We start from the raw sequence: 70641 nt of genomic DNA on the forward strand, positions 1-70641 counted from the left end.
CTATAATAATACAGGGAAAGAAAGTGGAAGCCAAAAGAGAGAGGGAGAGAAAAGTTGTCGCTGACTAGATGGGCATTATATAGATAATCCACATATATACTTCTTTTTTAAAAAAACTAAAACAGTTAAAACACTACTAGAAATTCACTAAATAGCAACGGATTTACCGACGGAATATTTCTGTCGGTAATTTGAGGTCGAAATTACTGACGGACAATTTGTCGTATGTAATTCAGTCGGTAACTACCGATGGACACTTTCCGTCAGTAGTTACCGACTGAATTACGGACGGAAAAGTTTTCGAATTAAAAAAAAAAGCAGGTCGCTGACGTGGAGGTTTTGGCGGGGTTATTTTACCGACGGAATCACCGACGGATTCAAAATGACAGCCCGTACAGTGACGTGACCGGTTCGCCATTTAAACTGCCGACGGAATCACCAACGGATTTGAAAATGGCAAATCCGTATGGTGACGTGTCGATTTTTCCGTCAGGACATCACCAACGAAAAATCCGTCGGTGAAACCGTCGGAAAAGGTTAATATATGTCCTCTCTGCCGACCCTCTCCTCCCCTATTTCTCCTTCTTCTTCCTAATCCCAACTCTCCCCATCTGCAAACAACCACCCCCCCTCCCCCCAAACAAAAATCTCCCTCATCTCAGCGCAACAAGTTATATTTTTTGAAGTTTTGTGGTCACAACATCCGTGTTCTGATTTACCAACGGATTTTATCAATTTTTGTAAGTAGTTCTATCTTTTTAAATTTTAACATTTAATTAAATATCAATTTTATTGTTTTATTGTATTTTGTTAGTAGATGTACATGTTTTATTGTTATTTCTCAAACAAACTTGTAGTATATGAATGTATAATTCTATACTTGTTATGGTTTGTTTTAGATTTTGTAAGATTGTATTTGTTTGTAAATTGTTAAAACTTTATGGAACTACCGAATTACATGTTCTGTTTTGAAATAATTAATAGCTTGCTTAATGGGTCCGTTTAAAGTGTTATCAATGGTATTGCGAAGTGGTAATTTCTGTAAATTTATATATATTAATTTGTATGGACGTTGATAAATGATAATGAATATTTAATATTTATGAGAAGTTGTGATTGGTTTGTTGGAGTGGTAAAGTAATATTTTTGCAAGTGTATTTACCTAACTTAGTTAATTAATACATGATGTCATCATAATTTATAGAGGTTCGATATAAGTCATGGATGATCGTTCATGGAGGTATCGAGATTCACCCCAAGGATTGCGGAGGATTGATTATTGTAACGGGGTTCAGGGTTTTATTAATTTCGCAACATCTATTTCCAGAAATTTTACTGGAGGCGGTATTAGGTGTCCATGTAGGAAGTGTCAAAATAAAAAATATATGCATCCAGATGTTGTAATGATGCATCTTCTACACAAAGGGTTTATGGAGAATTACCAGTATTGGTATGCACATGGAGAAGTATTTGTTAGTAAGAGGAGAATGGGAGAAACGGTGGTTGGGTCTACTTCTAGTGCTAGCAACGTGCATGAAGCGGCAAATGACAACACTAATCCTTACAGAAATATGGTTATGGATGCAATGAGAATGAATCAAGGTAATGTCAGTCAATGTCCAATCGTAGAAGAAGAACCTAATGCAGATGCAGCTAGGTTTTTTGATTTGTTGAAAGATTCTAACGAACCATTATGGGATGGCTGCACGAACCACAGTAAATTATCGGTCGTAGCACATGTGTTCACCATCAAGTCAGATCACGGGTTGAGTGAGGCCGGGTATGACAAGATTATTGAATGGGCGAGAAGCATTTTACCTGAAGGGAACAGGCTGAAAGAGAACTTCTATGTTGTGAAGTCCATGATGAAACCCCGCGGTTTAGGATACCAGAAAATTGACATGTGCCCTAACTTCTGCATGTTATACTACCTTGAAAATGCTGAGATGACCGAGTGCATGACATGCAGGCATTCCTGTTACAAACCTAGAACTGGCAGGGGAAAGACTCTAGTGGCATATAAAAAACTTAGATACTTCCTGATCACACCTAGACTATAGAGGTTATTCATGTCACCAAGGACTGCTGAGCACATGACATGGCACCAATCACATGATACGGTTGATGGAGTGATGGTGCATTCTTCTGACGGCAAAGCGTGGAAACTCTTTAACAGTGTGCATCCTCACTTTTCAGCTGAATCAAGGAATGTGCGTCTTGGGTTGTGTACAGATGGATTCAACCCATTTGGGTCATTTGCTGCTCCTTATTCTTGTTGGCCAGTCATACTCACAGTTTATAACTTGCCACCGGGAATGTGTATGAGGCCAGAGTTCATGTTTTTATCTACTATCTACCCGGTCCAAGCAGCCCGGGGCGGAATATAGATGTTTGTCTTCGACCGTTGATTGATAAGTTGACGCAGTTGTGGTCCTCCGGAGCTCTGACTTATGATATATCGAGGAAACAAAATTTTCTTATGAGGGCGGCTTTGATGTGGTCTATCAATGATTTTCCAGCTTATGGAATGCTTTCTGGTTGGAGCACGCATATGAAACTCGCATGTCCATACTGCATGGAAAACAACAAGGCATTCACGCTAGCAAACGAAGGTAAAGCTTCTTTTTTATACTGTCACCGTCGCTTCTTGCCACTTAATCACAAGTACAGAAAGAACAGAAAAGATTTCTTTGTTGGCAGATTTGAAAAAGATGTTGCATCCCCGCGTCTTTCTGGTGAAGAATTGCATGATGTTGTATCAGAGTACGGTGATATTGTGTTTGGCCTTCAATCAGGTAAGCAAAAGTTTCCTAGTTTTGGTTTGACCCATAATTGGTTAAAGCGAAGTATCTTTTGGGAGCTTCCTTATTGGAAGACCAATTTTCTCCGCCATAACCTTGACATCATGCGCATCGAAAAGAATATGTTTGAGAACATTTTCAACACCGTCATGGATGTGAAGGGAAAGAAAAAGGACAACATCAAGGCTAGATTGGATATAGCTTTATACTATAACTGTAAAAATATAGAGTTGGTTTATAATGAGTCACGGGTCGCAAAACCAAGAGCAAGCTTCGTGTTAGAGAAAAACGCACAACTGCTAGTCTACAAATGGCTTAAGAGTCTGCATTTTCCGAATGGACATGCATCAAACATATCAAGGCTGGTTAATATAGAGGACTGCAGATTGTATGGAATGAAGAGTCATGACTGCCACGTGTTTATGCAAACACTCATCCCATTAGCTTTTCGTGATTTGTTGCCAAAGGGAATATGGGATGCACTCACAGAGATCAGTCATTTCTTCAGAGATATATGCTCCAGCAAGTTGAATGTTGATCACATTGAGAGGCTTCAAACGAATATCATCGAGACACTATGCAAACTTGAGATGATATTCCCTCCATCATTTTTTGACTCAATGGAGCATCTCCCTATACATCTACCATTCGAGGCAAAAGCTGGAGGACCAGTCCAATATAGATGGATGTACCCATTCGAACGGTTAGATATTACAGTTGCAATATAATTCATATATAAAAGTATTTTCTATGTTTTTCTTAATTGAAAATACTTGATTAATTCAATACAGGTACTTGTTTAATCTCAAGAAAAATGTTAAGAACAATGCGCATGTTGAGGCTTCGATATGTGAGTCCTATATTGTTGAGGAGATCTCAACATTTATCTCGTACTATTTCGAACCTCATCTGAGAAAGAGAATCAATCGCGTTCCACGGCTTGATGATGGCGGTGAAGTGTCTTCCTGTGGGAACTTGTCATTATTCTCCAATACTGGACGACCCACACCTAAAAATGTCCTAAGAGGAAGATATTTGTCGGAAATAGAGTTCAAACAAGCACACAACTATGTTCTATTTAACTATGATGAGCTGAGACCTTTTATTCAGTAAGTTTATATATGTGTAATACTAATTAAACTTTGTGAGTAATATACTGTTAATTATATATTGTAATATCATACATTAATTATCACTTGCAGGCAACATCGACAATATTTGCTCTCCAATAACTCACAGCTGACCGAATCCCAGATCTTTCAATTACAAGATGAAGAATTTGCCACGTGGTTCAGAACACATGTAAGCATTATCACAAACTCATTCTAACTTGCAAAATTACTGTACATATGCATGTCATTACGAGATTCTCATTCATTTACTATTTATTGATGTACATTACATACAAGGTTTATCAAATGGGAAGGAGTGCGCCTAAGTCATTGTCTTCACTAAGCCTAAGGCCTGAAAGAAAATGTAAGTGCTACAACGGGTATTTTGTCAATGGATATGTTTTCCATACTGAAGAATACGGGCAAGGAAGAAAGACATACAACAGTGGTGTTTGTGTTAAGGGATCCACTAGTAGTGAGTTAGAAGTTGACTAATATGGTAGATTAGAAGAGGTCGTCGAACTGCAATATCATAACGAGCAAAATAGAGTGTTTTTATTCAAATGCTATTGGTATGACACGACTGACAGAGGAATCAGAGTTGATCTGCACTATGGTCTGGTCGAAATCAACTCAAAAGCTAGACTTCGCAACATAAACAATGTCTTTGTTTTCACAATGCAATGTCAACAAGTTTATTACACATACACCCCTTCATTTAGAAAGGATCGATCAAGAGTGGATTGGTTATCCGTTTTAAAAACGAAACCCCGGGGTCGTGTCGAGGTTGTTCAGGATGAGAACGAAGACACAAGTGTGCGAGATGAAGTCTTTCAAGTTAGTGAGTTGGTTGAACCATATCGAGTTGCTCCTTCGATTGAATTGGAAGAAAATTCAAATTTTCGTGTTTTCGATAATAGTCTTATTGATATTGACGCAGAGGAGTTGAATGTTGTTTTGAGCTCTAGCGGACAAGCAAATGTCGATGAAGAAGATGATATCCATATTAAAGATTGCGATGAAGGTGATGACAATTCAATTGATGACGAAGAAGAAGAAAATTCTGACTAACAATCAAAATGAAGCCTTGTATAAAACCATTCTTTTCATGTAATTTAGATTATGGATGATATATTTTGTAACACGAAATATTTATTACTTGAAATGATTACTTGAAATGCCACAATCACGAAATAATTACTTGAAATAATTATAGCTAGATCATGGATGATATATTTTGTAACACGACATAATTACTTGAAATGCCACAATCACCGACGTCCATACCGACGGATTACGTCTGTCGGCATTTCACAGAGAATTCGAAAACAATTATTTGAAATGCCACCATCACCGACGTCCATACCGACGGACTTAGTCCGTCGGCATTTCACAGAGAGTTCGAAAACAATTACTTGAAATGCCACAATCACCGACGTCAATACCAAGGGATTAAGTCCGTCGGCATTTCACAAAGAGTTCGAAAATAATTACTTGAAATGCCACAATCACCGACGTCTATACCGACGGATTAAGTCCGTCGGTAAGTTTTCGGCGGGTGAAGTTCACCGACAACATTACTGACAGACTGCGCGAATTCCAAAGGGTTGTGCATTAAATGCATCTCTAACCGCGTCATCTTACCGACGGACCACGAAAAATATGGAGGGTCATTAAAAATTTTGGTGCGAAATTCAAAAATTACCGATGGATTTTTTATACTTCACCGACGGAATAAATTAAAATAATAATTAATTTTATATCCGTCAGTGAATCCGTCGGTAAAACTGTCATATAAGTTCCAGCGACCGCCCCTTTAGTTCATTTTTTCTTCTCCTCAGTTTTTCACCTTAAATTTCGATTATTTTCCTCTCCTTTCTTCAAAGCTTTCACCTGCAATCTCTAGCAAGTTTTCTTGTGAATTTTCATCACTTTAAAAGGTATGTGTTTCTTCTATTTTATTTTACTTTAAGGGTTTTTTTTTTTTTGCTTTTTTTTTTGTTATGTTTTTTGTTTTGGTGTATTTTTTGTAATGTAGATAAAATATTGAATTCAACACATTATTAAAGTAAGCATATTTCATTCCTAAAGTCTATAGTTTTTTTTTTTAATTTATTGAATATGTTTTATTATTGTATTGGCATAATTATTATTAGTTAATTTGTTGAATATTTATTGTTAATGTTGAATTTACCTTAGAATTAGTAATTGAATATGTTGGAATAATTATTAATTTTACTCTATTATTGCATGATTTGTGTTTAATGTTTTCCATTTATTTTGATTGTTAGTCTAGAGTTTGTTTTTGAATTTATTGTTTTGTTGTTTTGGCATAATTATTGAATATTTTTTTGAATTGTAATTGTTAATGTTCAATTTACCTTAGTATTAGTAATTGAATATTTTGGAATAATTGTTAATTTTACTCTATTATTGCATGATTTATGTTTAATTTTTTCCATTTATTTTGATTGTTAGTCTAGAGTTTTTTTTGAATTTATTGTTTTGTTGTTTTGGCATAATTATTGAATAATTTTTTGAATTATAATTGTTAATGTTCAATTTACCTTAGTATTAGTAATTGAATATTTTGGAATAATTGTTAATTTTACTCTATTATTGCATGATGTATGTTTAATTTTTTCCATTTATTTTGATTGTTAGTCTAGAGTTTTTTTTTAATTTATTATTTTTGTTGTTTTGGCATAATTATTGAATAATTTTTTGAATTGTAATTGTTAATGTTCAATTTACCTTAGGATTAGTAATTGAATATGTTGGAATAATTAGTATAAATTGGGTCAATTGGTTATGGCTATTGTTAATATGTGCAGGTTTGTGGATTTGGGTAGTATCCAGTATAGAGGAGGTGCTGGCGAATTTTTTTTTAACATTTGAATTTAATTATATAATTATTCGTATAAAATTGTGTAGATACATAGAACGAAAACCAGAGCTGGTCGCTCACGTATGGTCACAGCTAGTTCGTCTAGCAGCGAGGATGATATTTTCCTTAGGTGCCTCTCAAGAAGAGGCACCTACACCACCTGCGCCATCAACCGACGCTGCCTCTTCCAGCGCTCCTTCACAGCACAGAGGCGGCGTGCCTTCGCAGTGGAATCAATTTACCCGCAAGTACGAGGCACAGTGGAAGGACGACCTTTCAATGTAAGTTTGTTAAGGTTTTAGTTTTTTTTTTTAAATTACAACATAATTTATGAAGTAATCATTATTGAATTTATTTCATTTATTTTCAGGTTCACAAACATTGAAGCCACCCGAGTAATATCATCGGCGTTTAAATCGTCGATGGAGATTCTATTGTTTCAATGGAGTCAGATATCCAAGCATCCTGAATGGATGCCTTAAATCAATGCATGGTTTGACAAGTTTGAGGTTAGTGTTAATTTATAATTTTCAGCTTATTAATATAATTGTAAATAAATTATTATTTTTATTTAAAATTAATTATTTATACACAGAACAAATTCTGCTGGGACAGTGAGCATAACACTGTTGCGAGGAGGGTGTGGGAAAATCACGCGGCAACTAGGTAACATCGAAAACAATACAAGATTTTTTTTAGACAAAAATTTATGTTTCGAAATGTAATTTTTGGTTGCGTGAAGTAGGTTGCGTGATTTTTGGTATGAAGCACAAAAAAGGGCAAAACAAAACGCGAGAGATAGGGGTTTCCAAGGCTGGAACGATGTTGTGGTTTAGAGGAATTTCAAACCGATATACATCCCGGAAGATATATGGCCACACTATCTTGAGCACGTGATGTCTGAGCGGTTCACACGACGCTCACAGTCTGGTGCTGGCAACCGGAATCGGCCAATTCATGGCTCGGTGACAACGCACACTAGCGGCTCCGTTCCGTTTGCTGCACATGCGAAACGGATGGTAAGATTAATTTAAATGAAATATATCGTTAAATTAAGTTGTTGTTAATAAATCTTTTTTCATTATAGGCTACATCTCTTGGACATGAGCCGAGCCCGATGGAGCTATTTGTGGAGACACACGTGCGGAGTCAAGACCGCCAAAAGAGGGCACAACAGTTCATTGATAATCGTGCTCAACATTTCATGGTATGTTTGTTCAACCATTTTATTTTGTAAGTTATTATGTTTATTGAATTGAATATGATGATTACTTTTTTTATTTTCGGGAGACCTATAATAATCGGTTGAGGGAGAGATACGAGGATGATATTTTGATCCATCCGGAATTCGATCCGGATTTGTGGATGGAGGTTGGATCGTCAGGTGGACCCGATAAAAATCGGGTTTACGGGCTCTCCAACACTACGGCCGACAACTTGCGAACGGCCCGTAGTGTTTCAACCGTTGGGAGCTCCCAATCAATATCGAGCTCCCAATCTAAGGAGTTCGTGGCCTTACAGCAACGCACGGTTCAGCTCACCGAAAAATACGACCACCTATCAGCGGAGTACGCACAACAAAAAGCGTCTCATGCATAACAAAAAGCGGAGTCTGCACAACAAAAAGCGGCTTATGAACAGCTTCGCGAGGTGGTCATGAACATGGCAACACAAAGTGGGACATGTGCGCCTAATCCTTTTTGGCCGTATAACCACCAGCTCCACTTTTATATTAATTTGTAATAAACATTATTTACCTTTAAAATTTCATTTAATATTTTTTTTAAACACATTCAGTTTGTAATGAATATTATTTAACTTTGATTTTTTGATTTTGATGTTTAATATAAATTTTATTTGCATAATTGGTTTTTATTACCATTAATTTATATAATTTTATATTATATATTCTAAATAATTTTTAAAAAACAAATTTAAAAAAAACTATTACAAGGGTTTTACCGACGGAATGAATCCGTCGGTATTTGACAGTAGGAGTCACCGACGCATTTCCAGACGGATATATTCGATCGGTATTTCAAACACTCACTGACCGCTTTACCGACGGACTTAATCCGTCGGCATTTGACAGTAGCTGCCACACTTACCGATGAATTTACAGACGAATATATTTGGTCGGTATCTCAAACACTCACTGACAAATTTACCGACGGTACGTATCCGTCGGTAACTCGCGATATCACCGATAGAATAAAAATCCGTCGGTATATTTCAAGCGGGAAACTTTTTTTTGGCACGCAAATTCCGTCTGTAAAACCATTGGCAAATGATTTTTTTGTTTTCCCGACCGATATAGGGATGGAATGGGGAATCACCGACGAAAGGAAAGCCGACGGACGTAATCCGTCAGTGAAGATGTCGGTAAATAAATCACCGACGAACTGCTAATCACCCACTGACGGAATATGTCCGTCGGTAAAACTGTGAAATCTTGTAGTGAAAAGAGTTTTTAGCGAGTTGTGTCAAAAATACTATCACGTCTAATTTCTAAAATAGAGGAACATAATTTTTTTTTTATTATTTTTTGAATGGATTAATAATATTTATTTTAAAAATTTAAATACTACTACAACTATATTTTAACAGTTATATTTTTACGATTATATTCTTGAAAGCTATATTGTCAATTTGTCACCTATAAAATGAGTGTGTCTATATATATATATATATATTATTTTTTGTTCATTCAATCTTTATTTCTTCAAACAATTTTTAACTTCAAATATTTTTTTCACCATGATTACTTAATTTTCATGCAAAAAGAATGAGATTAAAAATATTTATTTTTCTGACATGCTTATAATTTTATGATATATAAGAAGATATATTTTAACACTAATGACCTTTATCATTATATTTCTAGTTTTTGTGTTTTTTTATTATATAATTTGAAGGACATCATTCTTAATGAAATTCCTCATAGATTGTCATCTATTAGGGCAATTGAGCACCAAATGGATCTTGTACCTGGAGTATCTATACTTAATCAGCCAACCTATAGAAGTAATTCCAATGAGATAAAGAAACTTCAAAAAAAAATGAAAGAATTGATGACAAAGGAGTTCACAAGAGAAAATGTGAGTTCATGTGTAGTTCTAATATTATTAGTACCAAAAAAGAATGAAACTTGAAGGATGTGTGTTGATTGTTGTGCCATCAATAATATTACAATTAATTATAGACATTCAATTCCTAGACTTGATGATGTGCTAAATGAATTGCATTAGTCTTATATGTTTTTTAAGATTGATTTGAAAAGTGAATATCATCAAATAATAATAGAAGAGGGAGACGAATGGAAAACTGCTTTTAAAACTAAATATGTTTTGTATGATTGGTTAGTTATGTCTTTTGGACTTACTAATACACCTAATACTTTCATGAAATTAATTAACCATGTTTTGTGCAATTTTACAAGTAAGTTTGTTATGGATTATTTTAATTTATAACAAGAATATAAATAAGTATGTTGAACATTTAAGGAATGTATTGGTTGTTTTATGAAAACAATATTTATATGTTAATCTGAAAAAAGTTTGACTTTTGTAAGGAAAATTTCTTGGATACATTATTAGTGAAAAAGGTATTAAGATGGATGAGAAAAAAGGTTAAGGCTATCCAAGAATGCTCTATATCTAAGTCAATCATTAAGGTAATAAGTTTTCATAGTTTTCATAGTTTGTTTATATGAGATTTGTTAAGGATTTCAGTACTATAGCCGCACCTTTTAACTAAGATAGTTACCAAAATTGTGGGTATTAAATGTGGCAAAGAACAAGCATGTTTTTAATTTATTAAAGGATAAATTAATTTTGGCTCTATTGATATCATTGCTAATTTTACAAAATCTTTTGAGATTGAATGTGATGCCTCATAGATAGATATTAGAGCAGTTTTAATACAAGATAAAAAGACCTAGAACTTATTTGAGTGGTAAGCTCAATGGTGCAACATTGAATTACTGTACTTATGATAATGAGCTTCATGTTTTGGTAGAAACTTTAGAAACTTTGTAACATTACTTATGGTCTAATGAGTTCATGATTCATACCGATCATAAGTAATTAAAAAATCTTAGAGGTCAAGGAAAGTTGAACCATCTGCATGTCAAACGAGTAGAGTTCATTGAAACATTCTCATACATGATTAAGTACAAGTTAGGTACGGAAAACATAGTGTTTGATACATTATCATGAGAGTATGTACTTCTTTCAATTCTAAACACTAAATTATTAGAATTTAAGTATATGAAAAATTTATATATTAAGGATGTTGATTTCGACCAAGTATGTATTGCATATTAACATTCAGCCTTTGATAAATTTTATAGGGTTGATGAATATTTATTTAAATAAAAAAGATTGTATGTGCCTAATTGTTTTATACAGGAATTGCTAGTTCATAAAGCTCATAAGGGTGGATTAATTAGATATTTTAGGGTTGCTAAAACTCTAAATAGTTTGTATGAGCATTTTTGTTAGCCTAATATTAAAAAAAAAAATGTGCAAAGAATTTGTGATAGATGCATAGCATAACATAAGATAAGCTAAGTCTAAAGTTTTACCTCATGGTTTATAAACTCTTTTACCAATGCCCTAGGAACCTTGGGTTGATATGAATTTTATGCTAGGTTTTTCTAGATCAAAAAGGGGTAGGGATTTTATTTTTGTAGTTAAGGATAGGTTTTTTTTTTTTGGATCACATTTTATATCTTGTAATAAAACTGATGATGCAACTAACATAATAGATTTATTTTTTAAGGAGATAGTTCGACTACATGGGGTACATAAGAGTATTGTGTTTGACTGTAATGTTGAATTGTTTTGCTATTTTTGAAAGGTTTTATAGGGATATTAGAAATAAAATTGTTATTTTCTACTACTTATCATCCATAAAAAAAAATGATCAAACATAAGTAGTTAATAAAATTTAATTATATTGTTAAGAACTATCATTCAATATATTGTCTGTCATTTATTGAATTTGATTATAATAGAAGTATGTATTCTACTATTGATTATTTTGCTTTTAAAGTTGTCTATGACTTTAATCTTTCGACTCTTTTGATTTGTTTCCTTTACCTATTTATGAAAAGGTTAGTCTTGATAGCAATAGAAAAACATATTTAGTAAAGGTTCTCCATGAGAATGTGAGGCGAAAAATATTTTAAAAAAATGAGCTATATGCATTCAAAGGTAATAAAGGGTGAAAAGGGTTAATTTTTAACTAGGTAATTGGGTTTGAGTGCAAATACAGAAAAAAATAATTTAGGATTAAAAATATCTAAGTTGATCCCAAGAGGAGATAGACTATTCTAAATCCTTAAAAGAATTAATGATAATGCCTATAAAGTGTGTCGCACGACACCCGCACGGCGTCCGTTGGCGATTTTCGTTTCGTTTGCTTGATTGTTGGGAGTCGCCACCTAGTATTTTATTGAGGGTTACTAGGAAACCCGGATGTACTGGTCTTGTCAAAGATTCACGAGTAAGGGACTGGTTGTGGCTGGGGAAGGTATTAACACTCCTAGCGCACCCTACCTGAGATATGCTGCTTCGTGATTTGATGTAATTTAAAAGGTTTTGAAAATTGTCTTACCAATAATTTCTTAAAAAAAGAAGAAAAGTTCTCCTCAGTAAGAAGATCTTTATTTTATCAGGTAAAAAAAACCCTAATTGCTCTAACATCAATAAAAAACAAGACAATTTTTTTTTTAATATCAAGAATACATATTACATATAAGATTATAATCCCGGATACCAAAAGAAAAATATTTTTTTGATATTTTTGAAATATGAACCAAATTCAATGCAAAGTAAAACATTTTTATTTTTTTTGTCTTTTTAAGTTTTATCATTAAAAAAAACATACATAAAAAATATACAAACACACACATCACTTTTTTACTATATTTTACCCACACCAGGACTACATATTACAAAATACTCAACATTCAAATTAATCTAAACAACACGTTAAACGATTTAAATTTACAAAAAGAGGCCCCAAAATAGAATCAGGAACAACGCAGCACGGAAACAGTGTTGGAAGGCTTCTGGGTCACGGAAACAGTGGCGGCGCGTCTTCTCCAAGCACCACCGTCACTGGCGGCGCGTGGGTTCACGCGCCGCCGCAAACAATTCAGGCAGCAGGGGAGATCCGAAACGGCTTCCTCCTTTCTTCCTCGCCGGCGGTGACCTGCACAAACAGCAAAATCCCAACAAACAGTTGATTTTAATTTTTCTTTTGTGCAAATCCGTTCTCGGATCTGTTGCTCTGTTCTGGTCTTGTTGTTCTTTCCTTCTTCTTCAAGCGGCAGATATGGCAGCTGAGGAAGGAGTGTTGGAGGCCGGATTTGCAGGTGCAGCTGTTGGTTCTCAGTTGGAAATAAGGCTACTTCTGTGGGCACCACTGCGGGATGAAGAAGGCAGGTATGTGGGCGCCTGGAGGTTGGTGTCATAGGTAAAAATATTGCTAGGTTTTCAAACTTGGTCCCTCAACTTCTTTCTTTTTTATAAATTTGATTTTTCTTATTTTTTGGATTTTTCTTATCAACATCGACTCAAATGAGAAAAACCGGTGATTTTAAAAATAAAGCGTTAAAAGTCGAACGCGTTCTAAAAACCTTTGAAAATTTAACTTCTTTTGAGACGATGCTGAAAATGCTAAAAATAATGCAAATACATTAAAAAAACATATTTTTTGGATTCTTGTTATTTTTTGCTATTTTTGGATTTTTTCTGAAAAATTTATCAAAACATGGGCCAAAAATTGGGTAGCAACAAAGTGGATCCATCATATGAGTATGATGTTAGTGTTGCTTTCAATATTTCTAATCTCTCTTTGTTTGATATAGGGGATGATATGATCAAGACTACACCAAAAAATCCATTGTAAGTTCCAATTGGTTCAATTATAAGATCAAGGGTAAAGAAGCTCGAAGATGCATTTAATGAACTTATTTAGAAGATGCATTTAATTAGTTTATTTAGAATATTTGGGCCAAAATGGATTTCAAAAAGGTAACATCAACAAGCGATTATCATACCTTAGTCAATCTAATCTATGTGCAAGAAGGGCTTGCTCCATCTACAACATGGACCTAATTATTTCACAATGGTGAGCTAATTAATTCCAACATTAGAGGCAGTAATGAACTTATTCTTTCTAAAGCATAATTTTACTATAACAAGCATAATGTTTTATCTAATTGTTGGATCGGTCTGAAATCTTACCAGAAGTTTTCAAACGTCATGTTTTATAAGCTTAAAATTACAAGGCAATTGAATATTGGTAAGGCCTTATGATAAGATCTAGAAGTTATAATGTGAAAATTGTATTAGTTTTCTAGTTGATTTAGAATTATTTTTTCTATTTTATTTAAAAATATTTTATTATTTTCCAACAGTGTTTAGAATGTTTTTATCTATTATAAATATGGTTATTTAGATTATATTTAGGTTTTTTCTTGGGGGGACATAGTTTGATTTTAATAATTATTATTGTGTGTAAGAGGTTTAGTTTAGTTTTTTGTTCTTTATTGAAGTACTCTGACATATTAAATAATTAATCAAGTTTTATGGAGTTTTCTACACTTCTCGTTTGTGTTTCTTTAAAAGTGTTGGGTAAGAGGTCGGTTACTTGTAGTCTTGATATCTCTATATAAATTATTATTGTGTCAAACTCAATTAAAACTTTCATCATTTTGATTTTAATATATAACAAGACACCAAATTTTCTTAAGGGATCTTTTTACATTAACAAAGCAATTTTGTGGTGAAGCCTTAATAGCAATGCTAGTGGTATAAAAAAATGGCAGGGGGTTATTAGCTTTGTGTCAAGGAATCATTAAATTAGTAAATATTCTTTGTAAAGAATATTTTTGTTAAATAACCACTTTAATCTAAAGGTAAGTTATTTAATGAAATTTCAAGAATAATTTCAAGATTAATAAATATTTTAAATGAAAAAAATTTAGACTTGAAACTTGTATATAATCATTACCATTTTATATTTAATTTTATTAATTAAAAAAGATAGTGAAATTCAAAGTCTCGAGAACTTAATCATTAAAATTTTAATATAATATTAAAGAACGATTTTGAGCTAAAATTTTAAATTATTAGATAAAATATAAAAATTAATTTTATATTAATATATAATATATTCAACTATTCATGTCAAACCCAATAAGAGAACTAAACAATTGCATTAGAGAAAAAGAAGCCATGATCAAGAAGAAAAGGAGATGGCTTTTATCTCATTCCATCGTCCCCCTAAACATCTTATAATTAAGAGCTGTTTTTAATGGTATCCAATATATTTAATTTATTATATATAGTGGAAATCAAATCACTTAGGTGTTATCAGATTCGGTATCAATTTTCTTTTATAATTTCATAAATTAAAATCAACATATAAAGTGATGACCGAATTCTTCAACAGTTTTTAGTTTTAAGTTTAAACCTGAAAGAATGAATTTCACAGGATAAGTATTTCAATTACATGATGTTTGCAGGTTAGTATTTCATCTATCAGTTGATTCTGAACTTTAAATGAACATTTCGTCAGGTTAATTTCACTCTCACATTTCAATATTCATAGCCAACTTTTCCCTTTTATTTCTTTCCAATTCATCATTGCAAATTATATTGGCACAATTTATGGATTGAAATTGGTTTTGATTTGCATGCTTGGGCATTCGAAATATCATAGAATATTTCAATGTTAAATTAAAAATCATTTTCACAAAATAAAATGTTAGATTATTGTTAAAAACAAAGTTTGGAAAGTTGAAGGATGAAAATTAACATAAAAAATAGAGCCTTTCTTGTGTACACTGTTCACAAGGCAAGGAAAATTTCAATTTGCCCCTCAAGTTCTGATTTTTACATGTTCTAACCCTATATATTCTTTTAGATTTTCATGATTTGGTCATAAATTTTAATTTTATCATGTTTTAATCTTTAGATGTTGAGAACGAAGTTAGCAACCTTTTTGGGGGAAAAAAAAAACTAGCCTTTATATCAATGTATTTGTTTCAGAGAAGATAGTTTAATGAATGTAGTTTTAACTTTTAAACATGTAAAAAAAAAAGATCATTGTGATTCATGAATTTTATTTTGAATGAGTTTAATTTACTTTTAAACTTATTAAAAGATAATTTAGGGTTGAAAATGGCTTTATAGTGATTTTTATGATGTTTTTGAAGTGTTTTCAAGTTAAAATAAGTTAAAAATTGAGTTTTGAAGATTTTAAAAGCAAAACCCTAACTTTTAGGCTAGAAAATGACACCAAGTTTACCTAATCAAACAATATTTTAGACCTATATGCATGGACTTTTAATTTAGGCTAGGCGCACCAGACCATCTTTCCAGATCGAAGGACGCCCGACCTTCTTCTTAAATAACCCTTAACTTTTATATTCTTATATTTTTTTTAATTTTAGTAAGTTTATTAAAATTATATATAAGAAATTATCCAATTATGTCATAGTTTTCAAGAATATTAAAGCTTTTTAATGGTAACATTAACAATTAATTTATGAATAATTACATATTAACTTAATATGCAAAATGTTTTTTAAAATTTTATCATTAATATTTAATGAAAATAAAATATTTATTTAGTTATTTTTTATTTGTATTTTTTTTATATAATTTTTTATACAAGTGCGTAGAAATGATCTATTCATAATTTTTATTTTATTTTATCAAATTTTTATTTTATGATTATAATAAGTTATCATTTAAACAAAACAAAGTTTACGATAAAAAAATATTTTCATCAAAACAGAAAAGAAATACACGAGTGAGGGAACAGAGTTTCAATTAAGAAGATACTTTTTTCCTCTTTAATTCAAATTGTCAGAGAATAATATAAATCATATCCTTGAACCTCACCTAACGGCTTAAGCTATTGGGTTGAGATGGTTCTTTGACACAAATCATTACGTTTTTTAAAATATTTTGTAATTGTCACTAGTTTTTATTCAAAAAAATATTTTTTTAATATTAAAAAAAAATAATATATGGTTGAGATCAAACAAATTTGACTAGAAAAATGCATTTTTCTTCAAGAATCTTAATCATTGTGCTTCTCACAAATATATATAATTAAATAAAATAGATTTCAAAATATATCCAATGGCAAGGAGAATATTATAAATAGCTGTATGGAACCCAGACGCTTTGTAATAACTATTTGAAAAATTCACTTCTTAAAAAACGAACTTTTGAAGAGGAAATAGTTCATGTAAACATAACAACATACGATCTTAATGTTATAATATTGTCATCAAGCTAGTAATTTAACTTATAATATTTTCAAGTGGTAGAGAGTCAACCGTTAAAGAAGATATTTTTTATTTGAATCATATATCGAGTTGACAAGTTTTTTTTCAAGATTTAATTCTTGAAAATAATTTTCAAATCTGTTTAAAAATGTAATTATAGTTGTTTTTTAAAATATTTTTTATTAAAAATATATTAAAATAATATATTTTTTTATTTTTTAAAAATTATTTTTACATCAGCACATCAAAATGATCTAAAAAATCTAAAAAATATTAATTTCAAGAAAAATATTAAAAAAAATAAAATTCTTTTTAAAATATTTTTCAAACAAAAAAATAAACAATAAACAGGATCTTAAAAAATGAGTCAAGTCCTGAAGTGTGTTCACTATATAGAAAAAGAAAAAAAAAAGCATGCTATGATTAAGAATTCTTGAACTGTAACAAAAAAAAATGCATGCTATGATTAAGAATTCTTGAACTGTAACCAAAAGCAGTCATCTGTTAAACCATTTTTCTTGCCTGCAAGGACCATAAGTCTTGCTACAAACAAGATAATAGATGAAGTTAACCAAGCTCAAAATTGTAAGAATCCAGTAATAGTAATCATAATGCCCTTTGTTGATGTTGCTTGAAACCCAACTCTCCTGAGCTTCTCCTTTCGTGAAATCTCGAACAGCACTGACTATAAAACTGGATACCAAGCTTGCGGCTGACAATCCTAACCCTTGAAGCGTGGAGGCTACACTGGACATGCTTTTAGGCAACTCAGTGTAAAAGAATTCGTTCTGTCCAATAGCATTGAAAGCCTCAGCTAATCCACTCAGGACAAAATACGGTAACAACCACATTGCTGAAATGTGCAATTCAGCATTAGGATTGTCTGGAAATCCTTCCTTGATTGCAGTTGCCCGCCTAAAACTCTCAGCGATTGCTAATGCTGCCATGGAAATAGTCGATAATAGAATACCAATACCCATTCTTTGTTTCAAGTTGAGGCAAACGATTTTTCCACTGACTTTCGATACTAGAGGGATAATTATACGATCATAGAGAACAACCCACGTTGTGATAACGAGAACCACAATTGAGGGGAAACTGGCAGCAGGAACTTCAAATTTTGAAGTAATGTGTCGGTTCATGGTGGATGCCTGGAGCACTAAAAAAGAGCCTTGGCTTACATTCACAGACTTGAGCATTCCGGCTGACCATATTGGGATTACCTTGATTAGTGCTTTTAGATCTTCGACTTGATCTACTGTACAAAGACTCCATGGATCTGAAGCTTTTCCATCTGGGGTCAAATCTTCTTGAGGATTTCTAATAATGCAAGCTTTGTTTAAGAACCTAATACAGGGTAAAGCAAAAAGGAAGTTTTTAGGACTAACAATAAAACTCATTGAAACAGATTATGACGCGCATATTCACATGCTAATTATCTCAACTCTTAGCCTAACTTAATGGAATGCCAGAAAAAGGAGAAAGCAATTAAAAAACAAAATTTTCAACATTTTTCATTCAGAAGTTTGCTGATCCTCCTTTCTTTTACATGTATCAATAAAAGCAAATGGTGACCTCAGAGGCATAGTTGGTATTCTATGCAGGCAAAACTTGCAGTTCTATAAACTCAGGACGCAAAGTGCATAACCTAAAAAAACTATGATACCTCAGTTTTTCACTTGGCACAAGAAGCATTGATCCCGTAGTATGATAATCCACCTTATCAGTGGCTTGGGATGATAATTTGATTCTTCTATTTCTAATGGAACCCACAACAACTTGAGCCAACCCAGTGATCCAGCTTGCTTTAGGTTTTGACTTGACATAAGAAGGAGAAGCCACGAAGAATGAAAGAGATGACAAGATCATGAGCACCACAGGAACTCCAAAACCCACCATCCACCCTATGTTATCTTGAATGTATACAACGAAAGTCATACCAAGAAACACTGAAGCTGCAACTATGCCATAGTACCAGCTGAAGAAGCTCTCTCGTATTCTAGCATGTTCAAGGCTGTTGCTCGTGCCCAATTGATCAGCACCAAAGGCTAAGGAAGACGATCTTATGCCACCAGCTCCAATGGCCAAAAAGCAAAAAGCTGTATATAAAAGCAAAAGCTGCAATGTAGTTGCAGATTTGCAGTCGTAACTAAATTGGACACAAGGAGGCGGTCTTGCTTCAGGAAAAGTTGTTAGCCACAGCAGAACCATCCCCTGTACCATGAAAATTAAAGTGATTCCTTGTTCTGATTTTAATTTAGTACTTTACAGGGCTCATGAGAGCCTTACAACCTTAATTGTAAGTCAGTAAGCTGCAGAGCATGCTCTAATTCTCATCCTTGTTAAACTCAAAATGAAGTCTCTTGTTAACAAAAATAAGACGCAAATCGCCCTGTAGAATGAGAACACGGAGCTGGTTCCAGTTATGTGGATGGATAGAAAAAACAAACGGACAGATGGAGAAATTGAGGATAGATGATACATCTTCATAGCTAACATACAAAACATGGTCCTCCATTACAGTAAAACTTTGACAAATGAGGTAAAGAAAGGATACATCTGGATCGCTAGGAGATATCATACGTCGGGTAGCAAACAAATTATTACGGCTGAGCTAAATTATTTGGAGCAACGACAAAAAATTAATGATTTTTTTCAGCTCCTGCGTCAAGCAACTGTAATTTCGAAAAGAAGGAAAAAATAGACCTTGGAAAGAAACAGAAATATTACCAGAAGGCTAGCCATACATCCAAAACCAATCATCCGATACCGACCCACATAAGTATCAGCAAGAAAAGCTCCAAGAATTGGCGTGAAATTTATGGCAGATGACAAAAGGAACAAAACATGTGCCCCCTTTGCAGCATCAATCCTATACTCTCTTGTCAAATAAAGTATCAGGTTTGGAAACAGCCCGTAATTTGCCAGACTCTCGAATGCCTCGTTCGCTGTCAGAAAATAGAAAATTCATCACAAAATTCTAGAAAAAAAATAATCACAAGGTTAGACAAATATGCCTGTGTACTACTACACAGGTAGTGAGTACCTAGGATGAATGGTAAGGTTCTGATGCCACCCTTTCGGTTACTCAAGAGTGGCTCTGTGATCATCTGTCCATGTTCTGATGGGCAATCCATTTATCTTCTTCTCTTAGGAGAGAGAGGGAGAGGGAGAGAGAGACTGGCGTTGAAAATGAAAGTCACTGCATCATCCTCATACTTCGGAAAAAAGATAAGAGGAACTTGGAAAATGATGATGGTGGGCCAGGTACAGATAGACAGCCCGTTTCATTTTTAACCACAACCAGAACAAAGAGATGCTCTGCTGCTGAGTTTTTTTCAATAATAGCATATTGAGTTGACAAAATAATTATTAAATTAGCACTGTTTGATTAGTTGCCCAGACGCCACATGTGCCTCCCGAATAAACAAAAATTGATTACAATTTGACTATTTCTTCTTCTTTCTTCTCTACTCAAATGCATCACTACCAGAAAATTGACTATCAATGGTGGAATATTTTCTCTGCCTTTAAGCTTTTTTTTATCGGTATATAAATTCTCAACGGATTTCTTGATGGAAACTTGTTGTTTATGAGATTCTCGTTGAGAATTTCAGATCCGATAGTAATTTAGTAAAGTAATTTACCAACAGAAACTCCGGTATTTCAATATTTTTTAAATACATGTTTATTTAAATAAATAATTTGATATTAAATAACTAAATTAAATTGAAAAACTGTCTCTCATTTGACATAATAAATTACTAATTTAATTGCAATTTTTTTTTTCCTATACCTAGCAAAATACCAAACTGTCTCTCATTTGACATAATAATAACTTAAAAACTATCGTAAAAATACAAAAGTGACCTTTAACACTAGTTTTATTATTTTTATTTCAATGATATTTTAATTATTATGTAATTAAAATGAAAAAAATTATTTATTCCCAATGTAATGAATAACATGCTTTCTAAAAAGACTAAAATATTTTTAATTGCCAGTGTTAAGTGTTTTTTTTTAATAGACGCAAAACCATGAAATAACTGATCCAATAAACAATAGTTTCACTCACGGGCTAAAGTAAAAAATCTTGTGGTTGTGGTGTTTTCATATATATATATATATATATATGAAAGAATAGTTTGATATTTTTTTTAATTTAAAAAATTGAATTAATAAAGGATGTAAAATATAATTTAGAAGCAAAGTAAAATAATAAAATAAATAAACTATAAAAGGTTAAATGTAATTAACCCTAAATATTATCTTAACTTTATTTCATATATAGATCTACTGAAAGCAGAGGTTCTATGATACCAAGCTTTTATAAGGACTACCATGAACAACGTTAGTATCGGCTAATTATTTTTTTTAGGTACTGTTTATTTTTATATTTTAAAGATATTTTTTAAAAAAATTAATTTTTTTATTTTTTTATTTATTTCACATTAATATTTTTTGATATTTTAAAATTATTTTAATATACTATATCAAAAATAATTTTTAAAAAATAAAAAATATATTATTTTAATATATTTCTAAATGAAAAATATTTTAAAAAATAATAACAAATATATTTCTAAACATACCCAAATAACAACGGGTTGAAGTTTTTAACTACATAACAACGGACATTTCATTTTGTGATTTTTATTCAACTTTTGATTGGAATTTCACTTTTTGTTTTTATGAATTATTTTTTTATTATGTAGTTTATATATTTAATAATAGTTTATATATTTAATAATGTATTTTATTTGAATTTTTTGTTTCATAATATAAAACATAATTTATAATAATATTGAAAAAAATTGTCAGATCAAATGCAGCGATCCCTCTTCCTCGTCGTCGTCGCGACCTTCTCTCTTTGTGCTTGTTTTCTCTTTCGTCCGATAAATAAAGAAAATTATAGATTGAATGCATGAAAATGGAGAGAATTATAGGAGAGAAGTACAAATTGGGTCGCAAAATTGGAAGCGGATCCTTTGGCGAAATCTTTCTCGGTACTTCCTTTTCTTTATCTCTCTCACATGGTTTACTCCTCCACGATTGATTTTCTTAATTCCTCTTTTGTTACTTTCTAACAGCTACTCACATTCAATCTGGTGAAATCGTTGCTGTCAAAATTGTAAGTCTTTTGTTCTTTTCTTTTAATTTTGATTTTTCATATTTTTTTATTAAGCTTTACTTTTTATTAATTTGTAGGAAAATAGGAGTGCAAAGCATCCGCAGTTACTTTACGAAGCCAAACTGTATAAGATTCTTCGTGGTGGAAGTAAGTTTTTTTTTCCCCGCAGAAATTAGTGATTTTCTTTTCTTTTCTTTTCCTTTTTGGATGTGAAAACTTGTTATTTTAAATTTAATTCACTTTATTTTTTAGGGTTTTTTTTTTTAATTTTTGGAAATTGTGTTAATCAGGTGGTGTTGCGAATATAAAATGGTGTGGAGTAGACGGAGGAGATAATGTATTAGTAATTGATTTGCTAGGTCCGAGTCTCGAGGACTTGTTTGTGTACTGTGGGAGGAAGTTTTCCCTTAAAACGGTGCTAATGTTGGCTGATCAGATGGTAATAACTGGCGATGCTATTCGGTTTTATTGTATTCGAATGTGGTTCTTTGGTTTGGATGATGAGTTTTGATTGTTGGTTATTTGATTTTTTTGAATGGAGATTGCGAGGATTGAGTACATGCATACGAAGGGATTCTTGCATAGGGACATTAAACCGGATAATTTTCTCATGGGTCTTGGAAGGAAAGCTAATCAGGTAATTGTTTCGTGTTTTTGTGCAATAGTGTTTTAATTATATGTGAATGAGTTATTGGAGTTTTTTTTTTCCTCTAATAAATGCCCCCTCATTTTGTTTCATGCACCAGGTCTATGTCATTGATTTTGGGCTTGCAAAAAGATATAGGGATACAACAACACACCAACATATTCCTTACAGGTAGCTATTTTCATAACCAAGCTCTTGTTTGGCTTCCAGTGGGTTTTGGATATCTCTTCTCTAAGTTTCCATGTTGTCTAAACTGTTTGGTTGTCTAAATAGATGAGAATGAAAATGGTTAAGCAGTTTTCATGTGAGAAAGTGGGTCAAGTCATTCATGATACTTGAAACTTTGTAGTTTAGATACGAACATGGCTTTTGCTCACAGGCTTAACAGTTACCAGTCTGGTATATGCTAGATAGCATTCAAAAGTGGAAGTCGGAACCTTGATTTTTTCATTCATAAAGTTTATATTAGCTATTCATCTAAATTAGTTTGTCAAAGGCTTGGGTTTGCTAAATTGAGTTTGGCCTTTTTATCTTCAGTTTTTTATTTTGAGATGATATTATTGGCTTGTTGTTATCCCTGAAAGGTCTTTTATTTCGTTTAGCATCAAGATATGACTTTATAACATGTATGAAGAACACTATGATATGTTCACAGCTAGAGAACCTCTGAGGTTTCTGGGCTAAAACCTTTTGTGATATAACATTTTTGATTGCCTTTGTTGATGATGTGTATGCTGCTTTTCTCAGTTCCTTTGTATCATGTAAACAACCATCCCCTTAATCTTTATTTGTCTTCCATGATTAACTAAAGCTTCATTTTTCTTTCCCTTTCCTGCTTTGAAAAGAGAGAACAAAAACTTAACAGGAACTGCCCGGTATGCAAGTTGCAATACTCATCTAGGAATTGGTAAGTTAGAGAGGTTTTGTTGACGTGTTTGATATATCAAATGAACCATTTGGTCTACACTCACATTTTATTTGCTACTCAGAGCAGAGCTGTCGAGATGATCTGGAGTCCATTGGCTATGTTCTTTTATACTTTTTGAGAGGAAGGTATGCTGCCACAGTGTATGTAGAGAAAATATTTTTATTAGTGAGGGGGTTGTAAATTTGGTCATTTTTTCCTTTAATACCTCGATCATTTTGATGGCTGTTTGATGTTTTAACTAGATGATATGATTAGTTGGTCATTGACTATCTGATAATTGGTTTCTGAATTTAGCCTTCCATGGCAGGGTCTGAAAGCTGCAACGAAGAAGCAAAAGTACAATAAAATATGCGAGAAGAAGTTATCAACTCCAATTGAGGTATGTGGCCAAATGCATTAATCGTCTTGGAAGTTAAATCCTGATTTTAGAGGGGGGGAAGATAACAAGGCTGGCTCTTCAAAAGGTGACCCTTTCCTCAAACTTCTGTCATCAAATCATGCTTCTTATCATATATCACATTTGTAAACATTCATCTGAAATTCAAAAAAATATAGTAACCTGAAAATCATGCAATTACTAGAACAAAAAGTGTAGAAGATTATTAAATAAATGTGGCTTACATGTTATCCTGTCGGGATCATATAAGCAAAAAATGTGCCTGTTTCAGGTTTTTAACATAAAGTTTGTTTTTCATTTTACTTTCTGGTCTAATATTTATGGGTTTAACACAGGAAATTGTTGATGAAGTTAAGGTTACAGTGGATCTATCGGTTCTAAGGAAAATAAAGTATAACTAAATGCCTCAATATCTCATTTGTTATGTAAAGAAGAAAAAGGCTTTGAGAGCTGTTGTTCTCAAACTTGAATTCTGTATGTAGTTTTGGTTCCTTGTATTAGTTTGAATCTCTACCTTCTATTTTATAGTCTGTTGACATCACATTTGTTTTGTAAAGGTACTGTGCAAGTCGCATCCTGTGGAGTTTGCTTCTTACTTCCATTATTGCCACTCTTTAACATTTGACCAAAGACCTGATTATGGATTTCTGAAGCGCCTCTTTCATGTCTTGTTTACTCGAGAAGGTAATTGATTAATTAAATTGTGAGGAATTCTTTTTAATGTTGGTTCAGAATGGGGATGATAGGGAAGTTATGTTTGTTGGTCATTGAGGACAGTGAAGCCTGGAAACCGATAATGAACAATATTTGGTCCATTACTTTTAGCAGTCCATTTTGTTGTAAAGTCACATCCATGTAGGCTTTCAGAGTTGGTAGTTATGTAATATGTTTTGATCTACATATTTTCCAATTTCTTGCAGGATTTGAGTTTGATTATGTTTTTGACTGGACCATCCTGAAGTACAAGCAGACACAGAGAACAAAGCCACCAGCTAAATCACCCGTTAGTTATTCCAACCTTCTCTTTTTTAAATATCTCCAATGATGAAATGCAAAGATCTTTATTCATGAGATTGCAATATTTTTCTATTTCATTTATTTGAATATTGGGTCCATAAATTGTCTTCAAATCATTCTGTAAACTAATTCACTTTGCTTCTGGAGTGGCTTATTAAATCGTTTTTTGATTTTATACTTTCATGTGAGATCTTTCAGGACTTGCAGCCGAATTCTAGAGTGACAGGCAGTCGAGCAATGGCTATGGATCTTGATAAGGGTAAAGGTAAAAGCCCAAGGATTCCCAGTCTGTCCATGTTTAAATTTCCATCTTGTTTGTCTGGATCTTGTACATTTGGCAGGAGTTTGCTTTTCACATCATTTTAACTATTTATGATTGAGTTGTCACCTCAATTTTGATGGAAAATATTTCTATCCTGTTGCTTCCTTGAAATTTTTGGTAAGAAAGAGGGGTTTGGCTTGTTGCAGAGGGTGTGGGAGGATGTCAAGGGATGTTAAACACCTTAATAAACTGAAACCAGTCCATTGTAACAGAGCACCTTGATTATCAATTCACTTGCATGGGAACTGGTTGTTGTAGTAAGCTCAAGCATAGAAATACAAAAGTAGAAATGAGGGTTTGAAATCTCAAGGTGAACTTGTTCTTGATAGGTTGTTTGTAGGTTTTTTTTTTAAATCATTTCAGGCTCATTTCTGGGAACACTAACATGCGATACTAGATGTCAAATGTTTATCTGTTGTACTGCAATGGCTTAGTAGAAGTTCAACAAAGATGCAATGACCTCAATTAGATTTTGGGGAAATCAATAGTTAACCATTTTAATACAGTAATACCCAAGTAGAACCTTTTCTACTCCTTTCTTTTCTTGGTCATACTGAACTTTTGTTCAAGCCTCAACCCATAGTGAATCTAGGAAACTGTTTTTATGTTTCGTATTCCTTTTGCCTTGACCCATGGTGAATCTAGAAAGCTGTTTTTAAGTTTGTATTCCTTTTTTTTGTTGTTTCTTTCTATTCAGCATTAGTTTATTGGAGTCTCAACTGAAGAGGCACTTGAATGAACTAGGGAAAGTTCTCAAGTGGACAGGAGATCATGGAGAAGGGTGATGCAAAACCTCTTTGTTTAGGATTTGAAAGATTTTGCTCTGTTGAATTCTAGAAGTTCATCTAGTTTTATGTGGTATTTGCACGACATATTAATTTTTATGTTCATTTTTTTAACTCAGGGGTCAATGGTGCTTCTTATTCTGCTGAGGTTACTGATCACAGAGGATCAAATAAAGTTGCTTGTCCAGATGCTCATATGCAGTTTGGCTCGTCACTTTCTCGGAATTTAACTGCTGATAATCCAATTGACAAACATGTGAGTCGTCTTCTTTAGTATTATGTCTTCTCTATGTTCTCTGCATATGCCTGTATATTGCTAGAATGCATAGCCAGTGTTGTATTTCAATGCAACTTATTCTAGGTGTTTGACGACAGTTTCTTTCTTACTAATTGTTACTGTCACCAGAATCAGTGTGCTATAAATTTTGTGGATCACAGCTATTTGAGATTTTATTGCTGCAGAATATGAACAATGTCTCAATGCCGTCAACTTCTTTTGCTCCACCCAGTGCATCCAGAAGGGATTTTATGAAACTAGATGGCTCAACTGATGCTGTGAACATTGGTCGTGGGGTTGGGAACAGAGCTGGTGCTTCAAGTAGGTTGATGAGAATTTCTTCAGCCAAGCAATTGGTATGGCAACTGCACTTTCAGAAATTATTCTGTATGTTACATGTCATGCTTGCGTTCTTACTATTTTTATTCACAAATGTTTTCATGGACATGATTGCTATGAAACCTTGTACTATTTTTTGATCAACTACTGAGCTTTCCTGTATATTTGCAGCTGTAATTTGGGAGACAGAATCCGGGGATAGTCTTGTCACTGACATGAAGTTTCGATGGCTCTATCTCTATGCTCAAGGATATCTCAAATTGTTTTATGTATTCACAAGGTGACTACAAGGAGACACATTGGATGGTGCTGGGCCCATCAAAGCATGCTTTTTTTTCGTTGTTCAAGATGGAAAAATGGTTAAGCCTTTTTGACATTTATTGTCCAATTGAGGATATGTATATTGTTTCTTTTGCTCCTCTATCCCTGGATGATGTATGGATGTTTTGGCATGTATTTATCTAATTCAAAACAAATTACTTTCAGTTATTAGTGCTTTATTTTTCAATCCAAACCTTGGATTTTTACCTGGATTAATTTGAATTATGGTACTCGCATCCTTCATAATCTGAAAGAAGTAAAAAAAATCTAGTGTTTCAGGTATCATGTCATCTTGCCTGCTCTTGTGGAGCTTTCTCACCATTATCTTTTCATCTTGCAATGAAGCTTTGGGAAACTTTTTTCTTTCGCAACTTTATATTTCCATTTTCAGATTGATATAGTTAAAGTATTGTATGAAATTCGTTTACTGAGTGGAAAAAGCTGTTGGAAGTATGGATGCAAATGAAGATGGTTTCTTAGATATCCATCTTTGAGTTGGTGTGTGGATTCTGGAAAGCTGTGAATCCTACAGATTGAGGTAATCAACATCTTTCACTCTTAATGTTGATCCAAGCTAGATTTAAAACTCTTCTTGCCATTCTAAATTGCCAGGGAAAGAAAGTACATCCTCGTTCACTCTGTCTGCTTCAGATGATTGATATGTTCCAGAGTATTATTGTTGTCAAAGAATAAGAATCAGTTGTGTGTGTCCAGGTCTAGTGAAAAGTAGATATTTCAAATTGTCATTGAAAGCTGTGACAAGGATACCACACGAAGAACATGATGGATACTTAAGAAATTCCATAGGGACATGCAAGAGAAGCGTTACTCATAATGCATATCTGAAAAATTATTAACAAGGTCGTCCTTTGTGGGTTCATACCATGTCTCACATTTAAATTTACTTTCAATCTGTGGTGTATGCTTCATTATTTGTTCATGTGTTTGCTTCTATAGGAATATGAAATTCATTGACACTGACACAGGTTTGAAGAATTATGTTATTCCGAATGCTTGATATCTTTAGAGAGCTAAGCTACTTCTACTACCAGCAGAGGAGGCAGCTGATAGACTAATAGCCGCAGGTAATTTACTTTTAAATAAAGCTCTGGATTGAATAGAAACCAGAGGAATTGACATTTTCTTTTTCAATGGTTGTTCAATCAGAAAAGACTGATTTGTTCTAGATTATGGGGTATTGATAATTTAGTTTTCCTTTGATATGCTCCACCAATCACCATTATGGGTGCAAAATTCTCAGTTTTATCTTTAGAAGTCGTGCTCCATTATAATGTTGCAATAATTCCATGCGGCCCCTGGATCATTTCAGTGCTACAGGCTCCCATGGGGCACACTACAAGGCTACTGTTTTCTCCTCCTTGATCATGGTGCAAGACGAGAAGTTCTACCTTCTAGACTGTTCTGAGTTGAAAGGGTAACACTCGACCTCTGTTCATTTATTCGATTAAGTTTTCATTTGTGTAGTTAAATATTCCGACAGAAACATAGATGATATGAGATTCACTCACGCTTAAGCCATGTATAGTTCTTGGTATAATTACTATGATTAAGTTTTCGTTCGCACCAATGCCAATGAATTCACTGCGACTGAACCAGTCACCTGCATTGTCTTCAACATGCTATACTACCTCATGATCCCCCATCATGGTTGCCCTCATCATCATGGATAGTATCATTGCTGCCACAGCCGTTGTTTCTGGTCTGCCACCGACAAATATTCACCACCACTGCCATTTCTTCCATCGCATTTGTAGTACGAGTATCATGAACAAAAAAATTATTTTCCATGACCAAAGGGTATTCTTTTTACACCATTTCTCTGAATCTGACATTCAATGTGGTCAATTTGTTTTATGCTAAAAAAAAAAAGTTTTGTTCTTAGCCCCTGTTTAGAATTACGGTATAAACAGAGGCTGTCTAAGATTTAATTTTTTTTTTCTTAAAACTAATTTTTTAATATTTTTGAATTATTTTGATATGCAAGTATGAAAAATAAATTTTTAAAAAATATATATTATTTTGATGTATATTTGAGTGAATAACACATTAAAAAATAACTATTGCCCCACTCTCAAACAACCTCTTGTATTAGATATTATTGTCCATGTTTGTACATTTTTTTTTCCCTAAATGCATTTAGTATCGAATACAATGAGACAATTTTGAGTGAAATTTGACTTGTTGAGGTAAAAGGGATCCAATTGAAGAATGTATAATACTTCAAAGACCCAAATGACACGTCTTAGTTTAGTCACTGCATCAAGGTAGAATTTGGGGCTCGCCCTTTTATTTAATTTTTTATTTTTCTTGAAAAGATATAATGTGGTTTAAAGGTATCAACTTTATTTTTTTATAAACATGGGTGTGTGGGTCAGCTTGCGCGTATCTTGACTAATCCCACGAGCCCTGAAGTTAATGATCATGTAAATCTTCAGTGGCCTTGAGGTTTGTGAGACTCGAACTAGTGACTTCTAGAAAATAAATTTAAAATCTGATCTAAGTGATACCCCTCAAATTATTTAATTATTTTTGATGGACGATGTTCTAAAATAAGCTTGTCGAAATTGTGTCCTAGCGAGTCTACAAATAATATAGATTGTTGTTATCATAGCCTGCCCACAGTGTAGCCTTTGTGGATGGCTAAAACGAGTATCAATCTGGAAGGTGATGAATTAATTAAGTAGCTATGTGGGTTAATCACTAAATTTACATGGTAATGGGGTGTGGGACCTTGAAGTGCTAGACAGACATGATGAGACTTGAAGCAAATGATGAAAAAAAAGCAAATGCAGAGATACCCGCGCTTTGGTAGGTCTTCCTTGTAGCTACAAAGTACAGGGATTGTTTTTTAAATTCTTTTTTTTTCAGGAATTTATTAAATAATATTTTTAATTTTATTCTTAACAGCGGGACATAAAAAAATCTAAAAATTTAAAGTGTTTTTTTTGTTTTGGAATTTATTAAAATAATATATATTTTTTAATTTTTTAAAATTTATTTTAATATTAACACATTAAAATAATTCAAACACACTTAAAAATTTAATTTTAAATTAAAAAAAAAGATTTTGTCCTAGAAGACTTCGCTTTTTGGACCAATTTTCAATTGAAATGGCCGTACCGGATTATCAAAGGTTTTAGGCAAGCTGATTATCATTTGCAGTTTCCAAGCCGGCCGGCCCCTTAATCGTATTTCCTAGATTTTCAATGACCGGTCGGGTGGTGTTCGTTTAAACTTTTTTTTCCGGTTCACTGTAATCTATGTTTGGATAATCTAAATTGGCTTCGTGGTACAATGGATTCGCTAGGTTGTCATTTTTCTTCCTTCCATGTAAGTATTTTTTTTTATTATTATTACTGTGTGGGTGTTCGGGCTAGTTTACGTATATCTCGACTAATTCACGGGTCCTGAAATTAATAATTATATAAATTTTTAAATTATAATTATTAAAAAATAAATTTATAATCTGATTAGTTGCTCTCATAATTTTATATAAATATTTTTAATTCTATAGGCTATCGCATTTTCTTTTGCAAAGATTTTAATTGGCCCTTATGTTTAAATGTTAGTTTAATGATGATTTGACGTGTCATTGATTCAAAAGTGTTTTTCTTTTTAATTTAGGTTACTTTTCGGTACTCAATTAAGTCACTATTTGTAGCTATGTTTACACTGAAGTTTTAGTAAATTTTAAATTTTTTATATTTTTTTAAATTGTTTTGATATATTAATATGAAAAATATTTTTTTTAATATATTTTTAAATAAAAATATTTTAAAAATCAACTTCATTCCAGCCAATCGTATTTAAAAGAAAGCTACAGTTAGGAAATGCAGAATAATTTTGACGTATCACAAAACCTGAAAATGAAGGGTGTTCTTTTTCCTCTTCTTTTCCTTGTTTCGAAAAGACAGTAGTGCCAAAAATTTTGTTCTTTTGGAGTCAAAAAGGGGTCAGTCAGTACAGGTCAAGGAAAAAAGCAGGGAAAATAAATGCGAGGGGTTAAAAATGTGGAAGCTTGAAAATGTGGCCTACATTACATACCAAACTCTTGAGTCTGAAAGCTTTTTCTCAAGCACTTCTCCTTTTTCTCCTTCCTATTTCTGTAATTCAAACAAAGGATGAATTCCCCCCTATACTCCAATTTCTATGCAATTATATATACTTTCACGATGCGTTCAATTTGTTGTCTTAATAGCAACCAGAAAAGGGTTTTCTTTTTATCTCATCTCTTAACTGTGTATGCTTTTTACATGATGGTGAATAGAATTTAGATGGAAATAGAGCAGTTGTTCTATTCACGAATGATGCTTGCGTTCTCTTGACAAGATCCCATTTCTTTCCTTACAGTGATAGTGGAGACAAAGGAGAATCCTAGCAATCATGAATCCAGCCGCTCAAGAAAAAAAAAAGAAAAAAAAAAGGGTCTTTAGCTCTTTATGTATCAAGCACAAAAGAGTGGAGATCAAAAGCAAGTACTGCTTAAGTTGAGGACAAAGATGAACTATCTTTATTGAGGGCCCCTTTTCTTGTTGCAAAAGAATGTGTGCCTCGATCCTTTTTTAAGGCTCATGTTTAAATATCCCACTATTCTTCCTCTCTTCATTACCCTGGTTCTTGCTTTTATCTTCTTTACCATGAGAAGTTGCACCGAAGGCCAGACACTTGAGTCTCAGCAAAGTGATATAGCAAAGCTTAGAAGTAAGCTTTTTTCATGACTTTAGAGTATGCTTTTTTCTGTGTAAAATGGAGCACTAACTTCATGGTTTTTTTTTTGTGATTCAGTGAGCTCATGCAGCACTAAGAGCTTGTTACAAAAGCTGGAAAACATTGATGAAAATGGCCCTGCTTCTTGGCTACCAGTATCTTGTGCTGCACCTGAAACTCCTACTGAGTCTATGGAGTTTCTTGCAAGATCATGGAGCGTTTCAGCTATGGAGCTCTCTAAAGCTCTTTCCACTACTCATGTGGCCATCGATAATGTTGAGAAGGCTTCATGTTTTTGTTCCGCTGAAGCTGAAGCTCAAGATGCAAGCTCCACGACTTCAAAGGAATCAGTAAGATCCTTAGCTTTAATTCAAGCTTTTAAAAAATGATGTTTATGTCTTCATGATTCAGTCACACATTTCCCAAGAACAAAGGGACATGTTCGAGTTAACTAGGATGTTCTATGTGAGCAACTGCCTACTGGTTTCTTCAAAGAATTACATTAAACTGATAGATTATTCAATATGAAATAGTGTCCAATGCCTGTCATGTTCTTCTTTTACATGTTTCCTCAAACCTAAATGTTATAGCTGCTTCAGCAGTTCCCAAGTGGTGGTAGCACTGGCAGCCCTCCGATCTCGCCAAGAGACAGTGAAGAAATGAAGGTAGCGCTTATTGTCTCTCCTTTTAGTGTTACTTTGGAATGCTACCGAACAATTGAAAATGACTTATTTGACCCATAGGATAGCAATCAGTGAATTTGGAATCCTTTCCCAGCTCAACACTAAATTGTTTCTATACACTTCTAACAGCAATAAATGCACTGATGCAGGAATTATTTTTACTTCATCAAGCACTCACTCCAGAATTTCTTTCAAGTCAGCAGTTGCTAAAAAATGGGGTACTTTATTATTAATATTCAGCAAAATATATCAACTCGCAAGCCTTTTTTTATGTATGCTTGTTATTGCTTTACTCTCTGCAGCTATACAAGAGCATATTAAAAGGGAGAACGATGGGAAGATGGCTGAAGGATCAGAAAGAGAGGAAGAAGCAGGAGATCAGAACCCAAAATGCTCATGTGCATGCAGCTGTATCTGTGGCAGGGGTTGCTGCTGCTGTTGCTGCACTAGCTGCTTCAAATGCAATGTCAGCGGAAATGGTAGCAACCCAGCAGAAGACACCTTCCAAACTGTCTTCTGCAGTGGCATCAGCAGCAGCTTTAGTAGCATCTCACTGCATTGAGATTGCAGAGGACATGGGAGCTGATCATGACCAAATCTTAACTGTTGTCAACTCTGCAATTAATGCAAGGACTAATGGAGATATCATGACCCTAACAGCTGGAGCAGCTACAGGTGACAGAATATTACTTCAATTGCCTCTAAATTATATCAAGCCTTTATGGTTCAAAATTCTATCATCTTTACTTTTAAGACCCGATAAATTCACAAGTGCATCTAAAGATGATACACAATGACATTAGGTATAAAACCTAGAGGCTAAAATGCAATTAGGCCTCAAGCGGGCACCATTCAAGTATTGAAATGGGACATGGCAGGAAGAAACTAACTCAAGGAATCGAATACTTTCCTGTTGATGTTACAATTCCTAAATGATATGAAGTGATGTCTACTTAATGAAAACATTTACAAATGCAGCCTTAAGAGGAGCAGCCACCCTAAGGGCAAGGATGCAAAAGGGGCCTGGAACTACAGCCTTTGCTCTGGGGGAGGAAAAGGGCGAAGAAGACAAAGAAGCAAACATCACAGCTGCACTGAACTTTGTGACTAAAGGAGGAGAGCTTCTCAAGCGTACAAGGAAAGGTAGAAGTTTTCAAAAGTTGATACTCTAAAGGTTCATGCTTTAGTGGTACAGTTACATTAACATGCCCCATAAGCAAGCTGGAACCCGCACTAACCATCACACAAATATTGATGGCAGGAGCTCTCCATTGGAAACGAGTTTCGTTTAACATCAACTCAAATTGGCAGGTAAAAAGGAGGGGGACATGCAATGCATCATGCAGCTATATTAACCATTCCAAGCAACGAATTGAATCAATTTTCTACTCTCTTTAGGACATAAAAGCTAATTTTCTTGGTGTTTTGTTAATCTTCTCTATAACGTTTTCTTGCATTTTTCTTAACTAAAAAATTGAAATGAAACAGGTGATAGTTAAAATGAAAAGTAAGCACATGGGAGGAACATTCACAAAAAAGAAAAAGTGTAAGCAGAGTCTCAAACCCAGAACAAACCCCATTACCTCTCTTCGTCCATCAACTGATTATAGCTATGCTGTAATTGCAGGTGTAGTCTCTGGAGTCTACACTGACATCCTAGCATGGCCTGGAAGGGATAAGGCAGACTGGAGTGGGCGTAGAGCTTACTTTGCGATAAAAACGGTTGAAAGAGTTATAGAGTTTGAATGCAGCAAGGCTGACAAACAGATGTGGACGGAGGGGATTCAGCATATGCTGAATTGCCGTACCAGCCTAACATAAAATCCACAACAATTTCGGATTGCTGCAAAACTAGATTTTGACTTTGCAAAGCAATTAACATGGAAATTGTATCTCAGGCTTAGTTGACATGTATTGGGCGAGGGCAACAAGAATTGCACTAATAACAACCGTTACAATCATATATGTACATGGTAAATTGAGGGGTTTCTGGTGAGAAAAGGAGGCTGTCAAAATTGTCAAGAATCTTCCTATGAATTTAATAAAGATATGTTGCAGTTGTCATGGTCACTCCAGTTCCTTCAAAAAGTCTACATTATCAACAAAGACCTGCAAGACGAGGAAAGCTCAACAGATCATTTCATGTGCATTAACACATCTTACTATAGAGAATAAACTACCCTTGAAATCATTTATACGTAAACCAAAAATTGGATATTTTAAGCTGATCTCTTCATCTAGCATTAGTGGGCGATAAGGAAATTAGTTTGCATATGTCCTGTTCTAATCAATATTTTCTCGGACAATCAACTGATTTAGAAATGATTATCCACTAGAAAAAAATTCTCGACAAAGGCATGACAAAATCTTCGCTGACTTTGTTAGTGCAATCGCTGACTCTCGTAGCCAGGGTGAACTCAAAGTTCATATCTAAATTCCTCACAGAGCACAAGCACATAAGAATTTTTTAACTAACTTTCTAGGTTTCAATAGCCCAAGATTTTCCTGGAAAAAAAAAAGCATTTTCCTTCAACATTTACCCTATTATGTAATCACAAATCCCAATCTTCAAGAAACTACGAATTTGGCCAAAGCAACAAATCACGAAGAAAGTAAAAACTAGATGACCTTTTAAGTAGAGGAAACTATAGTGAGAAATACTTATAGATACAGTTAGAGAACCATGATAGCAAAAGATAAACAGAAAATATAAAAAAACATACCGATTTCCAACCATCAGGATCCAAGCAAGCAGTAATCTTGGTGTTGATAACTGGTATAGGCCCAGGTTCACGGATAATTTTCCCTTCACACTGCTTGACAGCCTCTGCACTCTTATAGACATCATCTGTGCCTATGGCAATCTGGTAGAGATATAAACATTCAATTTTCACATATAACAACATAGAATAAAAACCAGATGAGAAGACTAAAAGATATAACATAATACGCAACCATGGCAAGCAAGAATAATTTAAATGGTGTGAAACTAGATTACTGTAGTATATGCTTCTGGAGAAGGTAAGAATTCACCTGCGTATATCCATTTCCCTTGTTGTATTCTGTAATCCCATAGTTATATGTCAGCTCTAGCACTGCATTTTTATCTTCAGGACCATAACCCATCAGGGCTACCATATACTGTGAAGGTAGAAATAACAACCAACCAATTAGACTGGCATATGCCTTACAATGTACTGGAGGAAAATGGGAAATGCTTCTGTAGAGAAAAACTTGTAACATCAAGGACAACAAATCAATAACAGAACAGGTTTAATAGAAACCATGAATTTGGTGCAGCAGTGTCAAGTTTCTTAGCAACTTAGATCAAAACTGACCCATATATTCAATTGGTTATGCAGATGGCCAGAAAAAAAAAACTAATGCCATTTGATGCGAGGCAGAACGGGTAATCATTTTACCTTGTACTCAGGGTTATCCCTTCTGCGTAGAAGCTCCATGCCAAAAGACTTCAAATTCAAGAAAGAAAAGCATCAGTATGATAAAAAAGAAAAGGAGAACATCAGAACTCCAGGCAGTTTCCAGTGATGACAGCTGAAGAAGCAAGTGCCACTGCTTTAATTTCATTGAACATAGAAGCTTCTGCCAGCATGGATTACTGATTACCTTCTTATAGAAATTTATGGAGCGGTCAAGATCACCCACTCGAAGCATCACTTGGCATAGGGGCTCAGGCGTAAGGCCTCTCTCCAAGAGCTCAAACTTATAACCGTTTGGGTCTTCAACAAAAGCAATCTTTGTACTTCCACCTTTAACAGGAACTGGTTCTCTAGTAACCTTGCCCCCCTTTGCCTTGACAAGATCAACTGTCCTCGAAACCTGCATTGATGAAAATTGAGTACAAACCCAGCATAAGTTTATGAATTTGACCTTATGAAATTCACGTTACAACTCCCTAGTCACCTCGCAATTCTCTGGATTGCAAGCACATGAAATTCAAACCCTCTCTCTTTTCTTTTTTTTTTATTTGTGGTAAGGCATTGTGAGAGATAGTTAAATTTTTCAGCAAGTAAAATATCCAAGCAAGCAAGCATTTCAAGAATACATTCAACAGTCAAATTCCACAGGGCAAGCAAACACTGTTAAGAAAGAGTAACTTACATCTTCTACTGCAATACCAAAATGTCCAAACCCATCTCCAATGTCATACTTGTCAACTCCATAATCTGCGAGCATTAGAAAAATTGAAAAGACCAAAAACTCATTTGAAACACCAAAGGTCGATACAAAAATCTGCATAAAACGATACTACACAGATCCAATTAATGATAAAAATCGAAAAAAGGGTAATTACTCACTATAAGTAAGTTCAACAGTAAAGTTAGTGTCTTCAGGTCCATATCCAAGAAAAGCATTGCTATATCTATCTTCAGGTATATCACGTTTCCTTAACAGCTTCATGCCCAGACATTCAGTATAAAATCTGCATATCCCCATTTAGCAACCATCAAATTATCCACAATTATAGCAAACCTCACATTGATACGCTAAGAAAGAACAATCTTTGCATCAAATAAAGGAACTAAAGAGACATACTTTATAGTCTTGTCCAAGTCCCCAACACTATAAACGACATGAAGCATTCTTCTTTTGTCATTCTTGACCCACTCTAGCACATTTTGGTCAGCAACTTCACTACTTCTTGCTGGTGCTAAGGTTCCACTTAAGAACTGTGATTGTGGGATAACTATAAAGAATCCCAATATACTTAATATCAGTTTAATCATTAGCAAATATAACATTTAGTAGTAAAAGATAAAGAGAAGTGAAGGGTTCTAGCTTACCAGCTCCAAGTTGAAAAAGAGCCAGTCTTCTTGAAGGATTGTAATTGCAAGTGACTGTTCTGTTACTATTACTCTTGTTAATATTGCCAATCAATGGGGAAGAAAGTTTTAAGGAATGTGGGATAAGATAAGATTTATTCTGTGTTGAGACAATGAGACAAGTAGAAGAAGAAGAAAAAGATAATGACGGTGCTGTTACTGTTCTTAACATTTTGTAGATCCTTCTCTTTCTCTTTCTCTTTCTTTCTCTGTTTATAGTTTCGTCTCTCTTCGTATCTGTGCTTGGTTAAAACTGTTTCTGACTTTTTATTGTTTCCCATGTTATCCACTCCACTTGCAGGTTTTGCTATTGGCTTTAAAGACATCCTCAACGCAAGAGGTAAATGAAGAGCCAGAAATAAAATAAAAATAAATTTTAGTTTTTTTTTCTTGGTTTCTAGCTTTAAAAGAATAGCCAAATAAAAAGCCAAAATAATATATATATATATATATATATTAAAAGAGTCAAAAGCATTAAAATAGATTATTTAAATATTTTTTTTCATCTCCACAACTTTTCTCAATATTTTTCTCAAAAAAGCCAAAAATATTAATATTAAATATATTAATGCATAAATAGGTTGTAGGATGACTTTTTCCCATTAAAATTATATTTATACTATTCAAAAAATTATATTAATAATTTGATTTTTTTTAAATAGCTTTTACTATTAAAGATGCTCTAAAGCTTTTGTTTAGGGCCCATATTCTAACTTTCTAATTTTACTACTTGAACTAAATGGATACTTGTATGTTTACGAGAAATGGACACAATTCTAAAAAAAAAAAAAATAACTTGCCTTGATCACTAAATCTTCACCCATTCTTATGTTAAGCTTTTCAAAACTTTCTACTAGAAATATATAGTATGATGCATTGGGAGAAAAAAATGTAATTTACCCCACCAGTTTCAGCACCAAAACAATATAATAGGTAAAAGAGTTAGACCTGGTTTGAAAACACGAGCAGACATTGAACTTCAACATGGTAGAGCTCTCTTTACAAAAAATTATTTGTGGCTCTGCAAGTGGGGAATACAAGAGGAGATGTAGTAGTTTTATATTCTATAAAACTTTCTCTCAGCAGTTGCATTACCGAAACACAGTAGTAGGGAGAAGAGACAAACCTGATAGGGAAAACAAGAGTAGCATCAAACTTCAACAGAGCAGAACTCCTTATGTACAGATTTGTTTGTGAATTTGCCAAATGAGGAATCAAAGAAGGGGTGTAGTAGTGTTAAATCATCTATGATTGTTTCCCACTAGTGTCATCATCAAAACACAGAAGTAAGGAGAAGAGACAGATCTGGGCTGAAAAATAAGAAGAAGACTGAAACTTCAACAGAGTAGAGCTCCCTTTATAGGTGTCTATTTGTTGCACTGTCAGTGACGAATTGAAAATGAGACAAAGGAGTTTTTCAGGCTCTCCTCTAGTTAAGACGACATGTGTTTCCACACGTCTGCAGTGGCAGTGCTGCATGTTTCCATGCGCTGCCAAGATTGCCTAACTGTTGGAAAGTTTCCAACAATCCTTAAACAACCACAACAACATTGGAAGATTGACATGATATTGTGAGGATTGCTGAAAGAATTGAACAAGCTATGTAGATGGGAAAGATTAAAGGTTCTGCCCAAGATTTCAGAATAATAATGAGAGATGAATCAGAAGATGACTCTGAAGGTGGGAAACCATAGTTATGTGGTCTAGTCAAGTCTTGCTCAAGCATCAACTACTCAAATGTCTTTGCCAAAGATTGACATACCTCTGCCACTCAAGTTTGCCTAACAGCATCTGCTAGATTCCAAACTTGTTGCCTCGAGTCCGTTAAATCTCATGCAACCACTATTTCCTAGGTGGTATAATCCAAACAAAAGATTTGAATATCATGGGGGGATTTCAAGCCATTCAGTTGAATATTTGCAAGAATTTTAAGAATCGAGTTCAAAGGATAGTGAACAAGAGGCAAATTGAATTTCTAAAAGATGAGGTCATTGGCCATATTGTCACCACAACATCCTCAGAACAACAAGCGACCGAAATTGCTTGGCAAAACACAAATATTGCCAGAAAAGCTGATGACATGATCAAAGAGTTGATGTCTTATCCTAAGTGCAGGAGTGTCGAAGTAATAAATAACCCGACAAGACTGGGGTCGAACCATAGAGAGGTGAATTATATAAATTACAAATAATAATGATATTGATGTTGAAGAGAACTTTGAGATGTAATATTGATGTAAGGATTAAACAATGATAAAACAGATGTTAAGGTTAGAGGATTCACTAATGGTATTTCAAATAAATATAATATAAACTCTTTTTATTACTCAACTGGAAACCACACACAAAGGAGGTTCCAATCAGATGATTTATCGTTATTAGCTCATTATAAATTATTAACATGATCATATTAATCATCTTATCTAAGTAACACCATACTTATAAATATCATCAGGCATTCATGTTGCTAGCTTATGTTAACAACAAATCAAGTTCCTATCATAATAACAATGTCGGCCGAAGACTATGAAGGATCAAGCATTTGATGTATCAAATGTTATACAACATAAATCTAGATTAACTATTTAACAAGCAAGGTATTAAGAGTTAGTAAGATAAAAAGATAAAACATGTTAATAGCAAACTTTCTTGGATATAAACATTGAAGTCCATGTTGAGTTTATATTATACATATTCTAACACCATTAAAGAAACCTTTTACCTTGACATAATAAACTTAACTAAACATAATGAAGAAGAAGAACATAAATAAACTAGATAAGAACATAGTTATGATGAAAAACATAAACAAGAGATTAATGAAAGCAAAACTTAAGCATTACAAAAATATAAAGAAAGAAAGCAAGAACATGATCTTGATATGAAAACCAAGATGACTAAATACATGGCAAATGCCTCCTTTTATAGGTGAAAATTTGGAACTATTGATTGGCTGACAAACTATTTAGTTGGTGGCCAACCATTGATTTGGTGGCTGGTTTTTGACATTGTTGGCTGCTGGTTATTGATATTGTTGGCTGGCCAAAATATCATTTCTAACATCAGAATTAGAGCTCATTGTACTATGAAAGTTATCAAGATTCTAGCAAGTCTAAATCATTACACTGGACGAGGTCAAAATTTATCGGTTCACACCGACCTTGCTTGAAATGAGAAAAGGTCATCTTTGTTTTATCCTTTCATAATACCGGAAATATATCATTTGCAATCCCATTTTAAGCCTAATAGAATATTCTTTTCAAAAGAAACCTTGACCAGGATCACACCCCACACTAGGGGAAAATAAGAGATTTTTTGTTAAAAAAGGAAGAAGACAAAAGTGGAATCAGTGGTAAAAAGAAGGCTAAGAACAAAAGTCCAACGTTTGAGGGAGAGCTCAAAGAAAGAAGACATAGACTGGGAGCATGTTAGAAAACTTTGAGAAAGGCTATGTGAAAGCCATAAAAAAAACATGAAAATTGCCTACACTTAAAGGCAAGTCAAAGATAAAGGAAGGAGAATGCCTATTAAATCTAGGAAAGACAAAAGAAGTTTCAATCAAGGAAAGACACAACAAATGTCAAAAGTCAATAAAAAAAAATATTGAGCTGCAAACATGACTTTTGGCATCCATGATAAAGCCCCCGATGTTATTCGATGATTGAGATTGGTTATTCATCAAAGAAAAAACTGGATTTGCATTATGACGTATGTTAAGAGAATTATGATATTTGAGGTTAATAAAGGTATATGTCACTTTCTCTACAAAGACAACAAGAGAAAGAGAAATGATGAATAGTTGATGTTGATCCTAGGTTTTTGAAACCCTCAAACACCTTTTGAGCCTGTAAAATTCCTTTCTTTCATAGCCATAAACCATAGCCTACATTACGTGCTTTTAAAATCCCTTTTTGATCAAGTAAGCGATTTGAACTGATAAATGACGCTCTCAAAGCTTGAAGAGCTTTTTCATAAGGGTCGTGGCTTCATAGATTAAGCTACTTATTATTATGCATGTTGATAAAATAAATGCTAAAAAAAGAAGAAAAGAAACAATCTTTCTCTAAAATATTGATAATTACACAAATATTGCAAAATCAACTCTATACAACCTAACATCTATAGAAATTCAATGTCTATATATTTTCAACTAACATCTATACAAATTCATAAATAACAATTAAAATTAATAGAAATAATAAAAAGCATAACAAGCACTAATATAATAAAATTAAGATAAACTAATTAAATTTAATTATATATTTCAATTAACATTTTAAAGGTAAATTCAACAATAACAATTCAAATTTAACAAAATTTTCAATTATTATGGCAATACAAATAATAAAATAAATTGAACAAATAAAAAGAAAAAACTAAAGACTTTAGGAATGAAAAAAGTTTACCTTAATAGTGTGTTGATTTCAAGCTTTTATCTACAAACAATACACAAAACAAAGAACACCACAAAAATAATCATAATTAAAATAAAAAAACTAAAAAAATACAAAGATAAAGAAAGGAGAATCATACCTTTTAATATGTTGAAAACTACAATCAAAACAATAAAAATACAATGAGAAACGCAAATGATTTGCAGAAGGAGAAGAAATGAGAGGAGCTGAGAAAAATTGAACCGCGGAGGGGGGTCGGTTTTATACTGCAGTTTTACCGACAGAATTACCGACAGAACTTAAAATAATATTTTTTCGGGCGGTGGCATTAAATTCCGTCGGTAATTTTTGTCGGTATTTTTTGAATTTCGCACTAAAATTTTGAAAATCCCTCCAGATTTTTCGAAGTCCGTTGGCACATCCGTATGTAAAATGGTGTCAGAGCACGCGCACATTGGATTTGCCGCGTCCGTCGGGAAACGCATCGGTGATTATGGCAGGGGCTGTAATTTTTTTGCAACTCTCGGCAAAATACCGACGGGTCATATTCCATCAGTGATTGTGGAAAAATGCTGTAATTGTTTTTGCAACTCTCTGTAAAATACCGACGGGACAAAATCCGTCGGTATAGCCGTCGGTGATTGTGGCAAAATGTTGTAATTTTTTTGCAACTCTCGGTAAAATACCGACGGGACACAATCTGTCGGTATATTGGTCGGTGATTGTGGCAAGCTTTTGCATGTTTTGCTTGTATTGTCTGTCTATCCTCCTGCATAAATGCTTAAATTGCAAACTTACAGCACGCACAACACAATAACGAGAGCAAACAATTATAAAATAAATATTTCATGTTCCAAAATATCATCCATAATATTACATTATACAAAAAAGGCTTTACAACATATTTAGTTAGAATTTTTGTCTTCGTCCTCAATTGAATTGTTATTAGCTTCATCGCACTCTTCAATGTGGTTATCATCTTCTTCATCAACATTCTCTAGTCCACTAGAGCTCATAACAACATTCAACTCCTCTGCGTCAACATCAACAAGACTATCATCGAAAACACGAAAATTCAAATTTTCTTCTAAGTCAATCAAAGGAGCAACTCGGTATGGTTCAACCAACTCACTAGCTTAAAAGACTTTATCTATCACACTTGTGTCTTCGTTTTCATCCTGAACAACCTCGACACGACCCTTAGGTTTGGTTTTTAAAACAGATAACCAATCAACTCTTGATCGGTCCTTTCTAAATGAAGGGGTGTATGTGTAATAAACTTGTTGGCATTGCTTTGCGAAAACAAAGACATCGTTTATGTTGCAGAGTCTAGCTTTTGAGTTGATTTCAACGAGACCATAGTGAGGATCTACTCTAATTCCTCTGCCAGTTGTGTCGTACCAATAACATTTGAATAAAAACACTTTATTCTGCTCGCTATGATATTGCAGTTCGATGACCTCTTCTAATCTATCATAGTAGTCAACTTCAAACTCACTAGAAGTCGATCCCTTAATACAAACACCGTTGTTGTATGTCTTTCTTCCATGCCCGTATTCTTCAGTATGAAATACATATCCATTGACAAAATACCCGTTATAACACTTGACTTTTCTTTCAGGGCCCAAGCTTAGTAAAGACAGTGAAATAGCAGCACTACCTCCCATTTGATAAATATTATATATCAAATACAATAATAATAAATAAATGAATATTCTGTAATATTGACGTACAATTAATTACATTGCAAGAGATAATGAGTTTGTGATAGGATTTACATGTGTTCTAAACCACGTGGCAAATTGTTCATCTTGTAATTGAAAGATTTGGGATTCGGTTAGCTGTGAGTTATTGGACAGTAAATATTGTCGATGTTGCCTGCAAGGATGTTCCAAATTATATAAGTTTATGATATCACAATATATAAATAGTACACTCTTGAAAAAGTTTAAGTAGAACATCTACTTACTCAATAAAAGGTCTCAACTCATCACAGTTAAATATGACATAATTATGTGCTTATCTGAACTCTATTTTAGACAAATATCTTTCTCTTACAACATTTTTAGGTGTGGGTCGTTTATGATTGAAGAATATTGACAAGTTTCCACTTGAAGACACTTCACCACCATTATCATGTCGTGGAACACGGTTGATCCTCGTTCTCAAATGAGGTTCGAAATAGTATGAGATAAATATTGAGATCTTCTCAACAATATAGCCCTCACATATTGACGCTTCAACATGCACCTTGTGCTTAACCTCTTTTTTTTTTTAAGATTGAACAAGTATCTGCATATATAGAATTAAACAAAAATTATCAGTTAAAAAAATGAAAAAACGTTTAATTATGAATTACATAGCAACTATAATATCTAACCTCTTGAATGGATACATCCATCTATACTGGACCGGTCCTCCAACTTTTACCTCAAACGGTAAATGTATGGGTAGATGCTCTATTGAGTAAAAAAATGATGGAGAGAATATCATCTCAAGTTTGCATATTGTTTCAATGATATTTGTTTCAAGCCTTTCAATGTGATCAACATTCAACTTGCTGAAGCATATATCTCTGAAGAAATGACTGATCTCCGTGAGTGCATCTCATATCCCCTTTGGCAACAAATCACAAAAAGTTAATGGGATGAGTGTTTGCATAAACACATGGTAGTCATGACTCTTCATTCCATATAATCTGCATTCCTCCGTATTAACCAGCTTTGATATGTTCGAGGCATGTCCATCAGGAAAACACAGACTCTTAAGCCATTTGTAGACTAGTAGTTATGTGTTTTTATCTAACACGAAGCTTGCTCTTAGTTTTGTGACCCGTGACCCATCACAAACCAACTCTATATTTTTATGGTTACAGAACAATGCTAAATCCAATTTAGCCTTGATGTTGTCCTTTGTCTTCCCCTTCACATCCATGCCGGTGTTGAAAATGTTCTTAAACACATTCTTTTCAATGTGCATGACGTCAAGGTTATGGCAGAGAAGATTAGTCTTCCAATAAGGAAGCTCTCAAAAGATACTTCGTTTTACCCAATTATGGGTCAAACCAAAACCAGGAAACTTCTGCTTACCTGATTGGAGACCAAACACAATGTCACCGTACTCTGATACAACATCATGCAATTCTTCACCAGAACGACGTGGGGGTGTAACATCCTTTTCAACTCTGCCAACAAAGAAATCCTTTATATTTTTTCTGTACCTGTGATTCGGTGGCAAGAAACGATGGTGATAGTAAAAAAAAGAAGCTTTACCCCCGTTTGTTAACGTGAATGCCTTGTTTTTTTCCATACAGTATGGACATGCTAGTTTTCCATGCGTGTTCCAACCAGAAACCATTCCATAAGCTGGGAAATCATTGATAGTCCACATCAAAGCCGCTCTCATAACAAAATTTTGTTTCCTCGAGATATCATAAGTCAAAGCTCTAGAGGACCATAACTGCGTCAACTCATCAATCAACGGTCGAACACAAACATCTATATTCCGTCCTGGATTGCTCGGACTTGGTATGACCATATATAAAAACATAAACTCCGGCCTCATACACATCCCCGGTGGCAAGTTATAAACGGTTATTATGATCGACCAACAAGAATAAAGAGCAGCAAATGACCCGAATGGGTTGAATCTGTCTGTACACAACCCAAGACGCACGTTCCTTGATTCAGCTGAAAAGTGAGGATGCACACTGTTAAAGTGTTTCCATGCTTCGCCGTCAGAAGGATGCACCATCACTTCATTAACCGCATGATGTGATTGGTGCCATGTCATGTGCTCAGCAGTCCTTGGTGACATGAATAACCTTTGTAGTCTAGGCGTGATTGGGAAGTGTCTAAGTTTTTTATATGCAATGAGAGTCTTTCCCCTGCCAGTTCTGGGTTTGTAACGGGAATGCCCACATGTCATGCACTCAGTCATCTCAGCATTTTCAAGGTAGTATAACATGCAGAAGTTAGGGCACATGTTAATTTTCTGGTATCCTAAACCGAGGGGTTTCATCATGGACTTTGCAGCATAGAAGTTCTCTTTCAACCTGTTCCCTTCAGGTAAAATGCTTCTCGCCCATTCGATAATCTTGTCATAACCGGTCTCACTCAACCCGTGATCTGACTTGATGGTGAACACATATGCTACGCCTGATAATTTATTGTGGTTCATGCAGTCATCCCATAATGGTTCGTCAAAATCTTTCAATGGATCAAAAAACTTTGCTGCATCTGCATTAGGTTCTTCTTCTACGATTGGACATTCACTGACATTACCTTCATTCATTCTCATTGCATCCATAACCATATTTCTATAAGGATTACTATTGTCATTTGCAACTTCATGCACATTGCTAGCACTAGAAGTTGACCCAACCACCCTTTCTACCATGCTCTCATTAGGAATAAATAGCTCTCCATGTGCATACCAACACAAGCAATCCTCCATGAACCCTTTGGTTAGAAGATGCATCGTTACAACATCTTGATGCATAAACTTTTTATTTTTACACTTCCTGCATGGACACCTAATACCACCATCAGTAAAATTCCTCAAAATAGATGTTGCAAAATTAATAAAATTATGAACCCCGTTACAATAATCCATCCTTACCAATCCTTGGGGTGAGTCCCGATAATCTATGAACGATCATCCATGACTTCTATCGAACCTCTATAAAATTATGACGACAACATGTATTAATTAACTATGTTACGTAAATAAATTTGTAAAAACATTTGTTTGCCCGACATTATCCAACAAACTAAAAAAACACTTATGTTAAATATTCATTATCAATTATCAATTATCAACGTCCATACAAATTTATACATATATAAATTTACGGAAATCACAACTCCGCAATAGAATTTATAAAAATTAAAACGTACCCGTTAAACAAGCTATTATTTATTTCATCACAACACATCTAATTCGGTGTAATTCAAACAAAGTTTCAACAATTTACAAACAAATACAATTTGACAAAATCTAAAACAAACTATAACAACTACAAAATTATACTTTTATACTACAAGTTTCTTTGACAAATAACAATCAAACAAGTACATACGTTAACAAAATACATATACTAAAAAAACAATAAAAAACAATAAAATTGACATTTAAATGTTAAAACTAAAAATGATAGATTTACTTATAAAAAATGATAAAATCCATAATAAATTGCTCGGAGAACGGATGTTGTGACCACGTACAAAAGTATAAGAAACTTGAGTGCTTGTGTTAAGAAGAGGGGGAGAGTTGGGATGGGTGGTTGGTTGCAGTTTGGAAGTGGAGAGTTGGGATAGGGAAGAAGAAAGAGAAATAGAGGAAGAGACAGTCGACATAGTGGGTATATATTGGCTTTTACCGATGGAATCACCAACAAAAACATTTCGTCGGTGAGTCTGTCGGTGACTGTGCCATGTCACTGTACGAAGATCCCGATTTGAATCCCTCGGTCATTCCGTCGGTAAAATCATCTGAAAAAAATCCACGTCATCATACCGTTGCAACTTTTCAAAAATCTGTATAATCCGTCGGCAATATGGTCGGTATATACCGATGGAATATGTCTGTTGGTATATACCGACCGTATTGCAGATGGAAATGGACTGTTGGTATATACTGACAAAATTAGTGATGGAATTATTTCCGTCGGTAAAAATTACCGATGAAAAAATTTCGTTGGTAATTCCGTTGGTTTTCGTCGATTTTCTGGTAACTTAGTGGAAAAAAAAGATACCAACAATTGTTCTCCTGAAAGGTTTTCCTGATTTGATGAACACCACCATATCAATAAGCTTAGACTTAAAAACTTGTGCGACAATGTCAGGTTTATCTTCAGGTTGATAATTCCTTGTTTTCTTAATCTCTCTTTTGATCTCGGTCCAATTAACATTGCAAGTCATTGACAAAAAAAAGGTCTTGATTGCCATAATATCGGCATATGATCATGGCATCTTGATAATTACTTATCATGTTTCACGGGCTTCCAGTCAAAGAAGATGAGAGGATAACCTTCCCATTGTTTGAGCCGCTACCATCACCTCTAAGAATATAGCTTCCTGAATCCCTTTATAAGCTTCGCTCCTAAGATTATCCTAGTTTGAACAAATGTAATCAAGTCGTTCCTGCTCACCATTAACAAATGCATCAACTAAAAATTGTTGATACAAACAACCGTCTTTGCTGAGAGTACAGTCACCTCCATTTCTTTCATGCATGAGATAATCGTAGTATGCTCTCAATATTGTAACCCTTTGTCACTTTGCACGCAGTTGTTATTCTTGATTTGCAAATGTAATGTTTGTTTGATACTCATCTTCACCGCAAGGAAAAAGAAATGGATATTGAAGAGACATAAACTTTGGATGCAGGGTATGTTTGGGAATGTTACAATATTAGGAATGTGGTGTAAACCGTGTTTTTAAAAATTTTAAACCCATAACCAGTCTAAGGCATGTCATAAGTAGAGTCAAAATTAGTATAGATCACTACCAGAAATTCGCTAAATACCAACGGATTTACCGACGGAATATTTTCTGTCGGTATTTTGAGGTCGAAATTACCGACGGCCACTTTCCGTCCGTAATTCAGTCGGTAAAAACTGACGAAAACTTTTCCGTCCGTAATTCAGTCGGTAAATACCGACGGAAATTTTCCGTCGGTATTTACCGACTGAATTACGGACGGAAAAGTTTCCGAATTTAAAAAAAGGCGGGTCGCTGACGTGGAGGTTTTGGCGGGTTTTTTTGTTCCGACGGAATCACCGACGGATTCAAAAACGACTACCCGTACAGTGCCCGTAAAGTGATGTGACCGGTTCGCCGTTTAAATTTCCGACGGACTCACCGAGGGATTTGAAATGGCAGATCCGTACGGTGACATGTCTATGTTTCCGTCAGAATCACCGGCGTAATAACCGACGGAGTGTCCGTCGGTAAAACCGTCGGAAAAAGTTAATATATGACAGCTCTGCCGACCCTCTCATCCCCTATTTCTCCTTCTTCTTCCTCATCCCAACTCTCCCCATCTGCAAACAACCAGCCCCCCCTCCCCCCCCAAAAAAAAATCTTCCTCATATCAGCACAACAAGTTATATTTCTTGAAGTTTTGTGGTCACAGCATCCGCGCGTGTTCTGATTTACCGACGGATTTTATCAATTTTTGTAAGTAATTATATCTTTTTAAATTTTAACATTTAATTAAATGTCAATTTTATTGTTTTTTTAGTATATGTATTTTGTTAGTAGATGTACATGTTTTATTGTTATTTCTCAAACAAACTTGTAGTATATGAATGTATAATTTTGTACCTGTTATGGTTTGTTTTAGATTTTGTAAGATTGTATTTGTTTGTAAATTGTTATTTCTTTATGGAATTACCGAATTACATGTGCTATTTTGAAATAATTAATAGCTTGCTTAATGGACCCGTTTAAAGTTTTATCAATGGTATTGCGGAGTGGTAATTTCTGTAAATTTATATTTTTTAATTCGTATGGACGTTGATAAATGATAATGAATATTTAATATTTATGAGAAGTTGTGATTGGTTTGTTGGATAATCTCGAGTTAAAGTAATATTTGTACAAGTTTATTTACCTAACTTAGTTAATTAATACATGATGTCATCATAATTTTATAGAGGTTCGATATAAGTCATGGATGATCGTTCATGGATGTATCGAGATTCACCCCAAGGATTGCGGAGGATGGATTATTGTAATGGGGATTCAGGGTTTTATTAATTTCATAACATCTATTCCCAGAAATTTTACTGGAGGCGGTATTAGGTGTCCATGCAGGAAGTGTGAAAATAAAAAGTATCTGCATCCAGATGTTGTAATGATGCATCTTCTACACAAAGGGTTTATGGAGAATTACCAGTGTTGGTATGCACATGGAGAAGTATTTGTTAGCGAGAGTGAGAGGAGAATGGAAGAAACGGTGGTTGGGTCTACTTCTAGTGCTAGTAACGTGCATGAAACGGCAAATGACAACACTAATCCTTACAGAAATATGGTTATGGATGCAATGAGAATGAATCAAGGTAATGGCAGTCAATGTCCAATCATAGAAGAAGAACCTAATGTAGATGCAGCAAGTTTTTTTGATTTGTTGAAAGATTCTGACGAACCATTATGGGATGGCTGCACGAACCACAGTAAATTATCAGCCGTAGCACAGGTGTTCACCATCAAGTCAGATCACGGGTTGAGTGAGGTCGGGTATGACAAGATTATTGAATGGGCAAGAAGCATTTTACCTTAAAGGAACAGGCTGAAAGAGAACTTCTATGCTGCGAAGTCCATGATGAAACCCCTCGGTTTAGGATACCAGAAAATTGACATGTGCCCTAACTTCTGCATGTTATACTACCTTGAAAATGCTGAGATGACTGAGTGCATGACATGCGGGCATTCCCGTTACAAACCTAGAACTGGCAGGGGAAAGACTCTAGTGGCATATAAAAAACTTAGATACTTCCCGATCACACCTAGACTGCAGAGGTTATTCATGTCACCAAGGACTGCTGAGCACATGACATGGCACCAAGCACACCATGCAGTTGATGGAGTGATGGTTCATCCTTCTGACGGCGAAGCGTGGAAACACTTTAACAGTGTTCATCCTCACTTTTCAGCTGAATCAAGGAATGTGCGTCTTGGGTTGTGTACAGACGGATTCAACCCATTTGGGTCATTTGCTGCTCCTTATTCTTGTTGGCCGGTCATACTCACAGTTTATAACTTGCCACCGGGAATGTGTATGAGGCCGGAGTTCATGTTTTTATCTACTGTCATACCCGGTCTAAGAAGCCCGGGGCGGAATATAGATGTTTGTCTTCGACCGTTGATTGATGAGTTGGCGCAGTTGTGGTCCTCCGGAGCTCTGACTTATGATATATCGAGGAAACAAAATTTCCTTATGAGGGCGGCATTGATGTGGACTATCAATGATTTTCCAGCTTATGGAATGCTTTCTGGTTGGAGCACGCATGGGAAACTCGCATGTCCATATTGCATGGAAAACAACAAGGCATTCACGCTAGCAAATGGAGGTAAAGCTTCTTTTTTTGACTGTCACCGTCTCTTCTTGCCACTTCATCACAGGTACAGAAAGAACAGAAAAGATTTCTTTGTTGGCAGAGTTGAAAAAGATGTTGCATCCCCGCGTCTTTCTGGTGAAGAATTGCATGATGTTGTCTCAGAGTACGGTGACATTGTGTTTGGCCTTCAATCAGGAAAGCAAAAGTTTCCTGGTTTTGGTTTGACCCATAATTGGGTAAAGCGAAGTATCTTTTTTGAGCTTCCTTATTGGAAGACCAATCTGCTTCGCCATAACCTTGACGTCATGCACATCGAAAAGAACATGTTTGAGAATATTTTCAACACCGTCATGGATGTGAAGGGGAAGACAAAGGACAACATCAAGGCTAGATTGGATATAGCTTTATACTGTAACCGAAAAAATATGGAGTTGGTTTATGATGAGTCACGGGTCCCAAAACCAAGAGCAAGCTTCGTGTTAGAGAAAAACGCACAACTGCTAGTCTACAAATGGCTTAAGAGTCTGCGTTTTCCAGATGGACATGCATCGAACATATCAAGGCTGGTTAATATAGAGGACTGCAGATTGTATGGAATGAAGAGTCATGACTGCCACGTGTTTATGCAAACACTCATCCTATTAGCTTTTCGTGATTTGTTGCCAAAGATAATATGGGATGCACTCACGGAGATCAGTCATTTCTTCAGAGATATATACTCCAGCAAGTTGAATGTTGATCACATTGAGAGGCTTTAAACGAATATCGTCGAGACACTATGCAAACTCGAGATGATATTCCCTCAATCATTTTTTGACTCAATGGAGCATCTCCCTATACATCTACCGTTCGAGGCAAAAGCTGGAGGACCGGTCCAATATAGATGGATGTACCCATTCGAACGGTTAGATATTACAGTTGCAATGTAATTCATATATAAAAGTATTTTATATGTTTTTCTTAATTGAAAATACTTGATTAATATTTCAATGCAGGTACTTGTTTAATCTCAAGAAAAAGGTTAAGAACAAGGCGCATGTTGAGGCTTCGATATGTGAGGCCTATATTGTTTAGGAGATCTCAACATTTATCTCGTACTATTTTGAACCTCATCTGAGAACGAGAATCAATCGCGTTCCACGGCATGATGATGGCGGTGAAGTGCCTTCCAGTGGGAACTTGTCAATATTCTCCAATACTGGACGACCCACACCTAAAAATACCGTAAGAGGAAGATATTTGTCGGAAATAGAGTTCAAACAAGCACACAACTATGTTCTATTTAACTGTGATGAGCTGAGACCTTTTATTTAGTAAGTTTATACTAATTAAACTTTGTTAGTAATATACTGTTAATTATATATTGTAATATCATACACTCATTATCACTTGCAGGCAACATCGTCAATATTTGCTCTCCAATAACTCACAGCTGACTGAATCCCAGATCTTTCAATTACAAGATGAGCAGTTTGCCACGTGGTTCAGAACACATGTAAGCACTATCACAAACTCATTCTAACTTGCAAAATTACTGTACGTATGCATGTCATTACGAGATTCTCGTTCATTTACTATTTATTGATGTACATTACATGCATGCAAGGTTTATCAAATGGGAAGGAGTGCACCTAAGTCATTGTCTTTACTAAGCCTGGGGCCTGAAAGAAAATGTAAGTGCTACAACGGGTATTTTGTCAATGGATATGTTTTCCATACTGAAGAATACGGGCAAGGAAGAAAGACATACAACAGCGGTGTTTGTGTTAAGGGATCCACTAGTAGTGAGTTAGAAGTTGACTACTATGGTAGATTAGAAGAGGTCGTCGAACTGCAATATCATAACGAGCAGAATATAGTGTTTTTATTCAAATGCTATTGGTATGACACGACTGATAGAGGAATCAGAGTTGATCCGCACTATGGTCTGGTCGAAATCAACTCAAAAGCTAGACTCCGCAACATAAACGATGTCTTTGTTTTCGCAAAGCAATGTCAACAAGTTTATTACACATACACCCCTTCATTTAGAAAGGATCGATCAAGAGTGGATTGGTTGTCCGTTTTAAAAACGAAACCCCGGGGTCGTGTCGAGGTTGTTCAGGATGAGAACGAAGACACAAGTGTGCGAGATGAAGTCTTTCAAGTTAGTGAGGTGGTTGAACCATATCGAGTTGCTCCTTCGATTGAATTGGAAGAAAATTCAAATTTTCGTGTTTTCGATGATAGTCTTGTTGATGTTGACGCAGATGAGTTAAATTTTGTTTTGAGCTCTAGCGGACAACCAAATATCGATGAAGAAGATGATATTCATATTGAAGATTGCGATGAAGGTGATGACAATTCAATTGATGACGAAGAAGAAGAAAATTCTGACTAACTACCAAAATGAAGCCCTATGTAAAACCCTTTTTTACATGTAATTTAGATTATGAATGATATATATATTTTGAAACACAAAATATTTATTACTTGAAATAATTAGTTGAAATGCCACAATTATGATGGATGATATATTTTGTGACATGAAATAATTACTTGAAATGCCACCCTATCACCGACGGCCACACCAACGGCCTTAAGCCCGTCGGCATTTCACAGAGAGTTTGAAAATAATTACTTGAAATGCCACCAGATCACCGACGGCCACACCGACGGCCTTACATCCGTCGGCATTTCACAGAGAGTTCGAAAATAATTACTTGAAATGCCACCAGATCACCGACGACCTTAATTCCGTCGGCATTTCACAGAGAGTTTAAAAATAATTACTTGAAATGCCACCCAATTACAGACGGCCACACCGACGGAATTAGTCTGTCGGTGTTTCACAAAGAGTTCGAAAATAATTACTTGAAATGCCACCAAATCACCGATGGCTACACCGACGAATTTAAATACGTCGGTAAGTTGTCGGCGGTTCAATGTTACCGACAACATTACCGACGGACTGCGTGAATTTCAAAGGGTTGCGCATTAAATGCGCCTCTGACCGCGTAATATTGCCGACGGAATTACCGACGGACCATGAAAAATATGGAGGGTCATTAAAAATTTTGGTGCGAAATTCAAAATTTGCCGACGGATTTTTAACACATCACCGACGGAATAAATTAAAATAATAATTAATTTTATATCCGTCGGTGAAGCCGTCGGTAAAACTGCCATATAAGTTCAAGTGACCGCCCGTTCAGTTCATTTTTTCTTCTCCTTCGTTTCTCACCTTAAGCTTTTGATTTTTTTCCTCTCCATTCTTCAAAGCTTTCACCTCCAATCTCTAGCAAGTTTTCTTCATCATCTTCATCAGTTTAAATGGTTAGTGTTTTCTCTATTTCATTTTACTTTAATAGTTTTTTTTTGCTATTTTTTTGGTTATTTTTTTTGTTTTGGTATATTTTTTGTAATGTAGATAAAGTCTATAGTTTTTTTTGCATAATTCATTGCTAAAGTATATAGTTTTTTTTTTGAATTTTTTGAATATTTTTTATTGTTGTATTGACATAATTATTATTAGTTAATTTGTTGAATTTTTATTGTTAATGTTGAATTTACCATAGAATTAGTAATTGAATATGTTGGAATAATTATTAATTTTACTTTATTATTGCATGATTTGTGTTTAATTTGTTCCATTTATTTTGATTGTTATTCTAGAGTTTTTTTTTTAATTTATTGTTTTGTTGTATTGGCATAATTATTGAATAATTACTTGAATTGTAATTGTTAATATTGAATTTACCGTAGAATTAGTAATTGAATATGTTGGAATAATTATTAGTTTTACTCTATTATTGCATGCTTTGTGTTTAATTTTTTCCATTTATTTTGATTGTTATTCTAGAGTTTTTTATTTATTTATTGTTTTGTTGTATTGGCATAATTATTGAATAATTACTTGAATTGTAATTCTTAATGTTGAATTTACCTTAGAATTAGTAATTGAATATGTTGGAATAATTAGTATAGATTGGGTAAATTGGTTGTGGCTATTGTTAATATGTGCAGGTTTGTGGATTTGGGTAGTATCCGGTATAGGGGAGGTGCTGTCGAATTTTTTTTTTTACATTTGAATTTAATTATATAATTATTTGTATCAAATTGTGTAGATGCGTAGAACGAAAACCAGAGCTGGTCGCTCAGGTGCGGTCGCAGCTAGTTCGTCTAGCAGCGAGGATGATATTTCCTTAGGTGCCTCTCAAGAAGAGGCACCTACACCACCTGCGCCGTCAACCGATGCTGCCTCTTCCAGCGGTACTTCACAGCGCAGAGGCGGCGTGCCTTCGCAGCGGAATCAATTTACCCGCAAGTACGAGGCACAGTGGAAGGACGACCTTTCAATGTAAGTTTGTTAAGGTTTTAGTTTTTTTTAAAAAAAATTACAACATAATTTATCAAGTAATCACTATTGAATCTATTTCATTTATTTTCAGGTTCACAAACATTGAAGCCGCCCGAGTAATATCATCGGCGTTTAAATCGTCGATGGAGATTCCATTGTTTCAATGGAGTCAGATATCCAAGCATCCTGAATGGATGCCTCAAATCAATGCATGGTTTAACAGGTTTGAGGTTGGTATTAATTTATAATTTTCAGCTTATTAATATAATGGTATTATTTTTATTTAAACTTGTTTATTTATACAAAGCACAAATTCTGCTGGGACATTGAGCATAACGCTGTTGTGAGGAGGGTGTGGGAAAATCACGCGGCAACTAGGTAAGATCGAAAACAATACAGGATTTTTTTTAGACAAAAATTTATGTTTCGAAATGTAATTTTTGGTTGCGTGAAGCAGGTTGCGTGATTTTTGGTATGAAGCACATAAAAAGGCAAAAAAAACCACGAGGGATAGGGGTTTCCAAGGCTGGAACGATGTTGCGGTTTGGAGGGATTTCAAACCGATATACATCCCAGAAGATATATGGCCGCACTATCTTGAGCACGTGACGTCTGAGCGGTTCACACGACGCTCACAGTCCGGTGCTGGCAACCGGAATCGGCAAATTCATGGCGGGGTGACAACTCACACTGGCGGCTCCGTTTCGTTTGCTGCACATGCGAAACGGATGGTAAGATTAATTTAAATGAAATATATCGTTAAATTTAGTTGTTGTTAATATATCTTTTTTCATTATAGGCTGCGTCTCTTGGACGTGAGCCGAGTCCGATGGAGCTGTTTGTGGAGACGCACGTGCGGAGTCAAGACCGCCAGAAGGGGGCGCAACAGTTCGTTGATAACCGTGCTCAGCATTTTGTGGTATGTTTGTTCAACCATTTTATTTTGTAAGTTATTATGTTTATTGTATTGAATATGATGATTACTTTTTATTTTTATTTTCAGGAGACCTATAATAATCGGTTGAGGGAGAGATACGGGGACGATACTTTGACCCATCCGGAATTCGATCCGGATTTGTGGATGGAGGTTGGCTCGTCAGGTGGACCAGATAAAAATCGGGTTTACGGGCTCTCCAACACTACGGCCGACAACTTGCGGTCGACCCGTAGTGTTTCAACCGTTGGGAGCTCCCAATCAATAGCGAGCTCCCAATCTAAGGAGTTCGTGGCTTTGCAGCAACTCAACGAGAAATACGACAACCTACAAGCGGAGTACGCACAACTCAAAGCGTCTCATGCACAACAAAGAGCGGAGTCTGAGCAATTCAAACGTCTCAAGCACAACAAAAAGCGGAGTATGAAGCGGCTCATGAACAGCAAAAAGCGGCTTATGACCAGCTTTACGAAATGATTATGAAATTGTCAAATAGCGGAACATGTGCGCCTAATCCTTTTTGGCCGTATAACCACCAGCCTCCGCCAGGATCTCCTCCTCCTCCTCAAGCTCCATCATCTTTATATTAATTTGTAATCAACATTATTTACCTTTAAAACTTCATTTATTATTTTTCTTGAAACATATTCAGTTTGTAATGAATATTATTTAACTTTGTTTTTTTTATGTTTAATAAAAATTTATTTGCATAATTGGTTTGTATAACAATTAATTTATATAGTTTTATATTATATATCCTAAATAATTTTTTAAAAACAAATTAAGAAAAAAACTATTACCAAGGATTTTACCGACGGATGAATTCGGTCGGTATTTTAAACTTTCACCGACAGACTTACCGACGAAATTAATCCGTCGCCATTTAACAGTAGCTTCCACCAGTACCGACGAATTTACAGACGGAAATATTCCGTCGGTATTTCATACATTCACCGACCGATGTAACGACAGATAGTTTCTGTCGGTAATTTCAATTTCACCGACGGAATGAAAATCCATCGGTATATTTCAAGCGGGAATCTTTTTTTTTTGGCGCGCACGTTCCGTCTGTAAAACCGTCGGTAAATTATTTTTTTGTTTTTCCGACTGATATACCGACGAAATGAGGAATCACCGACTAAGGTAAAGCCGACGGACGTATTCCGTCGGTGATGACGTCGGTAAAAAAATCACCGACGAACTTCTAATCACACACCGACGGAATTTTGCCGTCGGTAAAACTGTGAAATCTTGTAGTGGATAATAATACAAAATAAAATTACACATTCAAAACCACTATAGTCATCTAATAAAGTAACCTACCTACAAAACTTTATATTAGAAACTTTTAAGGGTATTTGAGAATATAATAGTAGTTACAGCTTAAAGTATTTTTCGCTAAAAAATATATCAAAATATTTTTTTTAAAAAATATTTTTAATATCAGCACATTAAAAAAATATAAAAATATATTTTTTAATTTTAGAATATACAGTTTGAACTGCATTTTCAAAGATTGCTATATTGAGTTATTACATTAAGCAAGAAACCATCAAAATCTCCAGCAGAACTAACACTCTCTCATCGCATATCTTCTCCACCCTAAACACTTCAAAGAGTAAAATCATTATAATAAAAAGTTTATTTTTAAAAATAAAAATCACATCAATATTTAAAAACTAAATAATGTTTTTAATTAATTTCACACACACAAGCTATCAAACCATGGATAAACATTGTGAAGATTTGAGATTTTTACTTTTTCCAAACATTGCAATATTTTAAAGAGTAGAAAAGATAAAATTGGTTTTTTTTTTTTATTGATCGGATACCAAGGAGGAGTTTACCTTACCAAAAAGTAAAACATAGAAGTAATGATAACGGTATGATTAATTACAAAAACATCTAAATTTCACTTTTCCTATATACTTTTATAAATTATAATTTTAACAATGCATTTTATTTAAACTTGATTTTATAATTATCCCTTTTTTATAAATAAAAATAGAAAGGCACATCTCATAACCTTTCTAACAGTTTCATTTCATTTTTTGGGAAAAGTTTAAGCTTACAATTACTCCAACAAATACTTTAGAGTTGAGAAAAGTTTCTTAATTTATAGATATATAGAAAAGTTTCAAACCATTTTTTTTTACTTTAAATTAATAATTTTTTAATATTTTTAGATCATTTTAATATAATGATATAAAAAATAATTTTTTAAAAAATAAAAAAATATTATTTTAATATATTTTTAAATAAAAAATATTTTAAAAAATAATTATAACCAAACTTTCAAACAAATTAACTATAATAGTTTGTTTTTGACAAGAGGCGGAAGTAAATTATAGGAGACGTGCCCCGTATCTGGCCACAGATAAAATCCCATTGGGTGAAGATATATATATATATATATATATATATATATATATAAAAGAATAAAGCATCTAAAAATATGGAAGAGACAAATAAATAAAAAAGAGTTTCATCATGACGTTAGCCGTGACGTCGTCACTTTATGAATGTTTTCTTTTTTCTTTTTTCATATCCTATATTTCTCGTTACTTTATATATATATATTTTCCATATCCTGTATTTCTCGGGACTTTCCGACTGATAAAGAAGTAAAGGATCAGCTTGATTGAGGACCACTTCGCGTCTTTGGCTGTCCCATTTCCAGAAATCCTTCCATAGAAACCCTAAAATATCTAAACACATTTCTTCAATTTAATTAAATAATTTATTTCTAAAATTAGATATAATATACAAGGAACTCTCTCAATAGCGACTCTTTTATGGGTTGACAATAAAAAAAAACTAAGTATTCGTGTATTTAATAAAAAATAGTTTGTTTTTTTAAAAAATAACTTTCATAAAAAATAAATTTCTAAAAAGTAAATTATTTTTTGTTGTGTGACAATATCATAAGAAATAAGTTTAAAAACATCTTCTAGTATTTGACAATACTATAAAAAATAAATTAAAAAATAACTTATTAATATTTTTTTTCAAGTTTATTAAAAGAATGAAGACCAAATCTAACATATAAAAAAGTTAAAGGAGGGTAAAATTCAAAAAAATTCAATTTCATAAATTATTTTAAATAAATATAAATAGCAATCACAAAAAAGGAGACCAAATTATCTGACAGATAAAAAAATTAAAAGATGATGAAATTAAAAAAAATTAAATTTTATAAATTATTTCAAATAAAATAAATAACAATCAGAAGAACATGACTAAATATGATTGATAAAAAAAATTCAATTAAGAAAAATGTGAGAGAAAAATAATTAAAAATAAAAAGAACGAGAACTAAAGTTGATATAAAAATCAAATTATATCAAATTCTAATTGATGAAATTGAAAATAAAAAAATAAATAAAAAAATTCAAAATAAAATATATAACAATAAAAATATTAAGGACCAAATTTGATATAATCAATAATAATATGATAATTTTTTATTTTCTTACAATTTCTAGAAAGTGTATTTCACTCAAAATAAAAGGAAAATACTTTGCTGAAATCAAACTATTTTTTTTTTACTAGAAAATATTTTTTGTTAACCAACTTTTTTTAATAATAAATAAACATATAATTTTTTTTTTTACAGAACCTATTTTCTATTAAACAAACAGTCCTAAAAAAAGATTCGTCTAATTTCGTGGAAAATTGAGACATGTTTACACACACACACACACAACACACAATATATATATATATATATATAAAGTTGGATTAAAATATGTCAAGCCGTTAAATGTCCGTGCAAGTACAGAGAAACTTCATGGTGGCTCCATCCTGTGGAAAAACGATGCCTCCTCTATCATTATTAATTCCTTCTTCCCCAACCCTTCTACAACTCCAATTCCCTTCATTAGATTAATTTCATCTTTCTCATGCCCCAATCTCCACCCATGGACCGACGGCTCCGGGAGGCCATCCTGAAGGGAGAGGTCCCTGCCTTCCTTACTCTGATTCAAGAAGATGAACATATTATTGATCAAACAATTCCAGGGTCGTCAAGCAACATTTTACACATAGTATCACGTTTTGGACACGTAGAGCTGGCAAAGGAGATTGTGAGGCTGAGGCCGGAATTGATGTTCGAGGAGAATGAGAAGATGGAGACCCCATTGCATGAAGCATGCAGGGAAGGGAAGATGGAAATGGTGAGGTTATTGGTGGAGACTGATCCTTGGCTGGTTTACAAGGTGAATCAAGACAACGGGAGTGCTCTAACTGTGGCATGTGAAAGAGGGAAGCTTGATGTGGTAGACTATCTCTTGAGTTTCCCAGGGCTGCTAATGTTGGAACTTGATGGTTTTACCACTTCTCTTCATGCTGCAGCTTCAGGCGGCCATACAGGTAAGTACTATACACTTCAAGCATTATTAATTTGTAACTTAAATCCAAGAAACAAGCTACTGTACAATACATGTGCTTTATTTAGGCAATGCCTTGAAAAAAAGGGCAGCAAATTCCTTTTCAGTGGCCACGAAAAGACGAGAGGATAAATCAGTGGGCACGAAAAGACGGGGATAAAGCTTTTTGACAATTCTAAAATGGTTTTGGTCCCGCCGGGAAGGGTTTATCTTTGGATCATTCATGCACATACAACTGGTGGGTCATTAATAAACATTTTTGGTTGACCAAATAAACGAAGCCGGCATGACAGCTTGATTTCACACTGTAATTCCATTGTTTGTAGAAGATGTTTGAATATGGTGGTATTTTAAATTGTTTTTTATTTAAAAATATATTAAAATAATATTTAAAATATAAAAAAATAATTCTAAATAATATATTTTTAAAATTTTAAAAAACATAATTTCAATCGCTACCAAACAATATTGGGCAAGGATAGCAGCATACCTCTCTTAATCATGGGCCAACTTAATAATTTTAGTGGAATTGCATGTTACTTTCTGAAGTTCTAAGACCTGGTCTTCAACCAGTGAACATATCACAGCTATGAGATACTGTACTGATGGCTAAAAAGTTTTTAGCAATTGATTTATCCTTCTTTTTTTTAAGCAATAATAAATTAATTAATAAGTAGAATTAGAATTAGTTTTCGAGTAAGATTCTGAATTCTCCTGTATACAGACATTGTAAAGGAAATCCTGAAGGCACGCCCGGACTTCGCATGGAAAAATGATCTTCAAGGATGCTCACCTTTACACCTATGCTGCAAGAAAGGCCACCTTGAAGTAACCAGGGAGCTACTAAGGTTTGACGCCGAGCTCTCTTCCTTGCAAGACAATGATGGCCGAACCCCACTTCATTGGGCAGCAATCAAAGGCAGAGTGAACGTCATTGACGAGATACTCTCAACAAGCCTTGAATCTGCTGAAGTGATTACTAAACATGGAGAGACAGTTCTCCATCTGGGGGTGAAAAACAATCAGTATGAAGCTGTTAAGTACCTTACAGAGATGCTCAACATCACAAAGCTTGTTGACAAGCCAGATAATGATGGGAATACAGCTCTGCATCTAGCTACTGCTGGGAAACTTAGTACTGTAAGACCTTTTGCTTTTTAACTTGTTTGATTTGTTTCTTTAGAATTCATAACTCTAAATTTAATTGGAGAAGAGTAAATTTCATTTTTTTAAAGTCAAATTCTTAGCCCCCTTTTTTTTTTAATAGTGGAGAATATTAATAAGATTTAGCAAGTATTGTTAAGAAAATGACAAATTAATTAAAAAAACTTACTGTATAAAAAAATATTAATCCTGAACATTAGATCACTTCAATACATAATCTGAACATATGTAAAATTTCAAGATCTAACTCAAAGGCATTTGAGCTAAAAAGTGGAAAGTTAAATTTTTAGCGTGACATTTAATTCCAATCAAGGGGCTCAATCTAATTTCCATTACATCTTTTGTTGTGTTGAACTTAATATTAGATGGTCATCTACTTACTGAAGCTTGGTGTTGATGTCAATGCTATAAACCAAAGGGGACAGACTGCTTTTGATGTAGTTGAGTCTGACGTGAGCAATTCTGGTGTTCTTTTGATTTTACCTGCATTACAAGATGCTGGAGGCAAGAGAAGTGATCAATTGCCTCCAAGTTCAATTGAAATTCAACAAATACAACAAGAAAAGAGCTTGCTATCTTCATCAACAAAGCGAATGACTGAATCTACTACTAAGCATCACCGTCGTTCTCAGCATCGCCGCCGAGAGAAGCAGCTAGAGCTTCAAACGGAGGGACTACGAAATGCTCGTAACACGATTATTGTTGTAGCAGTTCTAATAGCAACTGTTACATTTGCTGCTGGGATAAACCCTCCTGGGGGTTTTAGACAAGACACAGGGGAAAGCACAACGGGCAGGCATTCTTCTTTCAAGATCTTTGTGGTGTGCAACATTGTGGCATTATTTTTGTCCCTTGGCACTGTTGTTTTCCTTGTCAGCATTGTCCCTTTTCAGCGAAAATCATTGATGATATTGTTGGCGGTGACACATAAGGTTATGTGGCTATCCATATCATTCATGGCGGCCGGTTACATTGCTGCCATGTGGACTATTTTGCCACACGGGCGAGGACGGGGTACGCAATGGGTATTTGTAGCAATAGTGGCTATAGGGGGAGGGTGCACAATGGCAATTTTTGTGGGTTTGGGGGTTTTGCTGGCAAAGCATTGGCTTAGGAAATGGGAATGGAGGCGAAGCAAGGAAAAAAGAAAGAACGAAAGCCCAAGTAGCAGCGTTAGTCGCGTTGAAGAACTAGGTATGATGAGAAAAGGCAGCCATGACTCTAGTAATTCAGATGTTGATAGCTCAGATAAAGGGGGTTACCACTTGTACTAGATGCATGCAGCAAGGTTTAGGCAGACTTTATATCTCAAACTCTTAGATGAAGTCTAGGACTAGTCCAACAAGTGCAGACCATATCTCATTGTGCAGGTAGCCTCTTTCGCTGTAGACAGATAGCATTTAGCAGGGTACATATAGCACGTTCTTTAGTGCTGATGTTTTATTTAACTACTTTCCATTTACTATCAGCTAGTTCTCAATAAATACAGGGTTCTTCTCACCTTGAAGAGAATATGTGTAGTATAGGTGGTTCACTCGATACAACATAAGTTCTGTGATATCTTTTTCTTTTTTCTTAGGTTTCAATGCTGCATTCTTTTGTAGCGTTATGTGTCTTCTTAATGAATGCATTGTCTCTTTCTATTCATGACTCAATCATTTCAATAAGTTGGGCACTTTTTACCATAATTTAAGTTGGTATCAGAGCCTGCCGTTTCCCTCCCTGGATTGATTATTCAAGCTGGTATCGTAGTTTGTTCTGCCGAGATTTGACGTTGCTGTTCTACCGTCTGTTGCTACACCCCTCATTTGTTTCTTTCCTGGACTGTTGCTGAGTTTTGTCCAGATTGCTACTTTTGTTTTTCTGTTATAATTGCAGCTGTTTTTAGTAGCTGCTATTGCTGTCCCAAATTATTATTCAAAAACTCCTGTTAAAATTGATTTTATCAAAGATCCTGGATGAATAATTATTCTGGTGCTATTGATCATATACTCTTGCAGACTATAAATACACCACATCATTCATATCTTTCTAATACTAATGGCGTGTCCTCCCTTATGATTAAAGCAGGAACAGTCATGTTAATTCCTTCTTATCTTCGAAACATTCATTACTTGTTCCCTCACTCTCTCACAATATCTTGTCCATACCTTAAATAGCCGAATAATTAAATTATTTATTATTAATGTATGCTCATTTTTGTCATCATCAAGATTTCATCATTAAGGAGATTATTGGGCAAGGTAGGAAGAGAGGGGGACTTTATTATATGGATGATGTATGCTTTATAAGTGTCTTGACTAGTCAAGGTTTCAATCTATGCCAAGAAGTATTAGAATTGGATGTGGCATCATCGGTTTGGTCATGCTTCTTTAGATTACATTAATCATTTATTTCCTTCCTTGTTCTCCTTCGATGTTTCGTTATGATGTTTGTGTTTTGGTAAAAGTTCATCACAAAACTTACTCTCTGAGTTCTAATAAGATGAACATTTAGTTTGATTCATTTGAATATGTGGGGTCCTCCCCAGTTTCTACCTTGCCTATAGGTATCATTGATTTATGATTTTTGTTGATGATTATAGTATTATGACTTGGCTTCATTTTATGATAATTAGAGGTTAGGTGAATGCTTTCGCTTATTTCATAAGATCATATACACTTAATTTTTGGCTAAAATTAAAGTTCCAAGATCCTATAATGGCTGTAAATTTATTGGTTAGAGGTTACACGATTATTTCCAAGATCATGATATTATCCATGAAAGGGCATGTTCTTTTACAACCTAGCGAAACGGTGTAGCATATACAACTAGTGCTCATATACAACTTACTTCTCGAGAAGACACAGTTTTGTATGCCTTTCATCTTATGAATTGTGTACCTAGTAGTGTTCTCTACTTCAAATTAACTCATTTGGTAAAACTTTCTACTTATGTTAATACCTCTTCCAACTTAGCATTAACACCAACAGTTTTTAGATGTGTTGTATTTGATCACCTTATAAACATCAACGGACAAAGCTTACTTCATGTGTTGTGAAGTGTGTGTTTGTTGGGTATTTGCCATGTAAAAAGGGCTACATGTGTTATCATCCTTCTACTCAACGATTCTATGTAACTATAAATGTTACCTTATTTGAAATAGAAATGTCTTTTTCTTCTTCGATATCCACTTCTCTTTTATAAAAGAAGACACATGTTAAAGAGTAAAATTGAATGACTATACTTCATAATATAGTGTTTATTCCTCTCTCCTTTCCTATTTGACATAGCAGTTCAGGGGCTATCAGTTTTATTCAACAGGGCATCTGATTCGGGTTACTTCAAAGGCTTGCAGACTTTTTCAGGGCATCACATAACCCATTTGCAATATGCAGATGACACTTTGATTTTCCTGCCAAATGATTATTCCTCTCTTCTGCATGCCAAGAGGATCCTTCGCTGGTTTGAGATCATTTCCGGGCTGAAAGTTAATTTCTATAAGAGCTCACTTATAGGAATTAATTTGGACAATGAATACACTTCAGGTCTGGCTAACGCAATTTTCTGTTGCAGTGACACTTTCCCAGTCACATACCTTGGGCTGCCTCTTGGTGCTAACCCAACTAGGCTCTCCACTTGGAAACCGGTATTGTCAACAATCAGAGCAAAGTTAAGCAAATGGAAAGGGAAGTTTCTGAGCATGGCTGGGAGAATTTGTCTTATTAAATCTGTCTTAAACTCTCTACCTCTATACTACATGTCTGTTTTTACTATGCCAAAGGGAATTACAAAGGCTATATCCTCCATCAATCGTCGTTTTCTCTGGAAGGGCACCTTAAATTCACATGGTATTTGTAAGGTTGCTTGGAACAAGGTAATTAAGAGTAAGTCGCTTGGAGGTCTTGGGTTGGGTTCTATTCACAACAAAAATTTAGCTCTGATGTTTAAATGGCTCTGGAACCTTGATAAAAGAGTGGTAGGAGGTTGGCAAGATCTTATCCTACGAAAGCACCGGCCATATTTCGTAAATGGCCTTCCTGTGTTTGCAGGCTCTTTATCTCCAACTTGGCGTGGCTTGGTATCTGCAATTTCCTTAAATCACAGCATATCCGCTCCCCTCCAATCCAATGTCGGGTTCAAGGTGGGCGATGGGAGAAACATCAGGTTCTGGTCTGATTCCTGGCTAGGCCATGCAGCCCCTCTTCAGTTCATGTTTCCTAGGCTTTACAACCTCTCCCTGCAGCAATCTTTAAGCATTGCAGAAGTCCATAACCAAAGTGATAACTCAATCAATCTTTCTTGGAGAAGACCACTTCGATCCCGCGAGCTCTGTATGCGGGAAAGCTTGATAGCAGAAGTGGAACGTGGTCTAGTCTTCTCTGATGGTGAAGACAGAAAGATTTGGAAATCCCACAGCTCCAACGTCTACACAGTCTCCTCAGGATGCCATCTTCTAGATGGTTTAATTGTTTCATCAAACCTTCACTCCCCTGCTCTGCTTTGGAAAGGGTTTGCTCCTCCGAAAATAGATGTGTTCATATGGCTTCTCCTAAACGGCAGTGTTTGCACAAAATATTTCTTAGCTAAGAGAAGAATCATCAATTATGAGGATGCTCTTTGCCCTTTCTGCTGCAAGGAGATTGAGACTATACATCATCTCTTCCATCTCCGTCCTACATCTTGGTCTCTCTGGGGTAGACTCGTCAGATGGTTTGGGTGCGTAGGCTGTCTGCCAAAAGACCCAAATCATAACCTTCAGGAATGGTCCGGCCTGTTAAAAGGAAATTTTCAACGTCAAGCAATTACCCTTCTCTGTAAAGGATTATACTGGTCAATTTGGATAGCGCGCAACAATATGATCTTCGACTCCAAAACTCCAGACTGGGATGTGATTTTTGACCTCACCTTTCATCGGTTGGCCTTTTGGTTGAAGTCCTCTGTTAAAAATTTCAGTTACACAGGTTCCGATCTTTATAGAAATCCTGAATGTATCATGAACTGGACTAACTAGTCGGGGTTGTAAATTCCTCGCTCTCTTTATGATTTAATTCCCCCCTGTAATCTTTCTTATTTCAGCCCTCATCTTCTTAATGGGGTCGCCTATTTATAATATACTCGATTACTATCAAAAAAAAAAAAAATCAGTTTAGAATCACTAAGTAATGCTTTAACAAAAAAATCATGATGTTACTAATTCAGTGGTACCTTAGAGTCTAAAAAAAAAAACCTCTACATTTAATTAAAGACAATTTGCAAATTGTTATTTCTAAGGATACTATTAAGTATTAATTACCTCATTAGAGTAATCAAGGAAAACCACAAGAGAGATATTCACTAGAAAACTCAAAGAATGTAAAGTATCCTATTGCTAATTATGTCTTTACTAAGCATTTACCTTATGCTATTCAAGGTCTTGTCAATTAAAAGTTAATTGTCTCCATTCCCACAGGGGTATAAAAACCCCTAATTAAATGATCCAAAACAGATAAAATCCACGACTAAGAAGATGTGAGCACTAGAAAAAAACTTAATGTGGAATTAATGTTTTGTGATAATGGATTTATTGCATGCATATTTTTTTTATTATTCTTACTTTATTTTAAAATATTTTGTATGTGTTGCACAAGTTAATTAGGATTTTGAATGCCTTTTTGAACTATTAACCTCGTGAGAAATTAATGTGTTTTCAGATACTAAATTATTGGAGTAGGTAGAATTTGGAATTAAAACTGAGCACTAATTCGATTTTTGGTTGTAACGGGAGTTATATAACTCCGTTTTAGGTGTTCATCACCATTTTAAAAATTTAAGACATAGATCTACAAATCATATGAGAGCATAATACTCAGTTTTGCTGATTTGAAGCAAGTAGAAAGATAGAGTCAGATTCAGACTCGAACTTCCTGCAATCCAGGCACTGTCTCGGGTTATGGCCTATATCTCAAGTGTTAGAGCTCTAAAAATTGCAAGATTAGCTTCATTGGAAATAAATTTGAATTCCTACAAATTCTCTAGAAATAGAAAAATCTTAATTTGCACGTTTTCTACCCCAAATCTGGCCCGCAATACCTGGATAAGAAAGAATCTGAGGCAAAGAGGGAAACTAACATTCTTTCCATTCTTAGAAAAAAAAAAGGCCAGAATATAGAGATATTCTTTTAAAAGCAGCGACAACTAGAGAGTGGGACCCTAAAATACACAAAAAAGAAGAGAAGAGACGACATTAAGAATAGACGAGAACAAAGCAAAACAAAGGTGAAAAAATCAAAACAGATTAGAAGACGTCTAACAGCTCTATTACCAACCCCCACTCTTGAGTGATTTTCATCGAATCAAGTTTGTTTCCCTTTAATTTGGCCATGTAGAAGACTCTTATTCTGCAATTTTTTATGTAATCTAATTATAAATATGTGAACAATTTCTTTTATTGAATTAATAGACTAGTTGTTGAGTGTTTTATTCTATGATTAACGTTTGTGTATGTTTGGCCAATGTTTGCATGATTTAGGAATTAATTTGAGATTGAGAAGTGATAATTATTTTAGCCATTGTTTGAAATACTTTAAAGAATCTATAGGATAAAGATATCTTTAGAACTATTGTAATCTGTAAAGGTTTTAAGGTACATAATAAATTTTGACAAGTTCAGAAATTTCGTAAAGTATATGAAGTTTACTTATCGAAATATTTCATTGATGCTTGAGAGAGATTAGTATTTAAATTAGAAAAACTTGATTATCAACACTAAGAATAATTAATTCAATTGACAAAATTCACATAGAAATAGTTACAGTAAGTTAGAAATCCTAGAATCTATTGGAATTGAATTCAATACTACTTAATTAGTTGGTTGTTTGCTTTTAATCATTAATTTTTATTTCATAAACTATCTCACTTGATTTCTCAAATAGATCAAAATTTAAAAGATTTTAGTAGCTAACAATAATTTTTGCAAATCCTCATAGGACAATACTCTACTCATCATTTTATTACTTGTTACGATTCATGCACTTGCGAAATTCATCAACATTGTGACCTTGCCAGAAGGAAAGAAACTTGTTGGATGTAAATAGGTATTCACTATAAAACATAAACCAAATGACACTATTAATCAATATAAAGCAATGTTAATTGCTTGTGACTATGCACAAACTTATTATATTGATCATCAAGAGACTTTTACACCTGTTATAAAGTTAAATATTGTTCGGGTTTTATTATTTATTGCCGCAAACTTTGACTGGCCATTACAACACGATGATGCAAAAAAAATCTTTTTTGCATGGAGATTTATCTGAAGAAATCTATATGGAAATGCCACCTGGCTACAATGCTTCAGGCAATACAAACTTGGTGTTCAAGTTAAAAAAAGACATTGTATGATTTAAAATAATCACCAAGAGCATGAATCAGATCATTTTGGCTATCTATATAGAAATATGGTTATAATCAAAGCAACACATATCATATGTTGTTTTTAAAGAGAAAGAATGGTATAATAAGTGCACTTATCATCTATGTGGATGTCATGGTTGTTACTGATAATGATATTGATGAGATGTTAAAATTGAAGACTCACTTAGCATCTAAATTCGACATGAAAAACCTTGGAGGTTTAAAGTTTTTCTTGGATATTGAAGCTATTATGTCAGTGCAAGGAATATTCTTGTCACAATAAAAATATATTTTGGATTTATTAAAGGAGACAGATATACTTGAACGCCGCCAACCTATTAATGCACCTATAAAGTAAAATCATAGCTTTAAAAAACTTCTTCATCAAGTTCCTACTAACAAGGAAAGATATCAAAGACTAATGGTTCAACCGATTTACTTATCACAAGTTGAAGAATTATTTCTTATGCTTTTAATGTGGTAAGTAACTTTGTGCATAATCCGTATTATAGAATGTATTTATATAGAAAATATTGTAGTCATACTCTTGTGTAGTAACTTTCACCATTACTATTGTATATTGCCCTATATATATATATATATATATATATATATATATATATATATATATATATATATATATATATATAAAGGATTAACTAACTAATAGTTTAAGTCTCTTAATTATTCTCAACTATCCGAGTGAAGTTCATATATATGAATGTTGATATTTAAAATTTTGCGATATTTGAAGTTGAAACTTGGAAAAGGTCTTATGTTTTCTAAGCATAATCATAAAACCATTACTAGATATTGTGATTGAGATTGGGGAATTTTGCGATATTTGAAGTTGAAACTTGGAAAAGGTCTTATGTTTTCTAAGCATAACCATAAAACCATTACTAGATATTGTGATTGAGATTGGGGTGCAGAAGGAGATAGACAATGTTCAACAACCGGGTACTTCACGTTTCTTGAAGATAATCTAGTTAGTTGGAAAAGTTAAAAACAAAAGTTTGTTTTATTAGAAGCTGAATATAGAGAAATGATTAAAGGGTACTCAAGAACTATTACAGTTAAAAGGGCTGATGGGGGAGCTTTGTTTTTTCTTAAAGGAGCTATGAAATTATATTGTGATAGCCAGTAAACTATCAAAATTATGGAGAATCCGATACAACATGACCATAATAAACATGTAGAGCTTGATTGCAAAATTTCATATATGAGAAGTTTGAAGAGAAAACAATTGAGTTTTTGTATGTGAAGGCTACAAAACAACTAGTAACAACAATAGAGTTGTTGCTAGTCAAACCTGCTTGAGGGGAAGTGTTGGGGGCGGGTTTTCCTTATTTAGTTTTCTTGTAAGAATTGGGATTGATGTAAACCAACTATTTCCTATTTAGAATTTCCTATTGCTGTATATATAGAATAATAAGTTAGACACTTTTT

At 34.2% G+C, this 70641-nt stretch overlaps 7 protein-coding genes across 11 annotated transcripts; 5 read left to right on the plus strand and 2 right to left on the minus strand.

Moving 5' to 3' along the window:
- Nucleotides 1–17554: 17554 nt before the first annotated feature.
- LOC112324955 (protein NRT1/ PTR FAMILY 1.2) lies at nucleotides 17555–20428 on the minus strand. The gene is made up of 4 exons (XM_024589833.2): nucleotides 20162–20428; nucleotides 19846–20063; nucleotides 18782–19329; nucleotides 17555–18462 (listed from the first exon to the last, which is right to left on the minus strand). The coding sequence occupies exons 1-4, from the start codon at nucleotides 20250–20252 to the stop codon at nucleotides 17613–17615; spliced, it is 1707 nt and encodes a 568-aa protein (XP_024445601.1). The 5' UTR covers nucleotides 20253–20428; the 3' UTR covers nucleotides 17555–17612.
- A 1305-nt stretch (nucleotides 20429–21733) lies between these two features.
- On the plus strand, nucleotides 21734–27442 carry LOC112324959 (casein kinase 1-like protein 3). Of its 2 annotated transcripts, XM_024589859.2 has the most exons (15): nucleotides 21744–22121; nucleotides 22206–22246; nucleotides 22324–22393; nucleotides 22537–22685; nucleotides 22788–22883; nucleotides 22993–23063; nucleotides 23738–23799; nucleotides 23882–23945; nucleotides 24115–24199; nucleotides 24775–24901; nucleotides 25138–25220; nucleotides 25433–25499; nucleotides 26461–26597; nucleotides 26804–26974; nucleotides 27129–27442. In XM_024589859.2, exons 1-15 carry the CDS (start codon nucleotides 22040–22042, stop codon nucleotides 27132–27134), a joined length of 1311 nt encoding a protein of 436 aa, XP_024445627.1. In that variant the 5' UTR covers nucleotides 21744–22039; the 3' UTR covers nucleotides 27135–27442. The 2 variants fall into 2 exon arrangements, 1 of the variants encoding a protein (XP_024445627.1); XR_002978955.2 differs by lacking the exons at nucleotides 26804–26974; nucleotides 27129–27442 and adding an exon at nucleotides 26254–26337 and having other exon boundaries at nucleotides 21734–22121.
- Nucleotides 27443–31704: 4262 nt separating this feature from the next.
- On the plus strand, nucleotides 31705–34759 carry LOC7462930 (VAN3-binding protein). 4 transcript variants are annotated; one of them, XM_024589707.2, is made up of 9 exons: nucleotides 31705–32000; nucleotides 32085–32356; nucleotides 32597–32671; nucleotides 32839–32907; nucleotides 32992–33364; nucleotides 33668–33832; nucleotides 33951–34000; nucleotides 34178–34235; nucleotides 34317–34759. In XM_024589707.2, exons 1-9 carry the CDS (start codon nucleotides 31871–31873, stop codon nucleotides 34508–34510), a joined length of 1386 nt encoding a protein of 461 aa, XP_024445475.1. In that variant the 5' UTR covers nucleotides 31705–31870; the 3' UTR covers nucleotides 34511–34759. The 4 variants fall into 4 exon arrangements, with proteins under 4 accessions (XP_024445475.1, XP_052305191.1, XP_024445476.1 ...); XM_024589708.2 differs by having other exon boundaries at nucleotides 31706–32000; nucleotides 32606–32671; XM_002324769.4 differs by having other exon boundaries at nucleotides 31706–32000; nucleotides 32609–32671.
- LOC7462929 (probable lactoylglutathione lyase, chloroplastic) lies at nucleotides 34530–37803 on the minus strand. The gene is made up of 9 exons (XM_002324194.4): nucleotides 37495–37803; nucleotides 37247–37397; nucleotides 37009–37133; nucleotides 36812–36876; nucleotides 36317–36529; nucleotides 36112–36159; nucleotides 35723–35830; nucleotides 35413–35553; nucleotides 34530–34798 (listed from the first exon to the last, which is right to left on the minus strand). The coding sequence occupies exons 1-9, from the start codon at nucleotides 37703–37705 to the stop codon at nucleotides 34757–34759; spliced, it is 1104 nt and encodes a 367-aa protein (XP_002324230.3). The 5' UTR covers nucleotides 37706–37803; the 3' UTR covers nucleotides 34530–34756.
- Nucleotides 37804–52355: 14552 nt separating this feature from the next.
- Nucleotides 52356–53446, plus strand: LOC127904729 (uncharacterized). Its single transcript, XM_052449193.1, has 2 exons — nucleotides 52356–52485; nucleotides 52597–53446. The coding sequence occupies exon 2, from the start codon at nucleotides 52606–52608 to the stop codon at nucleotides 53368–53370; it is 765 nt and encodes a 254-aa protein (XP_052305153.1). The 5' UTR covers nucleotides 52356–52485; nucleotides 52597–52605; the 3' UTR covers nucleotides 53371–53446.
- Nucleotides 53447–54862: 1416 nt separating this feature from the next.
- LOC127904733 (uncharacterized) lies at nucleotides 54863–55579 on the plus strand. Its single transcript, XM_052449202.1, has 2 exons — nucleotides 54863–55329; nucleotides 55421–55579. The coding sequence occupies exons 1-2, from the start codon at nucleotides 55097–55099 to the stop codon at nucleotides 55575–55577; spliced, it is 390 nt and encodes a 129-aa protein (XP_052305162.1). The 5' UTR covers nucleotides 54863–55096; the 3' UTR covers nucleotides 55578–55579.
- A 4420-nt stretch (nucleotides 55580–59999) lies between these two features.
- LOC7458960 (ankyrin repeat-containing protein At5g02620) lies at nucleotides 60000–63470 on the plus strand. Its single transcript, XM_002324767.4, has 3 exons — nucleotides 60000–60634; nucleotides 61376–61791; nucleotides 62181–63470. The coding sequence occupies exons 1-3, from the start codon at nucleotides 60166–60168 to the stop codon at nucleotides 63087–63089; spliced, it is 1794 nt and encodes a 597-aa protein (XP_002324803.4). The 5' UTR covers nucleotides 60000–60165; the 3' UTR covers nucleotides 63090–63470.
- The last annotated feature ends 7171 nt before the right edge of the window (nucleotides 63471–70641 follow it).

The sequence above is a fragment of the Populus trichocarpa genome, chromosome 18, assembly GCF_000002775.5.
Source record: "Populus trichocarpa isolate Nisqually-1 chromosome 18, P.trichocarpa_v4.1, whole genome shotgun sequence".
In the NCBI taxonomy this organism is placed as follows: Eukaryota; Viridiplantae; Streptophyta; class Magnoliopsida; order Malpighiales; family Salicaceae; genus Populus; species Populus trichocarpa.

What these genes read in the sequence shown, in the direction of transcription:
- LOC127904733 (XM_052449202.1), top strand. Translation starts at nt 55,097, where the DNA reads ATGCGTAGAACGAAAACCAGAGCTGGTCGCTCAGGTGCGGTCGCAGCT. An exon ending in TGGAAGGACGACCTTTCAAT is followed by an intron (nt 55,330 to 55,420) that starts GTAAGTTTGTTA and finishes ATTTATTTTCAG; the next exon opens with GTTCACAAACATTGAAGCCG.
- LOC127904729 (XM_052449193.1), top strand. Translation starts at nt 52,606, where the DNA reads ATGGGAAGGAGTGCACCTAAGTCATTGTCTTTACTAAGCCTGGGGCCT.
- LOC112324959 (XM_024589859.2), top strand. Translation starts at nt 22,040, where the DNA reads ATGAAAATGGAGAGAATTATAGGAGAGAAGTACAAATTGGGTCGCAAA. An exon ending in CACCAACATATTCCTTACAG is followed by an intron (nt 23,064 to 23,737) that starts GTAGCTATTTTC and finishes TGCTTTGAAAAG; the next exon opens with AGAGAACAAAAACTTAACAG. An exon ending in TGTCTTGTTTACTCGAGAAG is followed by an intron (nt 24,902 to 25,137) that starts GTAATTGATTAA and finishes AATTTCTTGCAG; the next exon opens with GATTTGAGTTTGATTATGTT.
- LOC7462929 (XM_002324194.4), bottom strand. Translation starts at nt 37,705, where the DNA reads ATGTTAAGAACAGTAACAGCACCGTCATTATCTTTTTCTTCTTCTTCT. An exon ending in TCTTTTTCAACTTGGAGCTG is followed by an intron (nt 37,398 to 37,494) that starts GTAAGCTAGAAC and finishes GATTCTTTATAG; the next exon opens with TTATCCCACAATCACAGTTC. An exon ending in TTGGTATTGCAGTAGAAGAT is followed by an intron (nt 36,530 to 36,811) that starts GTAAGTTACTCT and finishes TCATCAATGCAG; the next exon opens with GTTTCGAGGACAGTTGATCT.
- LOC7458960 (XM_002324767.4), top strand. Translation starts at nt 60,166, where the DNA reads ATGCCCCAATCTCCACCCATGGACCGACGGCTCCGGGAGGCCATCCTG. An exon ending in AGCTTCAGGCGGCCATACAG is followed by an intron (nt 60,635 to 61,375) that starts GTAAGTACTATA and finishes TCCTGTATACAG; the next exon opens with ACATTGTAAAGGAAATCCTG. An exon ending in CTGCTGGGAAACTTAGTACT is followed by an intron (nt 61,792 to 62,180) that starts GTAAGACCTTTT and finishes ACTTAATATTAG; the next exon opens with ATGGTCATCTACTTACTGAA.
- LOC112324955 (XM_024589833.2), bottom strand. Translation starts at nt 20,252, where the DNA reads ATGGATTGCCCATCAGAACATGGACAGATGATCACAGAGCCACTCTTG. An exon ending in GATGTATGGCTAGCCTTCTG is followed by an intron (nt 19,330 to 19,845) that starts GTAATATTTCTG and finishes TTCATGGTACAG; the next exon opens with GGGATGGTTCTGCTGTGGCT. An exon ending in GTGCCAAGTGAAAAACTGAG is followed by an intron (nt 18,463 to 18,781) that starts GTATCATAGTTT and finishes ACCCTGTATTAG; the next exon opens with GTTCTTAAACAAAGCTTGCA.
- LOC7462930 (XM_024589707.2), top strand. Translation starts at nt 31,871, where the DNA reads ATGTTTAAATATCCCACTATTCTTCCTCTCTTCATTACCCTGGTTCTT. An exon ending in ACATCAACTCAAATTGGCAG is followed by an intron (nt 34,001 to 34,177) that starts GTAAAAAGGAGG and finishes GAAATGAAACAG; the next exon opens with GTGATAGTTAAAATGAAAAG. An exon ending in ATTCACAAAAAAGAAAAAGT is followed by an intron (nt 34,236 to 34,316) that starts GTAAGCAGAGTC and finishes CTGTAATTGCAG; the next exon opens with GTGTAGTCTCTGGAGTCTAC.